Consider the following 71,513-nt stretch of genomic DNA (forward strand, 5'->3'; position numbering starts at 1 on the left):
ATTGATTAAATGAAATTAGTTAAGCACGTGTCATGAATGAAAGTATTAATAGGACCTCGCAGGTTATTTTTGGTTATGTGTTCACCTCTCCATAGGTTGATTTTTAGGACATGTGTTAAGTAATAAATGGAGGCTGGTTTAAAGTGAAAAGGTTTCTAATTGTGCTAAACAGGTACATTGTTTCTGATTATGATGAAATATTTTTGACTAAGATCCATTTGATTAAGCCACTATGTGGCCTGCCTTAATAATGATAATAGTAGTTGATAATTACCTACAATTGGGCGTAATCTGCCCGGTATGAACATATGATTATATTCCATTTTAAGACTCACCTTTTCAGGTAGCTGAACCTGCCAAAGGACGCTTGGGGATGGATGTCGCTCAGGGGGCAGAGAAGATGGACGAAGACAATCAACACTTAGGGTTTACATTAACTGATTCACATGATGTTAGACAGAATTTTCTGCTGCGCTTCAGGCTGTTGTCCTTTCTCTCTTTTCTCTAAATCATACACATACAAGTTTGATGGGGTTAGACTTGTCTCCACTACGTGTATCAACTGTTGCTTAGACACAACCAGGCGTCTACCGGAGAGATGGCGTTCCTCCCTGGGGAGGGGGAGGAACCACGTGACAGCTGGAAGGAGATTCCCTGGTCATATATAGGTTTAACACACACTTACAGGGTTGAATGATTGTTTCGGGGGGTGGGTAACCAGTTGCAGGTGGTCCACTACCCAATTCCTAGGGGGTTAACTGATATAAATTAGTGAAGTGCCTTTAAATGACACCTCATCAGGGGGGTTGTTAGGAATAACCTTTATTAATATGACTCATAGCTGTTTTCCCCTTTTATACAATAGTGAAGTAAAGTATAAGTTTTAATGTTTCCCTTTTGTTACAATAGGGTAAGAATGCTCATAGACACACAGTACAAGAATAAATGGCCCAAGGTTTGTCATAAAATGACCTGAAGCTGGGGCACTGGGTTTGATAGTGGAGCAACTGGTATAACTGGGTTGATTAGAAACCTGCAGCACACTTAGATTAAGGATGGACTCCCGCTACTACACAATCTAACAGATAGACACCACAATGGTGACACATAGTCTACTGATAATCACTGAGGGAAGGAACATCCATTGCATTGGAGAACCAGATATAAAACCACATGTGACCTTCTATCGAGGCTCTTCGTCATCCTCTAACAGGCGGCGATGGTCCGAGACGGGAGCCTCAGCGCTGATCTCTGTAATCATTCCTCTGCCTTAACTTAGATTAAAGAAGCTAAAAGTTAGAAACTGGTTGAGAGTCGTTCCTTTAAGAGTTTTAGATAGAGTGGTGACTGTTTCCGGGGTTCCAAAGGACCAGTAGGGCTCCGAAGCGTCTGACTGCCAACAAGGGGCGGTAGAGCAAACAACACACCATTCCCACAGTGAAACCTGGAGGTAGAAGTATTATGCTATGGGGATTCTTTATTTCAGCAGGGACTCTGGGGCGGATGTTCGCCTTCCACCAGGACCACAACCCTAAGCATACAGCCATGGTTTAGATTAAATCATATTAGTGTTAGAATGACCCAGTCAAAGCCCAGACCTAAATTTAATTGAGAATTTGTGGCAAGACATAGCCCAAAATACTAGAAGCAGTAAATATTCATACTGCTTAGAATTTTTCCCATTTTTCCAATGTCACAACCAGAAACGTTTTCTAGAATTTTATGTAAAACACAGTAAAGTTTGTGGTTGTGACATTAAAAATGTGAAACTATCGACGAAGTATGAACATTTTGCACGGAACTGTAGATCAAATGAGCGAACCAAAGTGGCAGATTTTAAAAGGACAACAGACTGAGTCAAAATTGGACATTTTTAATTGCATAACGCTTAACATAAAGGAGCGTAATTTATAAACAGCTGATAGCATTACGTAGACATGGAATAACTTAGGGGAAATTAATTTTGTGAACATTTCAACTTACTTTGTTTCTGTGAAGAGAAGCGTCCTGTATGACAGTTTTACATCAGCATTTGTTCCCTTTCAGGCGAGGAGCTGCTGGTTCGAGGTACAGTCAGAAAATCGTGATGTGGGTTGGCAAAAACAACCTTCAGATCTGTCCAATCATGCAAGGTCATTAAAAAAGAAGTTTACTGCCACGTGCCTTCTGTCCTTCAGAAGACACTGGAATGCATTTCAAGCTCCTTTTTATATTTCACCTACTGCCATCAAATTTATCCTGGAATTTGCTTTGTTCTGCAGCGTTGGTCTGTGGAGGTAAAAGGAAGATGGGTGTACTGTTGCAACAGATACAAAAGCATTAATGCCGCTTTGACGTTTTCACATTTGATAAAGTTACAAGAAAAAACTTCAGTGGATTTAATTAGGATTTTATGTGAAAGACCAATGGTGAGTGGGTCATAATTTTAAAATGGAAATTAAATGTTTTCTGATCTTGGAAATTGGCGAGTCATACGTTTAAATTAAGCCATCTTGACTCTGATACCCCAAATTAAAATCTACTCCAACCAACTACCTTCAGAAGTCACCTAATTAACAAACAGATTCCACCTGGATATGTTTCAATTTCAGTATGAATGCAGCTGTTCTATAAAGGCCTCAGAGGATTGCTAGAAAACGTTAGTCAACAAATAACATCATAAAGACCGAGGAAGTCAGCAGACATGTCTGAGAAAAAGTTATGATGAAGTTTAAAGTAGGATTGGGTGGTAAAACAATATCCAACAATATTCCACAGAGCTCAGCATCCAAAAAAGGAAAGTGTGTGGAACACCTGAAAACTGTAACTGGAGGAGGAATCTGGCCTTTATGGACTGTCCTAGTGCAAAAACATTACGTGTTGCTGATAATTGACACTGCACATCACTCAGAACAAACCATCCCCATAATGAAATACAGTGGTGGCAGCATTATGCTGTGGGGATGCTTCTCTAAAGATCCTGAGCAAATGAGACCCTAAGCAGAATCGTATTCGGCACAGACATCCACCACTGGCCTGCTTCTTTTAGGCACCTTCCAGCTTGACAACAACCCTAAACATACAGTCAGAGCTACAATGAAAAAAGCACATTGATGCGTTGAAATGCCCGAGTCAAAGTTTATACCTAAATCCAATTGAGAATATGTGGCAAGAAATGTCAGTTTTTAAAAGTACAAAGCTGGTGGAGACTTACCTCACTAAAACATGCAGCTGTAAATGCGGCGAAATCTGGGTTTACCAGGCGTTGACTCAGTGTTGACTTTTGGGGGATTCTATTACATAAATCCCTCCAAAATAGTGTTTGGTTGTAACATGACAAAATGTAAAACATAGAATAAATACTTTAATAGGGCACTGTCTATCAACTGTATAAGGGCTGGTTTAGGGAAAGATACACTGTTGCCAACCTTGGTGGTGGCAGTGATCATTTCAAGTATAAATAAATCAGCTTACTGTGTCACCCACCTGATGAATGTTGAAATGGACACATCACCCTGAAGATCAAATTGTAGTTTTACGGACATAAATATTAAGCATGACAGTATATGAGTACTGCTGCTGAAGGCAGAACTGAAAGTGAAAACATAACCTCTTTTAATAGTGATGTGTTTTGACGTATTCACCAGCGTAGTTCATTCATCTATTGAGTCAAAGCATGTATCATTCATCAGGTGCAGAAACATATTACCACAAGCACCGTTTATTGTGTTAACGCTACATGACTCCCAGGGGAGAAAAAACACGCTGGCTTGTGGGCTTTACTCGTTGTCATCGTGAGGAAGAGCGGGGTGGAGCGATCAGAAGGAGTTTATAAGAACAAGCAGAGACCCTCACTCCGGGTCATCTGATAAACTGCAGACAGAGAAAGAGAAAATAAACTAAAATTAACAGCCGTAGGTAGCTTTTTGCGCAGCTGAGATCAGTTTGCCCCTGTATGAGTCCGAAGCAGCGGAGCGTCTGTCACCCATCGCTGCTGCTTTCATCGCTGATTATGGAGAGTCTGAAGTTTGCAGCGGTGCTGCTGCTGGGGGTGTTGGTGACTATCAGCGCGCTGGGGGCTCCGCTTTCCAGGGACGACGAGGAAGGACAGATGTGGACGGTGGACAACTGGCAGGTAACAAATAAACCAAATAAACAAAGAAATGGTCAATTTTAAACTTTAGTTTGAGTTTCAGAACACATCCAGAACAAACAGCTGTTGCATGGGCCGGTGAGCAGTCTGGAGTGAAAAGGCGTGGAAATAATAAGAATCAATGACATTTTCCCCAATATTACGCTAGATCGAAGGTCTAAGTTTCACCTAAATCTTAAAGTGACTGCAAAAATCATGAACGCACATTCAGTGTCAGCACAATGGAGAGCTCCATCACATTGTGTAAAGCTTAATGACCAGGGACCAAGCGGATATCCTTAAAACAAAAACATATATATATATATATATATATATATATATATATATATTTGATTATATAGGTTTGCTCTTGTTCTATTTGACGTAAAAGTACATTTTAAACAAAAATCTGAATGCAAAAAAATAATCTGTGAAAGTGAAAAGTATTGATACATTTTCTAAATCAATAAAATAAATATGAAACTGTTTAAAAAAATAATAACCAGTGCATCATATCTGAAACAGGGACATGATTTAGCATGAAACAAGCTTATTTTTTACTTTTTTCTCCTTCCACTCCTTATTAGAGAATTTCATCAGTCACCTGTTTTATCCAACAGGTTTGTAACAAATTTTGACTAATTTTCAGCTAAACAACACATCATACAACAAGTTATTTTGACTTTATTTGCTACTGTAAACTGACAAATAGAGGTTAATTTTGATATCTCAAAATTCAGTTTTTAGAATTATATCACACGTTTCATGGGATTCATGAAGACGAGAGGTTGTTGCATAGACACAGTGTAAGGTTTGCTTAAGTACTCTTACTTCACTGGTCTTTTACATTAATAAAATAAACTGTTAGACTTTACCTGTAAAATTTTGTTTAGCAAGTTGCATACATTTTATATGGGTAGATTTATTCAGTATTAATAAATTATGTAAATTTAACGGCAAGAAAACTTACATCAATTAGTTAAATTCCAACAAATTTTGCAATATACTTGCTCAACTGAAATAGTTTAGTTCTGACAAATTATTAGGATCATTTTAGTCACCTGGTTTGTTCTTCCATGTGCAAAAGAAGCAAAGTGAATGAGTTGAATAAATCAGTTTGTTATGAAAGTGTAAAATAAAATAGTAACACAATTTTAAGTGTTTTTATGGAGGTGGAATCTCGACATTTTCCCTGACAACCACGGGGTTAAGTTCGACTTCATCATTGCAGGTAACGCTGGTGAAAAAACTTCAGTTCATGCTTATACAGAAAATTCTTAGGAGAGTTTTTAACTTTTACCGATATTCCTTTATAAATGAACACACAAAAACATGTTCGCCTTAATGTTCTCTGCTGGACAATGCACACCATGAATGAGTACAGCGACAGGCCTATGCTTAGAAATTCCTTTTTATTGTGCAGGAGATAAAACCAACCAATCATCATGCCTGAGATAGTTACTTGTAAACCATCTAAATGGGGAAAATGTCTCCCTATCTCATGTCCAGGGTTACCCAGTGGAGAGAGGATTAACCATCCGGCTCGCAGATCTGATCAAGAGGTCCAAAGCACAGCAATTCCATGGTCTGATGGGAAGAAGCCCGGGTAAACCAATCAAACAAGAGTACAAATGCAATACCTTAAAAATCTCTTATTAATTTATTAATTTTTTTTTTTTTCAGGTGCGTTAGCAAGAGTGGGCAGGAAACGTGAGTATAGTCACATTCTAATTGTAACAATGGCCTTTTATTGAAAATGTGATCCCTTGACCCTTTCTGTTTTTATGTTTATTTTTAATCAGGAAATAATAATAATAATAAAGGCGAGATGTTTGTTGGACTCATGGGAAGAAGTTTAGGAGAAGGTAATGTGGATTAATTGTGTCCCGAGTACAAATCTTCTTTACCTGCTTCTTCTGTAAACGTTTTTCAGGGTTGAGTAAAATATTATCACTGCTTTTTTCCAGATATTGACGAAGAGTGGAAACCTGACTCTTTCTGAAGATGACAAATAAGAAAAAACACAAAAAACAATTATAAAAGCTTCACTTGAATGACGTTTTCTATTCAGTACCTCAGCAGATAAAGAAGACATGGTGACGCACATCAACCAAGAAACACCTGCAGCAGTAAACATGAAAAAATGCAAGATTTTGCTAATTTATCAGATTATTGCCATAAATCTCACATCTGCTGTATGTTTTTGATATTTTATTTATTCATGTTTAAAGCCTATAAATTGATTTATTCAATAATACTTTTAAAGATCTAACATATCTGCCATCTGTTTGTGATTTCAGTATGAACAATGTTGTTGAAGTGAAAGGTTGCAACACCATGGATGGCAATTTTGTATTTTATGTTGGTACATTTGTCATTCTTTGGTATTAAAAAACAACTTCCAATTGTTCAATAACAGCATAAACATACTGCAGATTAATTAATAAAGTTTGGTTTTGGCCACATGTTTTTTTTGTCTATGCATCTTTGATGACACACTGTGGAAACTGACCAGACTTAAGCTGCAAAAATATTGGATCCTCCAGTTATTAGCAAAACTATTAATACCACATAAATGTTTTTGCATTTCGTCACAACTACAAACAAATGTATTTTATAGTTGTTTCATGTGATAGGCCAACACAAAGTAGTGTATATATCTGAAGTCGGGGAAAATGATACATTCATCCACTGTCTATAACTGCTTATTTTTGCAGGGGCAAAGATAGACTGGTGTCTATTTCCAGTTGCCAGTGGTCAAGAGACAGGGTGCAAGGACAAGTATATGTTCCTAAATAATTTGAAAGTGTAGCGAACATTTGTATTGAGCTCTACTGAGTTAATACTACATCGAACCACCTTTCCTTGCAATTCACTTGCAGGTTTTCTGGGGTGTTTCTCTAACTGTTTGCATGTTTAGATGCTGAAAAAGTTTAAATTCTCTTTTGTAAAATAGCTCTTGCTTAGATAGATTTGTTATAAAGCAACAGCAAACATCAATTTTCAAGTTTTGGCACATATTCTAAATTGGATTTAGGTGTGGACTTTGACAGAGCCATCCCAGTACATGATTATGCTATGATCTGAACTGTTTTCATTCTAGCTCTGGCTTTGTTTATGGCTGTTGTGACCCTCTGGATTTGTCTAAAGTCTTTTGCAGCCTCCAACACATTTTCTTCCAGGATTACCCTGTATTTAGCTTTAATAATCTTTCTATCAAACATAACCAGCTTCCCTGTCCCTGCCGAAAAAAATGTATCCCTACAGAATGCAGATGCCACCGTTACGTTTAATCATATATACAGGTCCTTCTCAAAAAATTAGCATATCATTAAAAGGGTCTCTAAACGAGCTATGAACCTAATCATCTGAATCAACGAGTTAACTCTAAACACCTGCAAAAGATTCCTGAGGCCTTTAAAACTCCCAGCCTGGTTCATCACTCAAAACCCCAATCATGGGTAAGACTGCCGACCTGACTGCTGTCCAGAAGGCCACTATTGACACCCTCAAGCAAGAGGGTAAGACACAGAAAGAAATTTCTGAACGAATAGGCTGTTCCCAGAGTGCTGTATCAAGGCACCTCAGTGGGAAGTCTGTGGGAAGGAAAAAGTGTGGCAGAAAACGCTGCACAACGAGAAGAGGTGACCAGACCCTGAGGAAGATTGTGGAGAAGGGCCGATTCCAGACCTTGGGGGACCTGCGGAAGCAGTGGACTGAGTCTGGAGTAGAAACATCCAGAGCCACCGTGCACAGGTGTGTGCAGGAAATGGGCTACAGGTGCCGCATTCCCCAGACCTGGGCTACAGAGAAGCAGCACTGGACTGTTGCTCAGTGGTCCAAAGTACTTTTTTCGGATGAAAGCAAATTCTGCATGTCATTCGGAAATCAATGTGCCAGAGTCTGGAGGAAGACTGGGGAGAAGGAAATGCCAAAATGCCAGAAGTCCAGTGTCAAGTACCCACAGTCAGTGATGGTCTGGGGTGCCGTGTCAGCTGCTGGTGTTGGTCCACTGTGTTTTATCAAGGGCAGGGTCAATGCAGCTAGCTATCAGGAGATTTTGGAGCACTTCATGCTTCCATCTGCTGAAAAGCTTTATGGAGATGAAGATTTCATTTTTCAGCACGACCTGGCACCTGCTCACAGTGCCAAAACCACTGGTAAATGGTTTACTGACCATGGTATCACTGTGCTCAATTGGCCTGCCAACTCTCCTGACCTGAACCCCATAGAGAATCTGTGGGATATTGTGAAGAGAACGTTGAGAGACTGAAGACCCAACACTCTGGATGAGCTAAAGGCTGCTATCGAAGCATCCTGGGCCTCCATAAGACCTCAGCAGTGCCACAGGCTGATTGCCTCCATGCCACGCCGCATTGAAGCAGTCATTTCTGCAAAAGGATTCCCGACCAAGTATTGAGTGCATAACTGTACATGATTATTTGAAGGTTGACGTTTTTTGTATTAAAAACACTTTTCTTTTATTGGTGGGATAAAATATGCTAATTTTGTGAGATAGGAATTTTGGGTTTTCATGAGCTGTATGCCAAAATCATCCGTATTAAGACAATAAAAGACCTGAAATATTTCAGTTAGTGTGCAATGAATCTAAAATATATGAATGTTAAATTTTCATCATTACATTATAGAAAATAATGAACTTTATCACAATATGCTAATTGTTTGAGAAGGTCCTGTAAAGTCCAAGGAACATATCAGACAGCAGAGAGAAAGTTGTGGAGAGGTTTAAGACAATTATCTTAAAGCAGGTTTCAGTTATAATAGTAGTACCAGTAGTTTTTATCATGATTTGGAGGGTTTTGAGTTTTTGATTTTCTTTTTGTGTGTTTATTTGGACTTTTTCCCTGCCAGTTAATGTGGTCTTTAAATATTGCTTTCTTTATTCATTACTTCATTTCCCACTGTTCAATATTGCTTAGAGTTTTCATTTTTAGATTATTCTTTTATTTCCTAGTCATTTTATGTTCTCTGTTTATTTTGTGTTTCTTCTGTTAGCTCTGTATTAGATGTTTCCTTTGGGGTTTCTTTTACTTCCATGCAGTTTCACTCAGGTTTATTAGTCTCTCTCAGCCACCCTGCAATAAAGCTCAAGCAGTCCATCTGCTACCTGCTCTTCAGAGTCATGCTTCTCACCTGTTTCCCCTGCTATTTATCCCATTTCTCATTGCTCCTTGTTGGTTTATACTTTGGTGCTCGGACCATGTCCATGTCCTTGACTGTCCCCTTCTCAAGTACTCTGTATTTCTACTGGGGGACTTCAACGCCCATGTGGGTAACGACAGTGACACCTGGTGGGGTGTGAATGAAATAAATGGCCTCCACAATCTGAACCAGCAAAGTGTTTTGTTGCTGGACTTCTGTGTCAGTCACAGATTGTTCATAGTGATGTAATGATGCCATGTTCAGGCTTAAGGGTTATCATCAGTGCACTTGGCACCAGGACAACCTAGGAGTTCAGAGAAGCCATGGAGAAGTCATTCTCAAAACGATTCTGGCAAACCTTGTGCCGCAGGAGAAAGAAGCAGCTTACTGTGGGGATGGGGAGCTGCTGACCTCGACAGGGGAAATTATCTGGCGGTAACTATAAACCCAAAGCCCCCCACTCCATCAATGACTCTCGCCTTGCAAATGCGCTAAACCAGTTCTGCTGTTGCTTTGAGAGTCAATTGGTCACCATCCCCCGTGACTCCTCCACTCAGCCTCATATCTGTGGGATATTGTGAAGAGAACGTTGAGAGACTCAAGTCCCAACACTCTGGATGAGCTAAAGGCCGTTATCGAAGCATCCTGGGCCTCCATAAGACCTCAGCAGTGCCACAGGCTGATTGCCTCCATGCCACGCCGCATTGAAGCAGCCATTTCTGCCGAAGGATTCCCGACCAAGTATTGAGTGCATAACTGTACATGATTATTTGAAGGTTGACGTTGTTTGTATTAAAAACACTTTTCTTTTATTGGTCGGATGAAATATGCTAATTTTGTGAGAAGGACCTGTAGATGGTGTGTTTAGGGTACTGTGCAGAGCTACAGGGGTTGGACAATGAAACGGAAACACCTGTCATTTTAGTGTGGGAGGTTTCATGGCTAAATTGGACCAGCCTGGTAGCCAGTCTTCATTGATTGCACATTGCACCAGTAAGAGCAGAGTGTGAAGGTTCAATTAGCAGGGTAAGAGCACAGTTTTGCTCAAAATATTGAAATGCACACAACATTATGGGTGACATACCAGAGTTCAAAAGCGGACAAATTGTTGGTGCACGTCTTGCTGGCGCATCTGTGACCAAGACAGTAAGTCTTTGTGATGTATCAAGAGCCACGGTATCAGAATCAGCTTTATTGTCAAGTTCATACATACAAACAAGGAATTTGACAACGGTACACTTTGCTCTTTTGTTCTGTTTTTGCATTACAGAATATACAAATTTACAATGTACAATATACACATATATAATAGAAAAGGTGCATTTGCAACATCTGTATACTGTTGTTTTTTACTCTATTGAATGTTCATCAGAGAAACAGCCCAGGGGAAGAATCTGTCTCTGTGGCGGCTGGTTTTAGTGAACAGTGCTTTGTAGCGGCGGCCTGAAGGTAAAGCTCTGAACAGTTTATGTGCAGGGTGTGTGGGGTCTGCAGAGATTTTAGCAGCTCTTTTCTTGACCCTAGACCTGTATAAGTCCTGGATGGAGGGATGGTCAGCTCTGATGATTCTCTCTGCAGTCCTGATTATTTGTTGCAGTCTGGACCTGTCCTGTTTTGTGGATGAGCCAAACCACACTGAGATGGATGAAGACAGGACAGACTGAATGATGGTAGTGTAGAAGATGACCAGCAGCTCCTGTGGAAGGTTGAACTTCTTGAGTTGCCTCAGGAAGTACAGTCTCTGCTGGGCCTTCTTTCGAACAGTGTCTATGTGTGAAGACCATCTCAGGTCCTCAGAGATGGTGGTTCCTAAGAACCTGAAGTGGTCCACGGCCGATACAGTGTTGTTGAGGATGGTGAGGGGGGTGTATGGGGGTGGTGTTCTCCGAAGGTCCACCACCATTTCCACAGTCTTGAGTGGGTTCAGTTCCAGGGTAATGTCAGCATACCACCAAGAAGGAAGAACCACATCCAACAGGATTAACTGTGGACGCAAGAAGAAGCTGTCTGAAAGGGATGTTCGGGTGCTAACCCGGATTGTATCCAAAAAACATAAAACCACGGCTGCCCAAATCACGGCAGAATTAAATGTTCACCTCAACTCTCCTGTTTCCACCAGAACTGTCCGTCGGGATTTCCACAGGGTCAATATACACGGCTGGGCTGCTATAGCTAAACCTTTGGTCACTCATGCCAATGCCAAACGTCGGTTTCAATGGTGCATGGAGCGCAAATCTTGGGCTGTGGACAATGTGAAACATGTATTGTTCTCTGATGAGTCCACCTTTACTGTTTTCCTCTCATCCAGGAGAGTTACGGTGTGGAGAAGCCCCAAAGAAGCGTACCACCCAGACTGTTGCATGCCCAGAGTGAAGCATGGGGGTGGATCAGTGATGGTTTGGGCTGCCATATCATGGTATTCCCTTGGCCCAATACCTGTGCTAGATGGGTGCGTCACTGCCAAGGACTACCGAACCATTCTTGAGGACCATGTGCATCCAATGGTTCAAACATTGTATCCTGAAGGCGGTGCCGTGTATCAGGATGACAATGCACCAATACACACAGCAAGACTGGTGAAAGATTGATTTGATGAACATGAAAGTGAAGTTGAACATCTCCCATGACCTGCACAGTCACCAGATCTAAATATTATTGAGCCACTTTGGGGTGTTTTGGAGGAGCGAGTCAGGAAACGTTTTCCTCCACCAGTATCACGTAGTGACCTGACCACTATCCTGCAAGAAGAATGACTTAAAATCCCTCTGACCACTGTGCAGGACTTGTATATGTCATTCCCAAGACGAATTGACGCTGTATTGGCCGCAAAAGGAGGCCCTACACCATACTAATAAATTATTGTGGTCTAAAACCAGGTGTTTCAGTTTCATTGTCCAACCCCTGTACACTTCCAAAACAAAGGGTGTTTTGCATGTAGGCTAATGAGTTCAATTTTGGTCTTTTCTAACCAGAGCAAAATCTACCTAATTTTCTGGATCCTGACATGGCAGGTGGCTAATGACGACTAATAGTTGTACTGTCAACAGATTTTGCCCAACCTGTGGATCTTTGCTGCTCCTCCAAAGATACTGTAGGGCTCTTGGCTGACTCTTTTATAAATGCTTTGGTTTAGGTGGACGGCCATGTCTTGGCAGATTCCTTTTCTGCTTTATTTATTTCAGTTTTAAATGATAGACTGAACAGGGCTCTTTGAGGTGTTTAAAGCCTAGGATATTGCTTTATAAGCTAAGAAAAGATTTTAATTACAATGCATCGCTTTTTTCCACTTCTTAGTTGGGTTTGCTGATTAGGTATTGTCTTACACATACAATCCAAATAAAATACCCTGAAGTTGGTGGTTATGTGACAAAATGCAAAAAAGTTTAAAGGGTAGGCACTGTTCTGCTCATTTAAAAGTTTCTTGCATTCTAAACAATACCCTTCATGGTAAATTCAAGGATATTTTAGTTTTAAGCCTTCTTTGAAATTGTACCAAAGTCTATTCAAATGCAAATAGAAAAAAAAAAAACGTTTTTATTTTATTTCATGGTTTTTCTACTTATTTCTACAAATTCAACCAAATGGAAAACCTGATGGAACATTTGAATTGATTTGCCACTGTGTGTACTATCAGGTTACAAAAGTGCAAGTTTCAAAGCACAAAGTAATATTCTGCTTCGTCTGGCAACAATGTGAGACATCTGACAGACAAAGACATCAGACCATCTGTTTAGATGACAGCATTTATTAGAGTGAGGAAAGAGGGAAGGGGGCGAAGCAAGTGCAATAGCACAACCGAGCTACAAACCAATGCCACTTTTGGCTACTTTTCTGTTTTGCTGCTTTGTGAATGGTTTGTTAGCAGAACACCTTCCTGCTGACTGATGGAAGCTGATAGAAGGTATTTATATAAGGAAGTTAGGTAGATGAACACTTGTAATATGTTCGGAAGCTGTCCATCTATAGCTGCCATTGGCACAAAAAACAAACAAAAAATCTGGGGGGGGGAACACATGAGAATTTGAAAAAAATTATACAAAAGAAATAAGGATATAGTGATGTCAAGGCAGACAAAAAGACACCACATTTTAGCAGATACAACAGACCGATACGTTCAACACAGAGGCTATTTTTGACAAGGTAATTTGTGGTTTCGAATCCCTGTGTCCAATAAGAACCTTATTTCAAATGTATTTTCTAAAACGGTGAGAAAAATTATATGTTCGGCCTAAGATAAGATGCCTTCCTTGTGTTGTAAACACATGGAACCCATTTTCCCAAGTTTCAGAAATAGAGAACAGGTTCAGGTCATGTTTTAGTGTAAAAAAAAGAGCCACATTGAAGTATGAAGTCATTCGAAGTGTGTCCTTGGGTAGAGTTTTCTCCTTTGACAATCTTAAATCAATTAAGTGCACTTTGCCTTTAACGGTCTCTAGGGGTTGGCACAAAAAAATAGTCCTTGCACGTAGAATTGAATTAAAAATATGTTAAGATTGGCCAGTCAGCAATGTTTTATAGAATACACAAAGGAAATAAAGAAACATAAAGAACTTAATCTTCAACTTCACACATTTTACAGAAAGAATATATTACACCACACTAGAACAAATGCCAGGAAGAGAAAAAATCTCAGCTACAACATTAAAGTTCAAAACAAAACAGTATCAAGGAAAAAAATGTTGTGACCAAATCTGACACTTTAATTTAATTGCAAGACACTTATCTTGCAATAACTTAACCTAAAAGCTAATATAGCAGTCTCTTATAAGCAAAGTACAATGCTAACTGAGCTGGCAGTTTTAAGCTGGCTAAGAACAAATTTAAGTCAGTTAGCTTAGCTAAGTACAAAGCTAAGGTAAGCAACCATTCAACGCTTAGCTGAATACAAAGCTAAGCTAAACTAAGCTAAGCTAGGACAGCAGTCAGTTAGCTATGATATAGACCCAGTGGTTTCACTTTGCCCAGTAAGAAGCTAAGAATAGGAAAGCCAAGTCTGATGCAAAACTAGCAGATGGGAAGCTACGAGAAGTACACAACTAAGCTGAAAAACTACTGTTTAATCATCTTATTTCAAAAACAAAACTAATTTTGGTCAGTCATTGTGGGTTGCTAATCATACTTAAAAAACTGTTCATTCTTTTCATTTTTTGGCTGTAACAATGAGTGACAAGGTGTAAAAGTGACACGTTTTGACTCAGTCTTGTCACTTCTTGTAGCGAGCAATAAGCCTCTGAAATGTAAATGGTTTCCGTTACTGTTTGGTGGGTTGGATGACCTGAAATTGTCCCTTTTGAAGAGCTTTCAACACATTCAGATCCACATATAGGTCTTACACATAAATATATTTACAAGAAAGCCAGTCCAGCTAAATAAACATCCTTTTATGCTATACACAGTTAAAATAATCCTTTTTAAGAATATAAATACCACATGAGAAAAATGTCAATAATAATAAGATTAATCCAATAAAAAGAAGGAAAACACCTGGGAAAACAACTACATATTTCCAGGTCAACACATAGTAAAAAGGAAAACAGTACAATAGTTGTTTGACCTATTAAACAGCAGTAAAACCTTAAGAGGTAGAAAAAGTATAAAACTGAACTGAGAACTTTAAAAAGTAAAGGATACAGAAGAGACCTGTGCAGTCTTGTACACTTCTAACATCACAAGTGACGCAACAAGAGTAAAACCAGGCAAGAGGTGATCACACATCCACATCCAGGTAAATTCCTGCCTGATACCAGAGAACAGTCAAAACATGGCCAGTGGCAGCTATAGCTTCCTGGCAAACGGACTGCAGAAATAGATTAAACATAAGACACAAGACATGTTTGTTACAGCCAAATAAGTTATTTGCTTTGGGTTCAAACAGCCACTTTTCAAATATTACTTCTAAATCTATTTTACGTATTTTATATTTAATGTAATTTCAAATGTTGACTCCCCTCATTTGTTCCATGGATACCTTGAGGACGGAACTTATCAGTACTCAGTAATTAGTTAAAAGTAGCATTTGTTACATCAACTTATGGGAAATTGTCAAAGTCTTAAGTGTTTTATGGGCTTCTCTATGTAGGATAAATAATAAGTACTTTACTAAGCTCTTTACTAAACTCTAAACAAGACCCACATTTTAAAATCCATTTTGTGCAGGGCCCCTCTTCTTACTAACTGTACATTTTAAGGGTGTACCCTTCTAATTCACAGCCCGGCCAGCTGGTTTGTATCAGCCTAGACATGTTTCCATAGGTCAGCCTGTTGCTGACCTGTGTTGTATCTCGATAACAGAACGAGATGCAGCTCCAGTTCGATGCTGCCTGTCACAGATTGGATTAGTAGAGATGCCTGGTGCCCGTTACTAATTAAGTGACTGGGAGGAGGTGGGAAGTGCTCTATTATTTTCACTTTTCAGATAACACATAAGGTCAATGAGATCTAAGCACAACAAGTCTTTCCCTAGTGATTCAGCAATCCTGCATGCAAAGACTTTATAGTGCGTTGGAAAGTATTTGTACACCTTAATTTTTTTATTTTCACATTTAGTGACATTACAACTAGAAACTTCAAGGCACTTTATTGGCACATCACCATAATGATAAAACGTGGTGGCAGCATCATGCTGTGGAAATGCTTTTCTTCAGCATGGACGGGAAAGCTGGTAAGAGTTGATGAACACAGGGCAATCTTGGAAAAAATCCATTACAGGTTGTAAAAGACTTGAGAAACAAGACTTGTTTCAGTAACATTTCTTGTGGTAACAATGTCAAATGTGTCAAAGTTAATGGGTATAACCCTGAAAGGAGGACAGCCAAATCTACATAGAAATGATCAATAATAAAAATACACTTAACTGTGCTGCCAACTCAAAATTCATGATATCCCTCATTAACTAACCATTAAATGTATTGGCCTGGTCCAAATATATCTTTTTGTCAAGTCAGTTTGTAGTCCTTCTAAAAGAGGGGACATCCAGGTCTACCTCATCCACATCTTCCCTACTGTTCCTGTAGCCCCAGGGATGAAAATAATTAAAGAAAAACATTTTATAATTGAGATAGAGCAATATTTATTTGACTTAGGTCAACCCAGACACTGTTTGAACCCAAAGAAATGGTTAACTGTACTTGGATGTGAACGTGCTGCAGCTGTGAGGATTTAGGCTCAGGGTCAGTGAGCATGCCAGTGTACGAAGGAGGATCTGTATATATGTGGGTATTTGGAGAAAGAAGGAAGCTCCTTTAAGTCCCTTTAGGCGGGGTCCATTTTAAGGCTGTGGGGTCAATGGTTTTTCCATTACCACGTTTGGTCTCCTTCGCCTTCCAGTCGTCAATAAGGTCCTTCAGGGAAAAAAAAAACACAATTAGTGACTAGATGGGGAAATGAAGGGTAAACTAAGCAGTCTTTGTTCTTCACCTGTCTCTTTAAAACCAAGTGTTTTCCTTTCCAGTATTTGAGCATCTGAAGGGACTGCAGTGTGCTGACAATATCCACTGGGTTTACTGCTGTCTCTTGGCTGATCTCTGCAACAGCGAGGGAGGAGTTAAAGGAGTTTAGGGTGATGATCAGGAATATCTGGGAAATCTGTGGGGAAGCTTCACTCCAGTAGCTAACTATGCAGTTGTTCAAACAGGTTCAACTCTGATTGATACTAATATAGCCTGAGGATATCAGAGAGAGCAGCTAAATTAATTTTAAGAATCAGGTGACTGACAGATAATACAACTGTTGCTAAATATTTTAGCTCTAGCATGTGACCCCAGGGATTTTCCACCACATTGTATCCCGTTTTTAAAGCCTTGAAATAAAATTTCCTATAAGCCTCTTAATGGTCATTAATGATGGGTTTTAGTAAACTACTGAAATCCCTGTTTTCAAGCCTTGTTAAATATATACAAAGGAGGTCACACTTTTATTTTCCCAAACAAACTATACTGGGAGAAGATGTTTTTTTCTGGTATCAGGCTGAATGTCCAGCTTTTAATCCCTTCCAACATATTTTGTTTCCTGTCCTACATCGATTTATAGTTTTGGTAAAGTATATTAATGCCCAATATCCTCAGCCAACATATGGAACAAATTGGTGCTTGTAAAGTAATTTCTGAAATAAAAATATTCAATTGCAGAAGTGAAAGATAAATTTAATTATCTCAATAATGAAATGTATAACTTCTCAATACAATAGGATGCAGCAGAAAGCCTGGGTATGAATGAGGTGGCTGCGGGCTTTAAATATGTGAGCTTTTTACTTCTCAGACCTGAATCCATGGTGTAGAGAATTATATGGCACCCCTTTAATATCTGTATTTAGTCTTTCTAAGCACATTTTAACCTTTGATGGAGATCTCCTTTCCCTGAAAATTGTTCAGGTACCGCAGCAGAACATCTTTCCAGTAACTTCTATAGCTGATTAGACCCAGGTCCGACAGGGGGCGCTCAGGTGAGCCCACCTTCTCCTCCACCTTGGACAACAAGTAGCCTTTTTGGACAGGAGAGAATGTTTTTCTTTAAGGAATATATTAGTACAGACCATGAAAACATGTTTGCAGCAAGTTTTCTGAATAGTTCTTCCTACAACCTCCTACATAGGGTTTATGTCCCCATGTATGTTTATTATCCTACATTTATCAGCGAGTGAGTGAAAGTAGGGTGTAAAACCTATACAAGCACAATGAGTGTCTGTACTCACTGAAGTCAATGAGCATCTTTCCGTAGCCTTGCCTCATGTACTGTGGCATTGTGAGGATGCAGGACACATTGTAGTTCAAGAAAGAGTTCTTCTCCTGTGGAAGGAGATGAAATCTGATTGTAGGCACTGGTGTAAACAAATATGTCCAACAGCTGTCTCTTCCAAATCTCTCGGTACTTTAAAAGCTCCATCTTAGGCTTACATAATCACCAGGGATGCTGTGTAACCTCACGCAACCCAGTTCTACAAAGCGAGAAAGCAGGAGGACTCTGAAGCAGGCTCCTGCATTACCTTGGAGAAGTACCCAACTAGGTGGCATCCTGTGTTGTCGGCTTCTGTCATGACGTAGAAGAGGAATGGTTCGACGTCATAATACAGCGTCTTGTGGTCCAGGAATAGCTTTGCTAGCAGACACAAGTTCTGACAGTAAATCTAGTAGTGAAAAGAGCAAAACAGATGAGAAGACTCAGCAGAGCCCTTTTAGGCTTGTTGTAACGTTGCACCTTGATTAACTCTCATTTGATGACCGTTAGAAGAATAGAGAAGGAGATTAAAGATGTAAAGTGTTACCTTGTTCTTTTTTCCATCCACCTCAAAGACAGAGATGTTCCCCTTTCTGTAGATCTCATCCCCTGGTGGATGCTTCCACACACACTTGGCCTTGAACAGAGAGAACAGCTTCATGAAAAATATTCCCAAACTCCTAACACTGAATCTAACAGGTTTAAAAATCCTACAACAGTTTTGTCACACAGGTTTGTATGTGGAAAGTTGCTTTAAACACAAAGGTCCAACTCAAATATTCACCACCAGTTGCCCTACCATGTGCCTGCGCAGAATGGTCTGACTCTTCATATACTTGAGGCAGAACTCGCACATGTAGAGCCTCCCCAGGCGGGCGTACTCCTCTGGGTACGGAGAGTGGTACCAGGTGTCCAACTCAAACCGGCCGAACACTATGGTCTTAATCATGTTGCTGCCCTCCGACACCTGGCCGGTCAGGCGGAGCTTCTCCTGTATAGCCGGGACAGGGAGACACGGGACAAACAGGACAGAGAGAGGGAGCAGGCAAGAAGAAGGAGAGGAAACGGGGAAAGATGGGAACAAAGGTTCAATTATTAAGGGAACAATTTAAGAATTGCCTCAGTGGAGGGAACCAGCCAAGGAAATTAAAGGTGCAGGAAAAAAAACAGTTGGATGAAGAAATAATACAATGAACTTCACATGGACAGATGAAACTCATCTGGACTGGAAAACTAAAAAAGAAGTCCATTGAAATCTGAAACCTTTGATCAATCTGAATCTAATGTAATCTATTGTTATTAGCAAGACTAAATGAAGAAGACTATCTTATTTCAAGCTAACATTTGGTAAGACTCTCTCATCTGGAGAATCAAGAAGGAACATGGAATGACATGGAGTGATTGTCCAAACTACCAAAACAATCTGAGACTCCTGCTGTGGCTGCAGAGGAGGGTTTGCAGACTGAAAAAGAGAAGAAGAGAAGTAAGGTAGGAAAAGGGGAGGAGGGGGACAAACAAAGAGCAGGAAAAGTGTAAGGGTGGGAGGTGATGATGAGTTTTCTCTCTTACAAGGTCCTCCGAAGCACGTGCCTGAGCTTTCCTGAACAGCTCGAGGTCGTAGTCGCTGGTGATGTTCTCCAGCAGCGGCTCCCGGCTCGTCCCGTGGCTTTGTCGGTGTTCCTGGGAGCAGGTGGGGAAAATAATAATAGTGTGAGCTTTAGAACATGTAGTGGAGGGACTGACTATAATATCTTCTCTACTTACTGTATATTTTTCCTTCTGCTCCTTATTGAGGCCAGAGTTCCTCTTCCTCCTCAGCTCTGTCACCTTGTCTTTGTAGCGCAGCTGTCCCTCTGTGGGGGCCTGACACACCACACACCACGACAAACACATAAACAGTGACCCTTCTGGGGGGTGGCAGTCATCCCCACTAGAGGGTGACACGGGAGTGGATTTTCTCTCCTGTCCCATCCCGCTCCCACAGAAAAATGTCTTGTCCCATCCCAATTCCAGGCCAGCATAAAAAAAATAAATCCTGTTCCATCCCATTCCTGGTAAATTGATTCCCGCTCCCATTTAGAACGACTCCCACTCCTGTGCCACTCCAATTTTTGTTTTCTTCATTTAGTCTTTTGGCAATTTCTTTGAAGGACCAGTTAGGTCCCTGTTTTTAGCTGTAGTAAAGGCCAGTTGAAGTAAAAAGAATAATAAGGAAGAAATAATAAAATATCAAACAAGGAAACAGACCATACCTATCTTAGTTGAATAAACAAAATGTTTATGTACATAGTTGTATTTTACTTATTTATTAAGTGATTGTTTCCTTTGAACGATGACATCACTTTTATGTTTCAAATTGTTGAAACAAAAGAAAAATGCACCTAGCAAGAGAACTGTAATTGTTGAACAAAAGTGCAAAAAGGCATTACCTTCACAATTTAGAAACTGTACCTCAATGGTTCACAGCCCTGGTCCTCAGGGACCCCTTCCCTGCAAGTTTTAGATGTGTGTCTGCTCCAGAACACCTGATTTAAATTCTGACATGACCTCCTATACAGGCATCAAGAATGGAGGGTCAAACTGGACAAATTTAATACAATAAAATCATCATAAAATAAATAAATGTTGTGAATGTCCCATAAGTGAAGTAAATGTAACATGAAAGAAATGTAACATTAAATGTGCCATTAAATTAAAGGTACCATTTATTTATTTAATACATCATTAGAAACAATAAATGTACCATTATATCATGAAATGGACTATTATGCAATTAAATGTGCCACTGAATAATTAAGTATAATTTTAAAGACGACATGACATAATTAGTGGTACACTTAATATTTAATGATGTATTAAATAAATTGTACATTTAATGGTACATTCATTTTTTTCTATTTCACAACATATTTATTTAATATCTTCCCTTGATGAAGCCTTTCCCCCGCGAGGGGACATGGGGGGATTTTTTTTCTTTTGCGTTCCCACGCAATAGTCTTTGCGTTATTTCGCAATACTTTGTGGGATAGTTTCCAAACCAGATAACTGCAAAAATGAAACAAACACTACACCCGTTTTGAGATTTATTGAGTTTTATTTTGAAATCGGCCTTAAATAAAATTATCTTCAAATCAGACAAAAAGACAGTTTTTATCCACAAGCTGTCAAACAAACTACTGAACTCTGGACCATAAAACTGCACGAAACCACATCTGTGACACTTTATTTCCTTATTACTGCTGCATGATGTGTACTTTTTTTTTTTTGTACGCCATTAGTGTTTTTGTTTTTATCGTGATTTGAACGGTTCTTCTTATCCTAAGCATTTTATCGCATAGTTGACTGCGTGTTAACCTGCATATGACAAATAAACCATATCAATGACATATCAGTGTTTGTTTTATGAGCAGTTTGTCATCTGTGCTGCTGTTCCAAAATGCGGACGCAAAAGAAATAAATTTCCCCATGTCCCCTCACGGGCTTCCGTACCTTACCTCTTAAATCTTTAGTGCACATGCAGCCATTTTGTTGGTCAGATGAGACTTGACACATGTTGGTACTTTTGGTTTGATGAATGAAGAGATTCAGGACTGATTCAATCCAGAATCGGTCTTACAAGTGTCCCTTAATCACTGGTGAACTTGATTACAACTAAACCCGTTTTACAAGCAGCAGACTGCATGTTAACACCGCTACATTCAACTCTCCTGAAGTTCGGTAATATTTGCGACTTTCCTGTCAGCTCTATGAGTTTAATAGATAAGTCCTTATTTCTGACTTTACGTTACAAATCCAATTTTACCACGTCCAGTTCTCCACCTGCATTTGTTCCCTCCATCCTGAACGCAGGTGGAAAACATCGATCAGAAGCACTGTTGGCTTGTGGGTTGTGTAGTTCGTTTGACTCGCATTATAGTATAGGCTTCTTGGAAAAAAACTACACAATGGTGGCGACGATTCAAGTTTTTTTTTCTTAAAGTTTATAACAAAGTCTCAGTTTACATTTCCAAGGACAATTGATCCTAGTTTATTCTCCCTCCTATTAGTTAGCTCCCGCTCCCGTCTGCTCCCGATCATTTTTTATCCTGTACCGTCCCAATCACGTGATCTTTACTGACGCTGTCTCCCGTCCCGCGGGACTCCCGTGGGAATCCCGTGACCCGTGGGACTCCCGAAAAAATGTCAGCCTCTAATCCCCACCTCCATCCCACCAGGCCACACCCTCTATCGCTGTCTAGTAACAGTCATCAACCCCAAACTGAGAAGAAACCAGTTGACGTTTTGAAGCTATTTACCACATCACTGGAAAAGTATAGGCCCATTTAGAGCAGTATGAATGGAAATGTGCTGTGATTGATTCAAGCCTCCGTAGGTGAACGGCATGAGTTGATTACTGGTAACAAGGTAAACAAAGGTTGCTTAAAGTTATGCTTTCAAAAGTGTTCAAATGCCCCTTACACCGTTTCTTTGGTTTACAGTAACAGCGGCTGCCCCTCCCCAACCTGTGTCTGCACAGTGTTGCACAGCTGTTCCAGGTCTGACTGCTCAATCTAAAATGACCCCAATGCCAAAAAAGTACCGAAAATCCTTTGTTGTTTTTTTTGTAAAAAAAGAATAAAGGTCACATAAATCCTTTTTATGAATCTCTGTCCAGGGAAGAATTAATTAGTTCAGATTTTACCCAAGTGTTCGAACCTTATATATTGCGCATGCTCGGTGACCTCTGACATTCCAAGCTCTTTTAAGTATTGTGTAAATGCAATGATTTTACACATGGTTATATCATGAGGATAAAAATGAATTCTTATTCTTAATTTTTATTTTAATTTCATAACCTCTTTTCAAACAATACATGTGTTACATCTACCATTTATCTAACATTAGAGGATGCACAAGGAGCTACATAACTAAAGCAAAGTCATATCATGCAGACATGTATTTGTATTGAACTCTGATGTCTGCTCAGGAAAACAAATGCTTTGTCCTCTTTGGTGATTAATACAGACCTGCCTTCTCAAATGAAGCCAACAGGAACAGATGTGGCTTTTTCTGTGAACCAAGTGACAGTAACCCGTCATCACTTTGACCTCGCTACACTGGCAACCAGCGCTGCGACCTCAGCTCTTCCTACCTCAAAAGCAATGTGAGAGTCGGGTGGGTGGGGCGGGGGGCTGCACATTACCTGGTTCCTTGTGGAGTGTCTGTTCTCATCCTGCCGGTGTGACAGTGTCCTTTCTTCGGCCTGTTTATCGCGTGTCGTTGCCTTGCCCTGTCAGACAAATCAACACAGTCTGGAGCCCCGTAGCAAAAACAACAGCCTCCTCCATGTTTCTACAGCATGCCAATCTCTATTTGGTTCGCCTTCTTTTCCTTACATGAATTCACTGGACACTTAGTCATGGTGTGATGGCAGACTGGAGAACCAGCTTAACCATCCACATACAGCGTTTAGCAAAAGTATTCACACCCCTTAAACCTTTTCACATTTGCCAACATTAAAACCACAAACCTCAATTGATTTTATTTGGATTTTTCTGTAACAGACAGACACAAAGCATTGTATTTTTGTATATTCATTTGTTTTCAGCCCTCTAAAACAAATCCATGGTGGTGGCAGCATCATGCTGTGGGGATGCTTTTCCTCAGTAGGAAAAAGAAAAGCTGTCAGATTTAACAGGAATATGGATGGAACCTGCTAGTTAAAGTACACAAGCATGTTCCGATCAAAGCATATTTATGTCTTCAATTGGTCTAGTCAAAGCCCAGGCAGAATTTCAATTGAGAATCTGTGGCAAGACTGGAAAACTGACGTTCAAAGATGAAGTCTCTGGATGTGCAAGGCTGGAGGGGCCATAACCCACTACTCTGGAAGTATGGTGAAGGCCAACATAAAGTATGAACACAAGATGGCTGAATACAGATGCACGACAGACTTTTCAACCTTTTTATTTGTAAGGAAAGATCAATCACATAAAGTAGAAGTTTGTGGTTGTAACATAAAATGCTGCAAAGTTTCAGGGGTGTGAATACTTTTTCTAGGCACTGTATGCACCCATGTGTAAATGTGTCATTTTGGGAACTGTACAACTACTCCAGCATCATGTGACTATTTTTTCATAGTTCCACACACACTTCTTCATCTGAAATCCTTGCAGATTCGAATGTGCCGGTACCTTGCATTCATCAGCAGAGAGATTGTGGTACAGCGGGCAGCCTGATATGGAGAAATGTCTCTCATGTCTTCCTGTTAGATGACCTGGGAGAAAAAGAGGAAGGGTGAGAACAAGAGGAAGATGTTCACAGATGAAAGACAGTAAATTTAAAGGGGTATGACATTTGGTCTGGGGAAAAACATGGCTGTGTGGCGTTTAGGTCCTCACCAAGTGAGTTGCATCCTGGTGTGGGACACTTCATGTTGAAATTGTAGCTTTCATGGAAACGTCGTCGTTTGGGCCGGTGGGAGAGGTCGTGGGCGGCGGCCTCTTTGAGCGACAGCTCTTTTGCCAGTCTCTCATCCTCCTCTTGTGAAACTGCAATATTGTTGCTAGAAGACACGTGGTCGTTGCTCGGGCTGGAAGCTTCAATATCTGACTCTGAGGATGGGGCATTGCCTGTTGGGGTCCGAGGTGGTGTCTCATCCTGGTCTGCTCCTTGTTTTGCATCTGCTGGGCAAGTTAAGAGAGCATGAAGATCCCAAATCCACCAATAATTCGTTTGAAATAAAAGCATCTTTTCAGCCTTTAGCTCCCTCTGATTTATTTTAAGGGGAGTCTCTGCAGGCCACACATGTCCACACATACAGATGCAATTAACAGCCTTCAGGAGTGGCAGGCCTCAGATAAATCCACCAGAGAAGAATGATGTTACTGCTGCCGGGCAGCTGTGAGACTCTGGCTGCCAAATGAAATCACCTATTTCAACCTGTTTTCTTTCCTTTTTTGTGTTTATTTTTTAACCTTCAGCTAACACAGAAGGTGTGGTGTGTGTGAGCAGCATGTTAGGAAAGTAGCAGCAGTCCTGTAGATGGTTATGAAGCAAAATGGCACAGAAACAGCCTTTTTGGAAAGGTTCTAACACACGCATGAACACGTGAACTTACATACTTACTGTATGTATGTCCTGAAATATGTGATTAATCCTTTCATTTTGAGGGATATTTTTCCTTGTCGTTGTTTCCTGTCAATAATTCTATCGTGATCAAAGTTCTCTTTCTTTAAAATTGGAATTGTTTTAGATTTCAGGGGGAGATGAACCGAGAAATTGGCTCATGACTGGATTTGGTTAATTTTGAGCTTAATCACCCAGTCAGAAACTGTCAGAATCTTCATGAATTTGGGTCCTTCAGCACTTTCACTGGCTCCCAGTACAGTCATGTAGCCAATTCAAAATCCTCCTGTTAGCATTTAAAGCTATTCATAACCTTGTCCCTCCATGTTTGTCCGACCTCCCTCCTGCTCCGGCTTCCATCCTCCTCCTCCATACACCTCTCTGTGCCCTCCGCCCGTCTTACCACCACGGGGAGAAGAGCGACTGAATGCTTTGCTCCCCGTCTCTGGAATTCATTACCATCCCTACTGAGAAACACTGATTCACTCCTCCATTTCAAGTCACAACTCAAATCTAGTTGTGACTGCCTATTCCCTCTGATGGCTATTGCTCCGTCTATTTTAATGGTCTTGTTGATTTCCATTGTTGCTTATTTTTATTGTATATGATTGTACTGTGTCCTTGAGTGCCGAGAAAGGCGCTTTCAAATAAAATGTAATATTATTATTTTCCTGATCGGTAAACGCAACCTACCTAAGTACTACCAGATCACACAGACCACAGCCACACTTACTTCAGATACAACTTCAAAGTGTAGAAGTTGCTTCTGAGAGAAGAAGACTCAAAGTTTGCTATTTTCAATATGAGTAAGATGTTTATAAAACAAAAGTCAGAGAAACTATTGACATTTTAGGTACTTTATAAAAACATTTCATACAATTTTCTAGAATTGCACCGCTCAAGGTGGCAGCAGGTTGGAGTAGCTCTGTTGAAGCTCTGCAAGGTTGCTTTGAGGCTACAGACTGGGACGCACTGTGCCAGCCACATGGAGAGGACATCAATGCCATGACTGAGTGTGTAACCGACTATATAAACATCTGTGTGGATAACATCATCCCCACCAGAACAGTAAGATGCTTCCCCAATAACAAACCTTGGATCACCAGTGACCTGAAGGACCTGCTTAACAAGAAAAAAAGAGCCTTCAGAGAAGGAGACAGAGAATTATTGAGGATTATACAGAAGCAACTTAAAGTCAAGATAAGAGACAGCAAGGAGGTGTACAAGAAGAAGCTGGAGAGCAAGCTCCAGCAAAACAATATCAGAGATGTGTGGACAGGGATGAAGAAGATCACAGGCTTCAAGCAGAAAGAAGATCAGACCGATGAAGGTCTGGACAGAGCCAATGAACTGAACACATTCTTCAATAGGTTCAGTTCAGAAACCAGCTTCGCATCCTCCTCTCCTGCTCACAGCCAAACAGACATCCCACCCTCCTTTGACCCACAGCTGTCCAGTAACACCTCAAATTTTTTATCTTCCACCTCAGCCCTAGACCCTTCTGCTTCTACATGTTTGCCTTCAACCATATCAGAAGATGCTGATGCTTCCTTTGCTTCCCCCTTCCACCTGTGTGTCTCAAGAAGTCAGGTGAAGAGACAACTGGAGAGACTGAATCAGAATAAAGCTGCAGGTCCAGATCATGTCAGCCCTAGAGTCCTGAAGGCCTGTGCAGAGCAGCTCTGTGGGATTCTGCAGCACCTCTTCAACCTTAGCCTGGCCCAGAAGAAGGTTCTGGTGTTGTGGAAGACCTCCTGTCTTGTTCCGGTACCAAAGAAAACTCACCCATCAGTCCTCAATGACTATAGACCTGTTGCCCTGACATCCCACATCATGAAGGTCCTAGAGAGACTCCTGTTGGCCCACCTGAGTAAGCAAACAGTAAACCATCAGGACCCCCTTCAGTTTGCTTATCGCTGTGGAGTTGTAGTTGAAGATGCCATCATACACCTGCTTCAACAAACCCACTGTCATCTGGACAAAGCCAGCAGCACTGTGAGGATCATGTTCTTTGATTTCTCCAGTGCATTTAATACAATCCAACCTGATTTGCCTTGTCAGAAACTCCAGAAGACTCAGGTGGAGGCCTCAACAATCTTCTGGATCAAAGACTACCTGACAAACAGACCACAGTTTGTGAGACTGAAGGATTGTGAGTCTAACCAGGTAGTCAGCAGCACAGGAGCACCACAGGGGACTGTACTCTCACCATTCCTTTTCACTCTGTACACCTCAGACTTCCAGTACAAGACAGACTCCTGTCATCTGCAGAAATACTCGGATGATTCTGCAGCAGTGGGGTGGATCAGAGATGGACAAGAAGCTGAGTACAGGAAGGTGGTGGACCGCTTTGTGGCATGGTGTGGAAACCATCATCTCATTTTGAACGTGACTAAAACAAAGGAGATGATTGTAGATTTTAAGAGAAACATGAATAAGTCAAAAACTATTTCTATCATGGGAGAAGAAGTGGAGGTGATGGAAGAGTATAAATACCTCGGTGTTCACCTGGACAACAGACTAGAGTGGAGATGCAACTGTGAAGCCATCTACAAGAAGGGATAGAGCAGACTGTACTTCTTGAGGAAGCTTAGGTCCTTTGGTGTTTGCAGCAAGATGCTGCATATCTTCTATAAGTCTGTTGTGGAAAGTGTGATCTATTCTACCATCATCTGCTGGGGAAGCAGCATCAGAGCCAGAGACTTAAAGAAGCTCAACAAGCTGATAAAGAAGGTTGGCTCTGTTCTGGGGAGTCCTCTGGAACCTCTGGAGATCATTGTGGAAAGAAGGATTCTTCATAAAATGAAGAACATTATGGAGAACCCTGATCATCCTCTTCATGAGACTGTTGTACAACAACAGAGTGTCTTCAGTCAGAGGCTTCTTCAGATCTGCTGTAAGACGGAGCGCTACAGGAGATCCTTCCTGCCCACAGCCATCAGCATCTACAACGGCTCTTTGAAGAAACCTTCATAATATGAGCTACAACAACATTTAATTTCCCTTTGGGATTAATAAAGTATTTTTGAATTGAATTTAATTGAATTGAATGTTGACGTATTTCTGTTGGTTTGTTCAGGCTCCCATTTAAAAGAAAAGGTAGAGACTTTAGCAAATAACAGGAAGCCTAAACGTATTACAGAAAAGTTGTTCTGTTAAATTACAAGAGCTTTCAGACTTCATCTGTCATGTAACATGCTAGATATGGAAATGTTGCCAGCCTTATCGGAGCCTTAAGAGAACACACACACAGTTAGTAATGCTGACAGTGCTAATTTCAGACGCTAATGGCAGCTTAAAATATGAACTATGCAATAATTCTTGTACATAATAGCCTTTTTTTCTTAGGAAAGCACTGATAAGAAAATTTGTTAGACACCACACAATCCTGTGCTGCATCACTCTCTTTCACATGGCCAAACAAACCAGGCAGGGGAAACTTTTTAAAAATAAAATCAGAGCTGGGATTCAGCTATAAATCATAGAGCAGAGCATCTCTAGTCACATGATTTGTAAACTAATAGATTTGCTCTTCATCAGCTTTTATAAATAGGTATTTCATTTATGCAAAGCTTTTTAACATTGGAAATCTCCACCTCTACTGTATCTAAAAGAGACAGTATTCAGTGATTGTAATTTAAAGACCAGACGCAGGGGTCAGTGGTATAACAGTTCCTAACAATAGATTTCACACTAAGCTGTGGCAGGAAGCTGGACGTCAACTCAATAAGTCAAACTGGGTTTTCTGGCTCTGGCTGCATGTTCATGTAAAAGGGGCCTTGTTCATGATAAATGATAAATACACAACAAAGAAGGCTGTAAGTATCACGACAGGGAATACAAAATCTGATCACCACAAGCTGTTTACAGTTATTATACTTGAGCAAAACTGAGTAAAAATGCAGTGTTTGAAGCATTACTAATTGGGTTTTACAAACACACTGATGACCTCATCCTTACTGGGACCACCTCTATGAAAGCAGGAGTTTTGCCAGTTTAATGCATGTGTGTAATCACAATGCCAATGTGGAAAGACAGTGGCAATGACCTTGAAAAAAAAAATCCCTGCAATTTCTTAAAATGTCATTTCAACCCATTCAATAGCCCGAGTCCATTATTCTACAGTGAAAAAAAAGACTTAAAATCTGTCGACCTTGGAGAAGACATCGCAGCAAATTCACCACAAGGTCCGAGAAGAAGCAAACAATTTGTAGAAAGAGCTTAAGCTTGCAAAGCTGCACACAAACAAACCAAAAAACTGTAAAGAATCTTGTCCTTTAGATAGATGAACCCAAAGTGAACACGTTTTAACATAAACCATGGTTTTCTTAACAGAAACCTGATCGATGGTTAAAAAAGAAAAAAAGGTCTAGGTTATTGGAATGGTGGTCTACAGCCCACACCTCAACTTAATTCAAATGCTTTGGTAGAAAGTAGGGCCGAAACAATTCATCAGATTAATCGTGATAAATTCATTACTGAAATAATCATCAACTAATTTAATAACCGAATAATCGTAAACAGACTCTGTAACATGGCTATGCTGAAAGAACAGTAATTAGGCCAAAACTGTACAAAACATTTATACATTTTCCATTTAAGATGAAAACCCTTCTTTGTCTGTAAATATGCTCTGTCCAGAACTCTTTAAGTGGCATGGCTTTAGCTTCAACTGGTTCAAACACTGTAAATAAATCTCCAATTAAACACCTTTCGCTATCCGCTTATTAATCGTTAAATAAAAAAATAGTCGACATGCTAATCGGTTAGCAAAATAATCATTAGTTGCAGCCCTAGTAGACTTTAGGGCTGTTGGTTAATGATGTAATATATCATGTTTTGTTGTCCATTTAAAGTTATATTTACCTCATTTTTGGACTTTAAATGGACCCGAACATTTTTGTTTTGTCTGAATAAATAAAAAAAAGAAATAAATGGCTGTTCCTTTCTTTTTATACCGTGTGTGGATGTACCATCAGCTTATTGTGTGTAAAGTTTGATAACTATTTTAATTTTCAGTAAGATCACTCATAAATTCCACTGGCAAGTCTCCAGTTTCAGGCAGCACCTATTAATCTTCTGTATAACTAGAAACAGCCTGGTATCACTGACAGGCTTCATGAAAACAACTCACCTGCATCATAACAAAAGACTGACACAAGAAGGTCCTCCACCTCTTTGAAACCTCATGTTGTTCTCCTTTCTCTGATTTACAGTCTTTATAGGGCACTTCCTAAAATTACCCCTAATACTGCTGCATTACTTCACACTTTTATCACATCTTCAACTTTTTATAAGATAGGAAGGAAGAACTGCTAGACTTACCATTGGCTTCTGTGTCTGAGCCAGATGACCTGCTCTGACGCAAAGGGTATTTTTTGGCTTTAGGGTTTGCCGCCCCCTGCTGGCTGCGTGTAATCCTGTGTTCAGAGGAGAAGACAGAGGCTGCCACCGATGCTGCAGCCGACTCTGCTGCTGAACCCAGGCCTTCATCGTGAGCCGCAGCAGCATCTAAAAGGAAGAAGAAACGTCACTTTTCTGAGACTGCAGCACCTAAGATCACCCAAATGATATTTTTGTTTTTATATAAAAGATCACAGTTTTTTTTCTAGAAGCACCCATCCAGGTTTGGCTAATTGTTCTGATTGTAGAACATGAGCATGCATTTTCTAAATAAATATTTATACAGCAAATTCAGCCACGTAGTGGAAAAAGTGGTCAGATAAGACTAAAACTGTGATTGTTACATGCAAAATCGAAGTGTGCCAGTGTGAAAACTAACAACATTCTGAACACAAGATCTCCACTGTGAAAAATGGTGGCTACCATGGTGGAAACGTCATGCTGTGGGGAAACGTTTCAGCAGAAGGGACAAGGACAGAGTTTACAGGTAATAGATATAGCTAAATAAAGAGCAATCCTGGAATCCTGGAGGCTGCAAAACACTTGAGAATGGCGTCGAGGTTCACCTTGCAGCACTCCAACAACCCTAAACATAAATCCAGAGCGAATATAGAATGGTTAGATCAGCGGTCCCAAATTCTGGTCCCTGAAGGGCCATTATCTTGCAACATTTAGATGTGTCCCTAGTACCAAATTACTTCCTCAGCATGCAGGCAAGTTCTACTGAGTTCTGCTAAATCCAGCAAGACTGGAACATTGCTGTTAACAGACACTCTCCACCCAATCTTACAGAACCTGAGCTATTTGGCAATGAAGAACTGCCAAACACGGCTTTCTAGATATGCAAAGATGGTAGAGATAAACCCAAAGAAAATCACAGCAGCGTTTGGTTCTACAAAGTATTGACTCAGTGGGGCTGAATAAAAATGTTGTGAAATCCATCCATCCATCAGTCTACATCACTTTGTATTTGTCTTCTACATTAGATTCCATTAAAATACATTGAAGGTCATTGATGTAATGTGACAAAATGTGAAAATGTTCAAGGGGTCTGACATTTTTTTTGCCAGGCCCAGTAGATCAGTTTCAAGCACACATGTGAGAAGGAAGTTTAGGTTAGTTGTTGTGAAAGATTGCAGTTGCAAAAAATGCAGCAAAGTATGCCAGAACCTCCATATCTACTTAGTTTATCAAACTCGTCTCTGAGCTGCTTCTGAGCATGTGCAAGGATCACAACACGGTGGCCAACTCCTCTCATTAACAAAAGGCAGAGAGTATTTGTCTTCATCTGCTGTAAACCTCTTCTCACCAACAGATGCACAGAGGCTGGAATGTGTGTTTTTCTGGTCGTCTCAATGCTTCTATCCTTACTGGCTACCATAATACAATCACCGATTCTGAACAGGTCACGTTTCTCCTGGCTCTCTTTACATTTTGTCGAAATGATCTGCATGTCCACACGTTTTAAGTCAAGTATTATGATGCTTATTGAGTATGATTGAACGTATAGGATAAAAACCGCTAGATGATTAGGTTGAATCTGGCCTGTTAGGACCAAATGACAAGTTACGAGAAAAGAACGTCGCAGAGTTTGAGTGTCATGGCAGACATACTCAAAGTAACTCTTTATTAAAGGAAATCGTCAAATTTGTCTCTGTCATAAATAAACCAGAAATCAACTTCACTGTCCTAATGTTTGAAACCTCCTCTCCATCCAGGTAAAAATGCCCGTTAGGCCACGTGTCTCATTGAATTTTAAACGCCTACCTTTATCATTGTTTTGCCATTTTCTGTTTCTAGATCAATTGTTGAAATTTTTTTATTGTCCAGCTCTACTCTTAACAACTGAAAAGAGCAGAACAATCTTCTTTAAATATTTGTTGATAGTTTCATGGAAAGATTTCAAGATCTTTGGGTCAAATATTCTCTTCTGTGTTACGAGATTTTTCAGTAAAGCCAAAGACAATAATTAGGTCAGAATATAATTTTCTTATTTTTCAAACTAGATACACAATCTTTGTATAATCTGAAGTTTTTTTCAGATTATACAAAGTTCTTTGTAAACAAGAAAAAAAAAAAAAAAATTATTTCCCGATAAATGTTTGTCAACCTCAAAAAATGAGCAAAGCTGGAAGGAGTAAAAACGTTCCACACCAAACATGCTCTAACCACCAATCCGCCTTAATAATCCTGATGTGCTTAATTTACTGTGGACTACAAAGTATACCTTGTGAGCTCCGGCTGAGGCGCAGGGATGCACGAGTCAGACGCGTGCTGCTGCGTTTGTGCGCCCTCTCTGCAGCTTCAACATGTTCGAGGTCGGTGGAAAAATCGGAGTCCTCCGTCCCATCCGAGCTGCTGCCCGCCGTTCTCTGAGAAAGCAATAACAGTCATATTTATGTTTTTGATTTTTTTCTTATTAAAAGTGCATCCCACTGCGTTAAATGAGAATAAATAAGTGTATATAAAGCAGAAATTTTAGAACTTTCTCCCCCATTTCTTTCCTTTTACCAGTGACTTCTTCAGCAGGAGTCCCATGCTGGAGGTGAAGCATCGCCTCTTCCATTTTATCACCTTTGGCTCAGCGTCCCGTTACAAATTTGTCAAGAAATCCTCAAAATAAGCCTTAGGGTTAACACTGGATACATTTGGATTGGGTGAAACCAAATTATGTTCTAAATTCATAAAATTCATTGTGCTGTTTAGGTTATTTTAATAAGAATAATTATTCCTATCCCAACAAAACCCAGATGTAATATTTGCTTTCTTACATTCTATTTCCCGGTTTAATATTAGACCAAGATCTAATAAATTTAATAAAAGTTTAGAATGAGAAAACAATAAATCTCAAAAGTGTGAAACAAAAAACAAAATCACAATCAAGGTTTTTTTTTAACTCACTTTTCTGACAAAAGAAGAGCTTTGGAGGCCCGTGTCTCTCATATGCCACTGCAACCATGTGTGAATAACTAGACTACAGTGACTTGCAGAAGTATTCAACCCCCCTTGGACTTTTTCATGTTTTGTTGCCTCACAGCCTGGAATTAAAAAGGACTGTTTTAAAGTTGCCGTCCATTTCATTTACAGAACATGTCCACAACTTTGAAGATGTATTACTCATTTTATTGTGAAGCAAACAACAAATAGGACAAAACAACAGAAAACTTCAGCGTGCATAACTGTGTTCAAACCACAGCTTCTCCATTGAATTGAGGTCCGGACTTAAACTAGGCCATTCCAACACATATTAATGTTTGCTATAGCAGCACACTTTGGGTCATTGTCTTCCTGGAAGGGGAATCTCTGTCCCAGTCTTAGATCACAGGCAGACTGGTTTTCCTCAGGAATATTCATGCATTTAGCGCCATCCATCTTTCCATCGACTCAGACCAGTTTCCCAGTCCCTGCTGCTGAAAAACATCCCCACAGTAAAACATGGTGGGTTTGCGCAAGACAGATTTTTCTTGGTGACCGAAAATTTCACTTTTAGTTTCATCTGATCAAACAACATTCCTCCATACATTCTGGGAGTCGCCCACATGCCTTTGGGCAACTCAAAATGTGTCTTTTTCTGTTTAACATCAAGTAATGGCTTCTTTTTTGGCCACTCTTCCATTAAGCCCAGCTCTATGGGGTGTATGTCTTAATGTGGTCATTTGGACAGATACTCCAGCCTTTGCTGTGGAACTCTGCAAGTCCTCCAGGGTTACCTCTGGCCTCTGTGCAGCCTCTCTGATTATTGCCCTCCTTGCCTGATCTGGGGGTTTTGATGGGTGGCCCTATCTTGGCAGGTTTGTCCCTGACTTGTTTGGAGAGCTACCTGGTCTTCACGGTGTGACGTCTCTTCGTTAGTGCTATGGAAGCCTCTGGGGCCTTTCAGAAAAGGTGCGTTGATATGGACAGATCATGTGACACTTAGATTGCACACAGGTGGACTTCATTTCACTAATCTTGTGACTTTTGAAGCCAAATGGTTGCAACAAAACTTTTTAGGGGCTTCATAGCAAAAGGAGTAGATACATATGCATGTTTCAATTATTAGCTTTTCTATTTTTTTTTATTATTTGTTCCTCATTTCACTTCACCGACTCAGATTATGTTGTGCAGATCCATCACATAAAATAAGACTAAAAAGAATTTAAATAACAGGTTGGAATGTAACAATATAAGTAAAAACCCGGAGTGGAGGGGGGATGAATACTTTTGCATGCCACAACATATGACACCATAGTGTAATGATAAATAGCTTTTAACAAACAGCAGTTTTATTGACAGAAAGGGACTTTTCTTACCAAAATGTGTCAAATAGATGTATAGCCACTCATTAGTAACACTGAAAGTATGTAGTGAGTTAAAAGTAAATAGGTTTAACATGATGGATTTTTCACTTCAAATTCCGTGTCTCTGTTCAAAACCGTTTTTGCACCAAGATCATGACCCAACCATGTTTGCATAAGACTAATGTCTTATGCAGTAAGATCCAGTCGGAAACAGAAAACCAATGTGCCAGCATGGGCGCACGTTTGACAACTTCAAAACAAGAGGGCCGTGCATCGTATTTGCATTTCACCAATTAAATGAAAGACGAGGCAGGATTTGAGCAAGTCCAACCAATGAACACAGCCGTAGTTCAAACTCCGTCCAATCAGAGCGTTGTTTTGGTGTACACTGTTGTTCTATCCCGAGGAAACCAAAAAACAACCCGTCCTCATCCGTTTAATGCCGTTTAATGTCCGTTACTACAGTTACATTTAGTTGTGTTCACGGACATGGCTAGTTGGCGGAAGATCCAACGCAAACCAGTATTCAAAGAGCAGTGAAACGTTTATGAAAACACGTTAATTTCTCGCAAGTAGGCTGTAAACACAAGCTAGCTTAGCTTTTAGCACTAACAGTGCGAACTCTTACAGGAGTGAATTACTAAAAACATCCTCAGTTTGTTATTAACATCTTTAAGAAACACATTCCAGCCCTCTGAGGCGTTCGTTTCCTAGACTCAGTTTCATTTCAACGGCTAACATTAGCCATGACGTTATGCTGCATGGCTACAGCCTACAACGGCTCCCTCACCTTTCTCCGTGGCATGTCTTGAGCTGTGGGAGACTCTTATCCTTTACGTTGGGGAAACTATTCAAGCTTCCATATAAGCTATAACACAGAAAAACCACCTAAGCCTAACATGGACCAACTCGGCTGGAAGAAGCGCACAAATTTCCCCGCACTTCCTTGTGAATGCGGAGTAAATTCGGTACGTCGAGAAAATACCTCCGCCAGATGATGCTTCATCAGTGAGCTTAAAAGTGAAAAGGTCGTTTTAATATTGTATCACAAAGTATATATTTATTAGAATCCAAAATGATTTAAACAATATTCATTTATATATTTAATGAAATGTCAATAGTCGTTTTATTTTTGCACAAAACAGGTTTTTTATGTCGAGATGCGTTTCCCCACCAATTGCGTTTCTACATTGGATTTTACGGTTTCTTTTCATCGCGATGGCGCTTTTAAATTAACTCTTAAAGAATGCTATGCGGTCCCCATAAAATGGAACCCCATAAAACAGTTTTTCTGTCATTTTATTCCTTAGTAGGTATTAGTGATTAAGTATCTTTGTATCACTGCGTCTTCAGAGTTGTTACTGGCCCTGTCCAGGAATGTAAATTAGGGTGATTGAATATTTACAGAACATTTTTTATGCTGAACACAATATACAGACGTAGCCAAATTTGTGTGTAAATATGTATTAAAAGCCTTAAATAAATGTATTTGGGTTTTTTTCCACACTGAAAATAATAACACATTTTTTGGAGTTTTTAATGTTTTTATTTATTTATATCTTCATCTGGGGTTTTTGTATTGTTTCACATTTTATTCTTGTTGTTTAATAATTAAATATTATACTTGCATTCACTAAGTTGACCAGAAAGGGTGTTCATCTGTTTTTTATGTCTGTAAAGCACTTTGCGTTACATTTTATTATTCTTATTCTCATTAATAATAACAATAATAATAACAATTTTGACTTTATTGATCTCATAATGGAAAATGTATCTTCTGCATTTAACCCAGCCCTTAGGTAGCAGTGGGCTGCCATTGTGCGGCGCCCAGGGAGCATTCAGGGGCTAAGGGTCTTGCTCAGGGACCCAAAGTGGCAGGCTGTGGGATTCAAACCAGGGTCATTGTTGTCTCTCCAGGACACATTGGATGCTTTATAAAATAAACCTGATTGATCGTGTAAATTTGTGTATGATATTTTAAGCACTGAAAAAATAAACGGGTTGGGGTTTGGGTCAGATTTCACTATTTAAGAAAACCGAAACATGACAGAACACTGAGAAGAATGTTTTTCTATGAAGTACTGAGTAAGACTCTGGTGAATTATCGTAGACAAATCAGGCTACATCATTTCGAGACAGATTATCAAGTGTACAAGACATACTTGAAAGTACCATGAAGTGGCCATAAAACCCTGCATAGACGCGCAGGGTAGAACACATTTTGATGGGGGAACATGACTCGACACCGGAAATGAGTTGCAGTGAAACCTCTCGCGCTGCAGCTCTCGAGTTGCGTCGTTTAGCCCGTAGAGGGGAAACTGGGTTTTTAATGGTGGATGTAGGGTGATAGGTCGGTGGAAAGGGCCTGAGAGAGAGTCGGTCTGTGGCTACTGCTCGGAGAAAGCTTGACAAGCTCGATCCAGCTTTCTTTTGACTTACTGGATAAACTTGCTTTCATATTTAAAATAATAATAAAATTAAGGAATGAGGATGAGTACAATAACCTAAGCCCGATAGTGATTTCTAGAGAAATACAAAAGAAAATAGGAGATGTAGAAATGGTGAAAGTATTAAGAGACGGAAACTTATTAGTGACGTGTAAAAATGAAGAACAAAAAATGAAGGCTCTACATGTAGAAAGCATTGGGAAAAAAATGGTTGTAGAGAGAAAGATCTTAGGAGAAAATAAATCGATCCTGGGGATGATTTTTCGTATCCCTCAGGATGAAGATTTAGACAAAATAAAAAGAAGCATTACCGGTGCAAATGTGAACTCGCTGAAGAGATGATCAAAAACTGTTAACGGAGAAAGAGTAGGAAGTCTGTCAGTGATGATTGAATTTGCAGAAACAATCTTGCCGGAAAACATAAAAATAGGATTCTTGAGCTTCCAAGTAAGACCATACATCCCTCCACCACTTAGATGTTATAAATGCCAGAGATATGGACACATGGCTGCAGTTTGCAAAGGAAAGCAGAGGTGTGCAAAGTTTGGAGAAGATCACAAGATAGAAGACTGTAAAGAAGTGCAAGAAAAATGTTGTAACTGTGGAGGTCAACATAGGGTTACATATGGAGGATGTGAGGTGAGAAAAACAGCAAAGGAAATCCAACATGTTAAGGTGAGCAAAAACACAAGTTATGCAGAAGCAGTCAAAAGTGTGAAAGGACAAAAGATAAGAGAGGTGGAACAAAAAGAGACAAATTCCTCAAAAACTGCACACAGAGGAGAATACTGAGTTATCGGTAGAAAAATTAATACTATTCATTGCTTATGTCATCAATTGCACTGACAAGGCCAAACATAAAACTGAAAATATTAAAATAATTGTGAGAGGAGCGGAAAAATGTCTGGATTTCAAAGAGGGATCTTGGGAGAACATCAATAAGAGGTTGGAAACAGAGGACCAGGAACCCCAGCTGATAACATATGAGAATACTACAGTGGAAAGTCTGATAGCTAACGGACAGGAACTGAAAGGATATATTAATAAACTCGAAGAGAAACCAGAGGTGATTTGTGTACAGGAGACATGGTTAAAACCAACATTAGATTTTGTTATTAAAGGGTATGGTAGTATAAGAAGGGATCGACCAGAAGGAAATGGAGGAGGGTGTGCGATATTTATAAAGGAAGGAGTTCAATATCAAATAGTAGGAAAAGGTAAAGATTTAGAGTATATAGTTGTTGAAATTTGGGAAAAAGAATGAAAATGTAAGATAATTAATTTTTATAATCCATGTAAAACATTATCAATGGAGTGGATGGAGGAGATGTTAGAATATCTGGAGGAGAAAGTAATATGGTGCGGGGATTTTAATGCTAATAGCACAATATGGGGAAAATGTAATAATAAAAATGGACAAGTTATAGAAGAAGTAATAGAAACAAAAAATTTAGTATGTCTTAATGATTGAAGGGGAACAAGAATTAATGTAAGAACAGTAACAGAGTCAGCAACTGATTTAAACTTTGGTATCAAATTCATTAGTTGGTATATGTGAGTGGGATATAGATAAAAACACAACAATAGGTAGTGATCATTATCCCATTAAGATCAGAACAGGACTAACATTAAACATTAAGAATATAAAAATAAATAAATGGAATTTTAATAAGGCAGACTGGATTAAATTTCAATATCTCAGTGAAAGAAATCTAGGCAAAATAGATATGAAAATGGATGTAAATAATATAAATGAATGTGTTTGTAAGATAATTATAGAAGCTGCAGAAAATTCAATAAAGAAAGGAGGAAGACGGTGTGATAAGAAAATGGTACCATGATGGACAAGTGAATGTAGAGAAGTAATAAAATTAAGAAATAAAGCATTTAAAGCATTTAAAAGAAATCCAGTATTTCAGAACCTCACTGAACATAAAAGAAAACTAGCAATGGTGAGGAAAATTATTAGGAATGCAAAAAGAGAATATTGGAGGAATTTTTGTAGTACGGTAGGGAGAGAAACAAAAATTGATAAAATATGGAAAACAATTAAAAGAATGAATGGTTTTAAGAAAGAATATGGATATCCAATATTAAACGTAGAAAACACAACTATAATAAAAGACGAAGAAAAAGCTGAAATACTAGCTAAAACATTTAATAAAATTCATAATTCAAATAACATTAGTGATGAGGGAAGGAAAGGGAGGGAAGCCACAAAACTGAAATACAAATATTTACTACAGAACACTGAAGAAACAAATAACTTAATGAATGAACCGTTTACAAAAGCAGAACTGAACTCTTTACTCAGAAAAATAAAGAATATGACACCTGGTAAAGATCATATTAATTACACAATGATACAACATCTCAGTGAATCATCCAAAGATGTCATATTAGAGCTTTATAATAAAGTCTGGGAGGAGGAGGAGCTGCCTCAGAGCTGGAAGGAGTCAATCATCGTACCAATAACTAAACCAGGAAAAGATAATACAAAACCAGAAAATTATAGACCCATTGCTTTAACAAATATATGCAAAATAATGGAAAAAATGATTAATAATAGATTAACATATTATTTGAATAGCAACGGATACATTACTAAAGTGCAAAGTGGTTTTAGAAAAGGGAGAAATATTAATGATCCAACGTTGTGTTTAGAACATGAAATCAGAAGAGCGCAAGTTAATAAAGAAAGTGTAGTAGCTGTATTTTTTGACATAGAGAAAGCTTATGATATGATGTGGGTTGAAGGATTACTGATTAAATTAAATAAAATGAAAATTACTGGGAAAATGTGTAACTGGATTCAAATTGTTTTTAACAAATAGAACTTTTCAAGTTAAAATAGATCAAGAAATATCAAGAAAATATGTCGTAGACAATGGAACACCGCAAGGTAGTATTATAAGTCCAATATTGTTCACTATAATGATAAACAACGTATTTACAGAAATTGGAAAAGAAATAGGATGTTCACTTTTTGCAGATGATGGAGCCATATGGAAAAGAGGGAAAAATGTAAAGATAACTAGAAAGAAAATACAGGCTGAGATAAGAAGGATAGAGGAGTGGGCTTTTCAATGGGGATTCAAGTTCTCAGTCGAGAAAACAAAAGTTATGGTAAAAAAAAACAAGAGAGGAAATAAAATTAAAATGATATAATCAAGAATTAGAACAAGTTAAATGTATAAAATTTTTAGGAATATGGTTTGATGAGAAAATCCTATGGAATATACATATTCAGAAAATAATAGATAAATGTAAGAAAGTATTAAATATGATGAGATGTTTGGCTGGCAGTGACTGGGGAGCAGATAGGGAAGCTTTAAAACAAAATTACACAGGATTGATCAGATCAAATATAGACTATGGAAGTATTATATATGGTTCAGCAGCAAAGACACATCTGGAATAATTAAATATTATACAGCATCAAGCATTAAGACTTTGTACAGGAGCTTTCAAAACAACCCCAACAGCAGCACTCGAAGTAGAAATGGGAGAAATGCCGTTAGATTTGAGGAGAACACAATTAACAATAAATTATTGGATACATTTACAAGGCAATAACCTGGGTCATCCAACACGAGAGATATTGAAGCCAAAAAATTATAAAAGAGACAAGAAGTTTTGGATGGATCATTAAAAAAATATCAGAAGAGTTTCATATACAAAATATAGTAATAAGTCCGATACTGCCAATAGCTGTTGTACCACCCTGGATCTTACCAGAAGCACAGGTAGATATGTCATTAATGGTAAAAAAGAAAAGAACATGTATATTAGAGTTAAATATAGTATAGGAATATGTTAATAATTTTTATCAATACCTTCAGATTTATACAGATGCATCGAAAATAAATGACAAACTAGGAATAGCATTCATAGTACCGGAATTTCAAATAAGAGTAGGAAAACGAATCACAAATGGTTTATCAGTATACACAGGAGAAATATTAGCAATACTTTTAGCAGTACAGTGGATGGAAGACATAAAGCCTTTAAAAACAATAATTTGTTCAGATTCAAGTTCAGTATTATTGAGTTTAAAATATAACCATTCAGACAGCAGGCCAGACATTCTACTAGAAATACAGCATACTTTATTCAGACTACAAATGATGGGTTTATCAATAGTATTTTTATGGGGTTAAAGGAAATGAGATGGCAGATAAGATGGCTAAGAAGGTAACGCAAAATCATATCAGTTTTATAGTACATTTAAGTAAATCAGAAGGAAAGAGCATCATCAAACAAAAATTGAAGGAAGAATGGCAGACAAGGTGGGATGGAGAAAGAAAAGGAAGATGGTTTTATAGGATCAAAAAGGCAGTTGGTGAAAAAAGAACTGGAAGAAGGAGCAGAAAGGAGGAAAGGGTAAGACTAAGATTAGGACACACAGGACTTAATTATACACTGTTTAAAATACATAAACATAATACAGGACAATGTGACTACTGTGGGATGGATGAAACAATTTAACATGTTTTTATAGAGTGTTTGAAATATGAGCTGGAAAGAAGATTTATGAAGAGAGAATTTGAAAGGATTAAAGAAAAGTTTAGTATAATAGATTCATTACAAAAGACAATAGGGAGCAAACATATACAAATTATTTTAAGATTCCTAAAAAAAACAAAATTATTTAATAGAATTTGAGTATATTAGATATTAATCCATGTTGAACCACACTCCATACCAGTAGTGGCGGTAATGCACACCTACAGATTTATGCCAACCGTCATTAAACACCAGAAGAAGAAGAAGAAGAAGAAGAAGAAGATAGGTCGGTGGTCTCCCTGCTTATCATATGTTCTTCAATTATTGCTCCCTACCTGAACCCCAAACGGAGAAGGGGTCATACTGAGTCCTAACTATTATGGCTGATAGCACCAACAAGACGGTGTATGAGATCTTCCAAAGCATGGAGCAAGGACCACCTGCAGCTACTAGCAATGCCGCTGCTCAGGTAAGGTCTTCCGTTTAATTTATAGTGGCTAACCTACCTAACGGATTAACTGTAGTTCATTTTAAAAGTTCATTTTAAAAGCCCGTGTGTACGTCATGTGCTCACCAGACGGGCAGGGTCAGTACCCTGTTGATGCATGTGACCTTTATTAACTGTTAGCTGGCTGTAATTCACAAGGCAAACATGTGACAAGAGTACAGGTCTTGTTCTGGCGCAACGCAAATGAGTCTATTTCTAAAGGAACTGTGAGATATTTATAATATACACGTTTTTATGTGTTTGTTCTTGGAGGCTTGATTAGTCTAGACAACAGAAATAAACTGCAGTACAAACTGACTTTTGGTCAGTATAAAAAAAATGATTTATCTGAAGTCCTCTTTACGTCATATAATGGGCAACATGTTTTAAATAAAATATTTTCACAAGGAACATACTTTAAAAAAAACGATACATGGATCATTTTGTTAATATTTACAAAAGAAGTTCTCAGATTCACTGGTTCTGGTGTTCATAGTTCTGAACTTAATTCAGTGTTTGATATTTTGGCTGTTTTATATAAAAATACCAAAAAAAAAACAAAAAAAAGTGCTGATCAACATTGAGCTCTGGACTTTGGTCTGGTGTCTGTCAATAATTATCACACTGCATACAGCTGAACCAGTCCCTGTCAAACAGAGACGGCATCTTGGTCACCATTAAAATATGAGCCTCAGTTTGCATGTTTCTTTTTCACACTGGCACACCAGTGTTGTTTAAACTGAAAGAATACAGAGTCTGGCAGATTGTTGGGACCTCTGGCAAAAATGTGTAAAAAGCCATCAAATAAATTCATTGTAATCTCCCAGTGACATTTTTAGAAAAATCCAACCTTTAAGATGTGTACATCCATTCAGGGTGGACAAAGATCCCACAATATAAAGAAATATGTTTAACCAACATACTGGGGGACAAGTATTGAAACCACTGACATTCGATTTAAAATAAATGTAACTGAAACTGTTTTTTATGTATTACTTTCTCTAACTTGATCAGAATCCAAAGAAATTCTAATTTAGTGTTTCACTTCCTTTTTCCTGATGGTATAAAAATGATGGGGAGGCCAAATGATTGAAAAACCTTTTGTTTATTCCGGCTATTATTCAACTAATTTTAAGTATTGATTAGTTAGAAGTGAGCTGATGGAGACTAAGATTGAGCTTTTCTGCAACAAAAGCTCCAGAGGGTTAATATGTGGGAAACTTTGTCCTTCCTACTGTTAAGCATGGTGGAAAATGTGTGATGTGGGACTGATCTTTTTCAAGGACCCTGGAGACCTTTAAATTATTTAAAATACCAGGAGAGGATAGACTTCAACCAGGAAATGATAAGGTGTTGATTTTGGATCTTTGTGCAGGATCTATAAGTCATTAGACACAAAATTCTACTTCTTTCACGGCCAGCTGGGTCCAGGACCCAAACAGAAAAAAATAAGGACTCTGAATGTTCTAGAACAGGCGTGTCATTCAATTCTGTTCCCGTCTCCATCAGGCCTGGCTAGATCATCACTCCCGTTCCTTTGGTTTCTTCATGGATGGGAAGTTTGTCCGCCCAGAAAACAGACAGAACTTCTCCCTGGCTGATTCCAAAGGTGAATGCTGTGTCCCTGTTAGCTGATAACTCCAAACAAGACGCGTTTAATTTCAAATATTTTTTTTTATATTTGATCCCATCTTACCAGGGGGTGTGCTCTGCACCACAGTGTGTGCTGAGGATTCTGACATCTCCCAGTGTGCTTCCTCTGCCGCCACCGGCTACACGTCCTGGAGCAACCTGACCTGCTCCCAGAGATCCAAAGCCCTGCTCAGGTCTGACTAGCTTGCATTCCCACTTTATTCCATCCCTCTGCAGTTTATCTGGATGCTTTATGTCCACCTTGAACAGGTTGGTGAGTGTCCTCGGGCTACACGGTCAGTGTTTGTCAGAGCTGTGTGCACTCTGTGAGACGACCTGCTCGCCCTCAGCTCTGGTCAGACAGCTGCAGTACTACAGCAGCTGGGCACAGCTCAGAGACACGCTCATCCCCAGCTGGACACCTGTCGGTAAGAAAGCAGCATGCAGACTTCACTGCAAAGCACTTTGTGTTAAAACTTTTTTTTTTAATAGTTAAAAGTATTTTTTTGTCTTCTAGGCGTGGTGGTAGTTGTCTCTTCTGATGACTGCTCCCTCTATTCCCTGATGCTCAAAGTCCTGCCAGCGCTGGCCATGGGTAAAACACACACATCTGTGTCTCAAATTGCGTTTTTGTTTTAGTTGCAAAACCTAAAAGGGCTTGAAAAGTTTCGATTCCCCTCGAACTCAACCACAAATTTTAGAATATTGTATTTTCTTGGAATATATATGACAGATTAACACAGTTTGGTGCATAAATGTGAAATGAAAGGCAAACATACAGTGGTTGGACAATGAAACTGAAACACCTGGTTTTAGACCACAATAATTTATTAGTATGGTGTAGGGCCTCCTTTTGCAGCCAATACAGCATCAATTCGTCTTGGGAATGACATATACAAGTCCTGCACAGTGGTCAGAGGGATTTTAAGCCATTCTTCTTGCAGGATAGTGGCCAGGTCACTACGTGATACTGGTGGAGGAAAACGTTTCCTGACTCGCTCCTCCAAAACACCCCAAAGTGGCTCAATAATATTTAGATCTGGTGACTGTGCAGGCCATGGGAGATGTTCAACTTCACTTTCATGTTCATCAAACCAATCTTTCACCAGTCTTGCTGTGTGTATTGGTGCATTGTCATCCTGATACACGGCACCGCCTTCAGGATATAATGTTTGAACCATTGGATGCACATGGTCCTCAAGAATGGTTCGGTAGTCCTTGGCAGTGACACGCCCATCTAGCACAAGTATTGGGCCAAGGGAATGCCATGATATGGCAGCCCAAACCATCACTGATCCACCCCCATGCTTCACTCTGGGCATGCAACAATCTGGGTGGTACGCTTCTTTGGGACTTCACACCGTAACTCTCCTGGATATGGGGAAAACAGTAAAGATGGACTCATCAGAGAACAATACATGTTTCACATTGTCCACAGCCCAAGATTTGCGCTCCTGGCACCATTGAAACCGACGTTTGTCATTGGCATGAATGACCAAAGGTTTAGCTATAGCAGCCCGGCCGTGTATATTGACCCTGTGGAGCTCCCGACGGACAGTTCTGGTGGAAACAAGAGAGTTGAGGTACATATTTAATTCTGCCGTGATTTGGGCAGCCGTGGTTTTATGTTTTTTGGATACAATCCAGGTTAGCACCCGAACATCCCTTTCAGACAGCTTCCGCTTGCATCCACTGTTAATCCTGTTGGATGTGGTTCGTCCTTCTTGGTGGTATGCTGACATTACCCTGGATACCGTGCCTCTTGATACATCACAAAGACTTGCTGTCTTGGTCACAGATGCGCCAGCAAGACGTGCACCAACAATTTGTCCTCTTTTGAACTCTGGTATGTCACCCATAATGTTGTGTGCATTTCAATATTTTGAGCAAAACTGTGCTCTTACCCTGCTAATTGAACCTTCACACTCTGCTCATACTGGTGCAATGTGCAATCAATGAAGACTGGCTACCAGGCTGGTCCAATTTAGCCATGAAACCTCCCACACTAAAATGACAGGTGTTTCAGTTTCATTGTCCAACCCCTGTACATCCTACATGTGGTGGTGCATTTGTGTTTAGGCATGCCCTTTAATCCAATTCAATTCAATTCAAAAATACTTTATTAATCCCAAAGGGAAATTAAATGTTGTTATAGCTCATATTATGAAGGTTTCTTCAAAGAGTCGTTGTAGATGCTGATGGTTGTGGGCAGGAAGGATCTCCTGTAGCGCTTCGTCTTACAGCAGATCTGAAGAAGCCTCTGACTGAAGACACTCTGTTGTTGTACAACATGAAGAGGATGCTCAGGGGTCTCCATAATGTTCTTCATTTTATGAAGAATCCTTCTTTCCACAATGATCTCCAGAGGTTCCAGAAGAGTCCCCAGAACAGAGCCAGCCTTTTTTATCAGCTTGTTGAGCTTTTTTAAGTCCCTGGCTCTGATGCTGCTTCCCCAGCAGATGATGGTAGAAGAGATCACACTCTCCACAACAGACTTATAGAAGATATGCAGCATCTTGCTACAAACACCGAAGGTCCTAAGCTTCCTCAAGAAGTACAGTCTGCTCTGTCCCTTCTGTTTCCAGGTAACTCTGTGGTTGTCGTTCCGGGTCGGAGTACTGCCCCTCCAGCACTTCTCTTAGCGCAGCTTTTTACAGGAGCGGGACTTCCTGCAGGGACTCTTAACGTTTTAACAGGAAAGGATGTCACATTGGGTGCCAAAGTGTCCCAGAATCCCAACGTGAGCTACATCACTTACAGCGGCAACAAGCAGGTGTGTGTTACATTCGAGGTAATATCTAAACCATCCATGTTTTAAAATGTTTCTATGGCTGACCTTTCAACATGTTCCCTCTCAGGATGGGCTGGTACTGTGTAAGGCCTCAGCAGGAATGGGTGTTCCCGTGTCTGTCTCTCCGTGCGTTGGTGCTACATGTCCCTTTATCATCTTTGAGTCAGCTGACATCGATAGCGCTCTGGATGAAGTCCTACAGATTGCCTTCATGAAGAAGAAAGAGGTGGGTATCGTAGGGAGAAAGAGAAGCTGCAGCTTCTCTTTTGTTTTCTGTATATCCACCAAACTGGTGAATTATTCTACCTTTTCACTCTGCCATTAGGTCCACTGGGTGCTGTGTGTGCAGGAGAGTGTGTCAGACAGCGTTGTAGCCCGGCTAAAGCTGCGAATGGCAGGCATGAAGTGTGTTGCTCTGAGCAGCGACGCAGACAGGGTCCTGGTGGATGCTGCAGTACAGGAGGCTCAGCAGCAGGGGGCCATGGTTAGTTGGGAAACTAAAAGGAGAAAAACAAAAAACTTAAGAGGAAACATTAGCTTTTCTCTTGAGATTTTAATGCCATGCAAAAATACAATTGAGCAAACTGATGAGTGTCTTCCAAAAGTATTCATATTTCTTCAACTTATTACATTTTTTCAAGTTACAACCACAAACGTCAATGGATTGTTTTAGGGATTTTCTCCATTTTGTTTAATTTTTTTTCCCCTAAAAATCTGTAAAGTGTGCTTTTGTATCCAGTCTCGTAGAGTCCATTTTTTGTAGAACCATCTTTAACCACAATCACAACCTAAAGCCTTCTCTACCAGTTTGCTTATAAAGGCACTGATATTTTTGGCCATTTTTCTTTGCAAAATAGATCAAACTCAGTGGGACTGGATCGAGATCATCTTTAAACAACAATTTTCAAGAGTTTCAATTGATTCTCCTTATTTGGATTTAGGTCTCGACTTTGACTGAGCCATTGTAAGATGAATATACTTTGATCTGAACGATTGCTTGACAACTCTAGAGTCGTTGTCCTCCTGGATGGTGAACCTTCGGCCCACTCTCAGGTCTTTTGCAGCATGTAACAGGTATTCTTCCAGGATTGTCACGTACTTCATCTTCTTGTCAACTCTGAGCAGCTTCCCTCTTTCTCCTACAGACAAACATCCCCACAGCATAATGCTGCCACCAGCTAGTCTCTCTGTAGTTCTGGTTTGCTCTGGGTGATGTGCAGTGATAGCTTTTTGTCACACATGAAGGCCAAAAGAATACATTTTAGTGTCTGACCAGAGGACCTTCCACGTGTTTTTCTGTTCCCTCTACTTGGTTTGGGGCAAATTTTCAGTTGGACTTCTTATGACTTTGTTTTAACAGTGGATCTCCTTTTGCACAACTCACAGTTTCCCTGTCGAGAGATTCTGGATCTCCTCCAGAGTTACCATGGGAAATCTTGGTGGTTTCTCTGATTCATTTATGAAGAGAGGCATGTTGTGGTAGATGTGCAGGTGTGCCATACTTTCTCCATATTCAGACCATGGGTTAAACAGAGTTCTGTTATGTTTAAAGTTTGCAACCCAATCCTGCTTTAAACTTGAGAAAAACAAAAGGCTAAAGGGGTATGAATACTTTTTCAAGACACTGTATGAGTTCTATATGTCAGCTGATGCTAACAGGCCGGGGTAATAAGGTTAAAAAAAACAATGATAATGTTTTCCTTTTTGTTTTTCTGTCCTCAGCTGGTCCAGCCCTGCAGTGCCAGACCTTCTGGTGCCCAGTACCCTCCCACGGTGCTCTGTGGGGCGGCCCCATCCTCTCCATATGTGGTCACCCCCCCTCCTGGACCTTTGCTGCCTCTCCTGACTTTCAGGAGCAGTGCAGAAGCTGTGATCTTAGGTAAAGAAATATTTAAAGGCATGGCATAGGACCTGTTATGGTGCTCTGTTGAAGCATGTTGGCCTGCTACATAGCTTTTATTGTTGTTTTTCATTGCATCAATCAGTCACATATTTAAGAAGAATTGTAGCCCTTGTTTTCATGCCTGTAAACATAGTTGCTCTGTTTCTGCACAGGGAACCACAGTCCTCATGGCCATGCAGCATCAATCTGGACTGAAGACCTCACCTTGGCTCTGGAGACAGCGAAGAGGTATATACCAATTTCCATTTTTGCTATTACCCAAAACTTGTTTTTTTTGCCTACTTATGGAGAATGTTTTTCCCCAGTCTGTCTGTTGGCTCAGTGTGGGTGAATTCCAGCTGCGTCTCAGATCCCTGTCTACCTGTCTCCGGCCACAAGGACAGCGGGACCTGCACCGATGGAGGACAGGAGGCAGGTTTTGATTCTTTCTCACCTTGCCAGCAGTTTGACAGGCGATCCTTGTGAAGCTGACTGCAGTTCAACATGTTGGGCCGACATAAACATCATTTGGTTTTAGAGTCATTCAGCTGCTGCTAAAGAGACACATTCTGTTTTCTGTTTAACAATCTATGCATTAATACCTGAACACACTCAAGCTGCTTGAGAGAAAGGGTGTGAGGTAAAGTCACATTGTTTAGCTAACAAGATATTTCTTTACCAGGCTGACTGTATAAAAATGTGGGGGTTTTTTCTGTTATTTGGCTTTTTGAAATTATGTAAACAGTGTAACATGAGCACAGCAGGAATTTATGGATAAACAAGCAGGTTAAAGAGAAAATGCCAAAAATAGGACAGTTAGACTTCTGTCACATCAAACACACCATTATAAATGTACTGGACTTGGTGGCCCTTAAACTTTTTCACATTCTGTCACATCACAAACACAAACCTCAATACATATTAGTGGGACTTTATGTGATGATAAAACACAAAGAAGTAACCAATTGCAAAGAGAAAGACTGGTTGTCAGCATTTTTCACAAGTAAAAGTCTGAAAGTGTGGAGAACATCTGTATTCGGTCCCCTTGAATCAATCATTGCTTTGTAGAACCACCTCTTGTGTAATTAGAGCTTCATGTTTCTATCAGCTTTGCACATCGAGAGACTGAAATTTCTGCCCATTTTTCTTTGCCAAATAGCTCAAGCTGGTCAGATTGCATGGAGAGCATCTGTGAGGATTAACTTCCAAGTTTTCCTACAGATTTTCAATAGGCTTATGTGCGGACTTTGTCTAGGCCATTCTAACATGAATATGTTTTGATCTAAACCACTCCATTGTAGCTCTGGCTGCACGATAATTATCCTGCTGGAGGGTGAAGCTCTGCTTCCATCTCAACTCTTTTGCAGCTTCAAACAGGTTTTATTCCAGAATTGCTCTTCTGCAAGGCACAGTATAAAGCAAATTGATTGCTGGTACGGCTGTTCAGGCTTCTGCTGATCATGATTCTTATCTCTGTGTTTACATCTCCTCTGCCTTCCTCCAGGGTCTGTACCAGTTTCTCCGTCCCTCCTTTTCTTCCCCTCTTCCTCGCTCCTCCCCTGTTTCTTTGGACTACTCAAAGTTTGGAACAGAACCCGCCCAGGCTGTCATTCCCGATAGCCCAGACCATACCAGGCAGGTTTTTAATGCTCTCTGCCATAGAGTCTCCAGTGCTGATTTAAGCGTTGTTTGTTCATCTCTCTCTCTCTGTCTCTCTGATAGTATCCCTCAGTCCTACCCGCAGTTTGTTGGTGGTAAAGCATGTAAATCAGTGTCTGGCTGCAGTATGCCTGTCCAAACACCAGGGGGCGAGAGTGTGTTAGCCTTTTGTCCTGATGGAGGCCGGAAAGACGTCCGGAATGCTGTGGAGGCTGCCATCAAAGTTCAGCCTGGGTGAGAGCTTTGCCACATGCCTATATTCACAAATACATGCTCACAATCAGCACTCTGACAGAAAACACGTCTACTAGCAAAGCAGAGGACAGTTTTACATACAGCTGATGGAAAAAAAAGTCAAAGAACTGTTTGGGATGAACCGGAAACCTTTAACAAAACTGATAGGCCATCTTAATCTACATATATTTTAATAAACATGGATTTATGTAGCAATTTAAGGTTGCTCAGTCAATAACCAGACCAGATCTGTTCACTTACATATTTTTGATGGATCAGAAAAAGCGGTGAGAAACAAGACAATGTCCTTCAACCCCTGTAAAACCCACCCAACATGAACAATGTTCAATGTAAACACTAGTTTAATCATTTTCTTTAGTTTATGTCATGGAGATTGACCAAAGCTGAAACCTGTTCTCTTCACACTAAAAACTTGTTTTGTATACAACAACTAGAGTTTATTAAAGACAGTTTTAACAATAAATTCATATTTTTCTCCTGTGCTGCCCTCATTCACCCATAGTTCAATGTGATCTAGATAAAACTGTTTCTATCTAAGTCATACAGTCTCTGAACAAAGTACAGAGATTAATCATCAATAGAGTGTAATGAACTGAAACATTGTAAACACATGGCCTCAGATCTGGCACAGCTCCTGGCTAAAGTCTTTACCCTTTTTACTTTTTGCCAGGGTCCAATTCCAGATTTCAACATTTTATTGGGATTCGTCGTGTGGAAACTTTAAAACTGCTTTAAAAATAAGAATCTAAGAAAATGTGGCATGCATTTGTATTCAACCCCGCTGAGTCAATACTTCATACAACCACCTTCCTCTGCTACTACAGCTGCAAGTCTTTTAGGCTGTGTCTCTACCAGCTTTGCGCTTCTAGAGACGGAGTGTTTTACCTCTTCTTTGCAACATCACATAAACTCCGTTAGATTACACTGACCATCAACTTTCAAGTCCTGCACAGATTGATTTACATATATTTAGGTTTGGATTTGATTAGACCATTCTAAAGCTTGATTATGCTTTGATCTACAGGTCCTTCTCAAAATATTAGCATATTGTGATAAAGTTCATTATTTTCCATAATGTCATGATGAAAATTTAACATTCATATATTTTAGATTCATTGCACACTAACTGAAATATTTCAGGTCTTTTATTGTCTTAATACGGATGATTTTGGCATACAGCTCATGAAAACCCCAAATTCCTATCTCACAAAATTAGCATATCATTAAAAGGGTCTCTAAACGAGCTATGAACCTAATCATCTGAATCAACGACTTAACTCTAAACACCTGCAAAAGATTCCTGAGGCCTTTAAAACTCCCAGCCTGGTTCATCACTCAAAACCCCAATCATGGGTAAGACTGCCGACCTGACTGCTGTCCAGAAGGCCACTATTGACACCCTCAAGCAAGAGGGTAAGACACAGAAAGACATTTCTGAATGAATAGGCTGTTCCCAGAGTGCTGTATCAAGGCACCTCAGTGGGAAGTCTGTGGGAAGGAAAAAGTGTGGCAGAAAACGGTGCACAACGAGAAGAGGTGACCAGACCCTGAGGAAGATTGTGGAGAAGGGCCGATTCCAGACCTTGGGGGACCTGCGGAAGCAGTGGACTGAGTCTGGAGTAGAAACATCCAGAGCCACCGTGCACAGGCGTGTGCAGGAAATGGGCTACAGGTGCCGCATTCCCCACGTCAAGCCACTTTTGAACCAGAAACAGCGGCAGAAGCGCCTGACCTGGGCTACAGAGAAGCAGCACTGGACTGTTGCTCAGTGGTCCAAAGTACTTTTTTCAGATGAAAGCAAATTCTGCATGTCATTCGGAAATCAAGGTGCCAGAGTCTGGAGGAAGACTGGGGAGAAGGAAATGCCAAAATGCCAGAAGTCCAATGTCAAGTACCCACAGTCAGTGATGGTCTGGGGTGCCGTGTCAGCTGCTGGGGTTGGTCCACTGTGTTTTATCAAGGGCAGGGTCAATGCAGCTAGCTATCAGGAGATTTTGGAGCACTTCATGCTTCCATCTGCTGAAAAGCTTTATGGAGATGAAGATTTCATTTTTCAGCACGACCTGGCACCTGCTCACAGTGCCAAAACCACTGGTAAATGGTTTACTGACCATGGTATTACTGTGCTCAATTGGCCTGCCAACTCTCTTGACCTGAACCCCATAGAGAATCTGTGGGATATTGTGAAGAGAACGTTGAGAGACTCAAGACCCAACACTCTGGATGAGCTAAAGGCCGCTATCGAAGCATCCTGGGCCTCCATAAGACCTCAGCAGTGCCACAGGCTGATTGCCTCTATGCCACGCCGCATTGAAGCAGTCATTTCTGCAAAAAGATTCCCGACCAAGTATTGAGTGCATAACTGTACATGATTATTTGAAGGTTGACGTTTTTTGTATTAAAAACACTTTTCTTTTATTGGTCGGATGAAATATGCTAATTTTGTGAGATAGGAATTTTGGGTTTTCATGAGCTGTATGCCACAATCATCCGTATTAAGACAATAAAAGACCTGAAATATTTCAGTTAGTGTGCAATGAATCTAAAATATATGAATGTTACATTTTCATCATGACATTATGGAAAATAATGAACTTTATCACAATATGTTAATTTTTTGAGAAGGACCTGTATGGCTGAATGTTTAAATGGTAAATGGCCTGTACTTGTATAGCACCTTATCAAGTCCCCAGAGACCCCAAAGGGCTTCACTCTACATTCAGTCATCCACCCATTCACACACGCATTCACACACACATTCACACACTGACAGAAGTGAGGCTGCCATACACAGGCGCCTCTGACCACCATCAGTAGCCAAGGCAGGTAAAGTGTCTTGCCCAAGGACACAATGAAACAGACAGCGGGGGCTCGAACTGGCAACCCATCCCCCCCCCCCAATATTTTCAGCTGTTTTTAGCTCCTTTGATGGTTTTATCAGCTCTGGTCAGTTTTCTTCGCCTCTTGGGGGGGGGGGAATAAAGGGTCCCCATAGCATAATGCTGCCACTTCCATGTTTCACTGTGATGCTGGTGTGTTCATTGTAATGTCTGGTGGTAGTTTTCCTCCACAATTAGTGTTTAGCTTGTACAGCAATGAGTTAAATTCTGGTCTTTGATCTGTTTTGTGACCTAACCTCTCTGCCGTTTCTCTGATGTTCTCTGAGGCCTTCAAAGAGCAGCTGAATTTATGCTGAGATTAAATTACAGACAGCCAGCCTCTGTTTAATAAGAAGGTAATTCGTTGCACCCAGAATTTGAGTTGTACGAAAAAAGAACTGTGCAACTGTCTTGGTCTTTGACATAAAATCCCAATAAAATACTTAAAGTTCAAGAATACTTTTGTAGTTTGGGCATCATATGATCCCAGAGTGGAATTTAACTCGACAAACCTAGATGTTACCATCAGAGTCCAGTAAGAATAATTTAAACATCCTTTTGCTCTTTTAGCTGGATGAAGAAGAGTCCGTCAGCACGCGCTCAGTCACTCTACTCTCTGGCCAAAGGCTTAGAATCCAAGAAGAAAGATGTTTCTGCATCAGTCAGCACCCAGCTGGGGGTTTCAGTGGATGAAGCTGATAAAGAGGTGGAGCTCAGCATTGCCAGGCTCAACGTTTGGGCAGCTTACTGTGACAAAGTACAAGGTGGATCCCTGGTGAGGCCTTTAGAGGTTATTCAGTTATAAACCTCTACAATGCAGCATGTGAATGGAACGAGCAGTTTCCACTGATGTTAATAGATCATTATACTCCTTTGGTTCACCATCTTCCTCTCTTCCTCAGCCCATTCCACAGTCAGGTGCTGCTCTCTCCTTCCCTGAAGCCCTGGGGGTTGTTGGGATCATCTTACCCGACAAAGCTCCCCTCCTCTCCATGGTAACGGTTCTTGGGGCAGCCATTGCCACAGGCAACGCAGTTATCCTGGTCCCCAGTCAGACGTTTCCGCTCCCTGCCTTGGCTTTCATTCAGGTGAAAGAGAAACCTAACTCTGATGAGGACTTTGGATCATCTTTGTTTAAACTAATAAATAACAGAGTTAAACCAATAGAAACAAGGATTTTAAATATTTTTATGACGTCAAGATCTCATTTTGAAACAGTATTGATTTCAAGCATGATTTCTTTCTTCCTCTTCCTCATCAGGTGCTTCAGTCCTCAGACCTGCCAGCAGGCCTGGTAAACATCATCACAGGAAATCGAGACCAGCTCACAGTGGCTCTGGCTAATCACAGCGTCATCAAGGCTATCTGGTACTGGGGCCGTGCTGAGGTGAGGACAACATTCTAGGCTTATTAAGTATAATAACAAACACTACATACCGTGTAATCCCAGCCTGTACTCTCTGGTGTGTTGCTTTAGGGTTGTCAGTACCTCCAGTACACCTGCACCAGCCCGCTGAAAACCCTGCGACTCTTCTGCCAAAAGGACGGGGAGGAGAGCGATGCAGGGATGGACTGGGCTCAGTCTCATCCTTCTCTGCTGGAGGATTTGTGGAGAAATGCTGTCCAGTGGAAAAGTGTGTGGATTCCCACTGCATGAGACATTTAGAGGACAACTTTAGTCAGCGTCGTCCTAAAGAGATAACAGAAGTATGTTAGATTGTTAGTTATGGCAGGAGGAGGGAAGAGATGGGATGTTTTGATGGTTACTTATTAACAGCAATACTCGAGATGATCTAGGCACTTTTTACAGTCTGTCCAAATATGTCAAATATATCAGGATGAGGTTTTTTTTTTTTCACTGTGATTAAAAATGACCAGAGCCAGTAATTCTCCATGCCAAAGTTAAAAGTTCAATGCAAACACAGAACAATACCAACATCATATCATAATTTGCAAAAGAAACACGATGTATTCTTTGTCAAAAGAATTTCATTTTCTCTGGGTTTATCAGTGTTACATACATTCTGGATCACTTCCATTTTGGTTCTGGTTGTCTCTCAGAATCTGTAGAAAATACAGACAGTTGCAAATCAGTAGGTTTTCTACGTCCATTCTTGGTTATGGTGTTAATTGTTTTAGTTAATTTACCTTCATTTGGACCTAAATGCAGTACTTTTATGACTAGCCTTTTGTTGAAACATCACCGTGTTATTGAATACAGTACCCTGCTATAGTACTGAGGATCTATGTGATAGATCAGCACAAAGCAGTGCATCATTATGAAGTAAAGGGGAAAAGAAACAATCTATTACACCTAAACATCAGATCATTTGTTTGTCTTGTCTCTTACATGGCTTGTAACAAACTGTAAATGGGACTTCATATGGCTTTCCTCATAACTCCAACTAGTTAGAGTTAACTCTCTGTTGTTAGGTGTCTTCCAAACCCACCGATTTGTATGAAGGCAAAAAAAAAGTTCAATTTTAGTTTCACAAATCTGAAATCTACAGTGCTACCGAACGTATAGGGTCACGGCACCAACCACTAACTGCTTAAATGGCTGAGCTTAGTCTTCCCAGAAGGCCCTTTGGTAAGAACAGTGATATTTTTATGGAACGGTGCCTGCACTTGTGACCAATTATAAACAGGCTGTTAATGACTTAGCAAAACCAAAAATGCTAACTCAGCTCAGTACTTTTTGCTGGTATGTCTTTATTACTGTACAGTAAAACTGTAACTTAGAGCCATGGGTTTATTATGCAGTGAAAACATTTCCCAGAATATCTGAAAACCTATGCTAAAATTGTGAAATGAAATATATTTTAAATTTTTCTTACCACAGACTCTCCTCATAAACCATAAATTAAAGGAGAATTACACAAAGTATGCAATCTTTTTTGTAACTTGATTTTTTTTTTACTGAATAATCTTATTTTAATCTTCATGATTACCAGATCTCTTAGATTTCTTGCCTTGAGTTTAGTAAATCAGAGTTTAAATTTATTATTATTTTATATTCATTAACCCAGAAATTTGCAAACATATGAAAGCTAATCTGCTAAATTGTGTGCTGGTTAGCATTATGCATTTGGACTTGATGTTAGTATTAGTATACGTTGTAGTCGTTACATACAGAAGTTTACGTGTTTTAACGTCCACACTAGGAAAATAGATTGTGTTAAAATAGTGCTTAAATCACTCCTCTGGCTTCCTGTTTGTCAAAGAATAGATTTTAAAATAATGTAAAGCACAAAATGGTCTTATGCCTTAATTGATTTCAGAGTTGCTTCTCAAGTACAAACTATCTAGATCCCTCAGGTCTTCAGAGACCTACTCACTCAGCGTTCCTAGGGCCAGATATCAACAGGGTGAGGCAGCATTTAGTTTTTATGCATCTCAGATCTGGAACAAACTCTGAAAACCAAAACTGTGCATGGTCTTTTGGATTCTTTAAATCAAGACTGGAAACCTTTACGTTTACTAGCTTTCATTCAAAGATTCTGACTAATGAACCGATCACTGATAAGTGATTGAAGTGTGAGACTGAAGTTTAAATTGGCATTTTATGATTTGCTTATTTGTATGTGATGCTTTTAGGTGTTTGATATACATATAAAAGCAATGAATAAAAAAAAAATAGCAAGAAATGGGTTTAGGTTTGAATGTATTGTGCATTTTTTCTTATTCAAAAAGGTCAACATTATACTTAAAGATTTAATTAAATACTGTGAATTCAGTCATTTGAATGTATATATTTGTTGCATGTTTTTTGTAGCCATTAATATGCAGGTATAATTCTAACTGGCTATTTACCCAGTTAGAATTATAAAAAAAAAAAAAAAAAAAGGCCTTTGAGCATCGTCCATAAATATTCTGAAGGGTTGGCATCTGGACTTCAGGAAGGCAATTACAGAAGCTTATTGTTAGCCTGCTTCATCCATTCCAAAACCCGATTGCATTTGTGTTTGGAATCATTGTCCTGTTAATTTTGATTTAAAGTTATGTTAATTGATTTGGCTTTAGATCTCTTTATTATTATACCCGCTTTGTGCAGTGCACCAGTACCACTGGCAGTAAGAACACCCCACACCATGATGCTGCCACTAACATGATTGACAGTTTATACAGTGTTCTTTATGTTTGAAAGTCATACGTTTTCTCCTTGAAGCATACTGTTGTCATTGTGGCTAGATAGTTCAATCTTTTCTCTTTCTTCAAACGTTTTTTGGCCTGTGCCTGTGTATGCTGTGTGTGGCTGATTTCTGTTGAGTAGGTGCTTATTTTTATATCAAAACCCACTCTGTCTGTGGCAGCGTGCAGTAAAATCCACTTTACTGTGGACGGAGAGGCAGGAGTCCCTGCAGTTTCAAGTTGTCCGTTGCATAATTGAACAACATGAACCAAAAGGATGTGCTCCGAGCATCTCATTTTCAGAAACCAGTTTTGCTTCCTTTTATTCGTCTCTCAAAGTGCTTCCAGCCAGCAGACTGCTGAGGTAAACACATCTAGGGTCACATGATCTCCTCCCTCTGCTTGCTGCTCTCTTACCCAAAGAGGAACAAAGTAAAAAGGAATGTAACTGAGAGGCTGAGGAATGCTGATTTAGAACAGTGACTCAGCACTTTGCTGAATCATACCGTGCTTCTGTAAAAGGCTGACTCATCGTGTCATGAGTGCACAGAAAAACACATACAAGGATGTTATCAGAAATGCAGAGTCACTGTGAGTTTAGCACTTGGAAAAAGGGTAAATATAGATGTGCTTGTTAGTGATATTTAGTGATAAGTTTTGAAAAACAATATATAGTCCATTTCTGCTTAATTTCCCAGTTTGTCCATTTAATTAAAAGGGACAGTTTCCATTAATAAACATAAACACTTTAGTCTGTTGTGTAAAAAAAAGCCAGATTTAGCCTTACTAACTACATTTCATCCGCAGCCTCTGGCAAATCGATGCTATAAAACTCAAAACAATGTTTCAGACCTATTCTATCCTACAAGGTCAGACTGACAGAATTTATGGTTAGGGTTTTCCTTCCAGAACATTTACTAGGCAGCAGATACTTTTCCCTTCTAAATGAAGATGTTAGGCAGCATGTTATGGAACAAGCTTGTATACACTTGGCATTGTTCAGCATTAAGAAGGTTGGTAGCTTCACCTTCGTTTCATGGGGATTTTTGCCTCAAAGTGGAGATTACAAAACATTTCAAGAAACATAAACCAAACTGAGAAGATGTTACATTTTATTATATGTATCCAAATTACATGTGATATCTAATTAAAAACTTGGTATTAGCACCACTTATGGCATAAATCATCTCAAGCCAACCTAATGCCAAGAAACAATCACATTTGTAAGACTTTTCATTTAGCAGTTATTCATTCACCTTTATTTCACAACAATAGGGTGTTCTACATGAGTTGCAATTGAAAAAACATTATCTTTTCTATTCTTTCACTGACTCAGTTTTCCACGAAGCTATGAAACTAAAGTGGAAAAGACAACTAGGAAACAAGATATTTGTCACCTAACACCACCTGAAACCGAAGGATCAATAAAAGTTTAAATAGATAGTACAACTTAAGGTGTCATGTAAATAATTCATCTGAAAGGTCTGTAATGTCTCTCAGGGCAACTTGAAACCAAAGCTGAGTATTTCCTAAGAAGGGTCAATTCCCTTTAAATGCTACAGTCACTCACATGTCTGCACTTTGTCCTTGAACCTGAGCTAGGCTCTACAAAAGGTTTTTGCTGTATTTTCTGAACTTGGTTGTACTAAAGATTTTTTTCCTGTTAAAGAGTAGCTGTTTCTCTCCCCTGTCACCATATGCTTGCTCAGGATGAGGGTTGAATTAAAGTAAAGATGCAATCTGCTCATTTTTTCTATTTAATCTGAATAATCTGTGCTATAATTGAAGATAAACTGTGTGCAATTAACTTTCAATCTTAATCTAATTTATGTTTGTAAGGAACTTTTTACAGGGAATTGCTTCTACTTTCAGTACCTTGCAAAAGTATTTGTCACACCTTTTAAACTATAACTTCAATCTATTTCATTGAGATTTTTCAGGAAAGACAACACAAAGTGGTGCATGATTGAAGTTGAAAGAAACTGACTCATGATTTTCAAATTTAAAAAACTAACAATCCACATTACCATAAACACATCATTCCGATAGTGAAACACAGTGGAGGCAGCATCATGCTACAGGGATCCTTTTCTTCAGCAGGGTGATGGAAGCTAATAAGAGTTGATATAAAAACTAATAAAACTAAATGCAGTGCACTTCTGGAAGAAAATGTAATAGAGGAGGCCAAAGACTTGGGTGGAGCTTCATCTTCTAGCAGGAGGACTCTAAACAGAGGCCTATTACATAAAATCCAGGTAAAATACATGGAGGTTTTCTTGTACTGAAATGATCAAATTTGAAACCATTCAAGGAGTATCAATACTTTTGCAAGTACTGCAAGTGAAACGCAAGTGACTGTCCACTGTCTCTACATGCTCATCTAGGAGGAGTGAATGCTGCAAGTCACTGACTGGATGCAATCTGCTGGGTTTCCTTACACAAAAAACGTTTTAATTAATTTCAAACTGTTAAACTAAAGTTGACTATTGTTTTACAATAAATTGGATTGTATGTACTTGACTTGGTATCTGTATGATTTGATTAAATTGACTTTGTAAATTGGCTTGAGACGACATGTTAATTGGCACTATATAAATAAACTGTATGGAAAATAAGTTAATATATATATATATATCCATCCCTAACAAAGTGAAATATATACTGTATATAAAAGATAATATTCACTGACAAGAAGCTGATTAGTAATGTACGGATTTCCACTGCAGGCTTTCCCAAATTACAGGTCCTAAATGGTCATTCTGCTTTGTGACTATCTGGGACGATGACATCACAAGAGGCCCACGAGTCTTAATGGCAGTAATACAGAATACAGTAAACACTTCGAAATAGTTTTTCTAATTAAAAATGTAAATAAAAGGTTAGAAATGGCAAGAAAAATCCAACTAAAATTTTCAACTACAAAAGTTCTAAAAAGATCTCTTTGTGCCTCATGTGATGCCACCAAAGTGTGAAGGCTTATGGGAGGGTGATTTTTGCCTTTATTAAACAACACTTTACAACAAAATAGAAAAAAATAGAGGCTGAACATGCCATATTTCTTCATGTTTCAAACTATATCAAAAATGAGTTCTGTTGATCTTACAGAAAGGTCTTGGTATTTGTGTTAAAGATAAGGTGTCTCGAGGTTCCTAAATGTGCTTGCAAAATGCAACAATGGTAGTTCCTCTACAGTTTAACCCTCACTAGGAGAAAGTTAACATCCTAGTTCATAAAGTTTCCACATATTATTCCTTGGTTTAATGATTCTGCCATGACATGGTGTCTGAGGTGTTTTCTGCTTTGTAATGTCTCGCAACACTGCTCTGGTATTGAGTAAAGCTATTAAAATCACACTGGTTGTAATGCCACATCAGCAGTTTTAAAAGTCATGTGGTGCTTTGGAGGGTAAAATAAGTTCCGTTTAGTAGATTTGTGCTGTGTCATAAAATCAGCTACTGTATTTCAATTCAGGTCTATATGCAGTGGATCTCAAAGTATATGCACCCCTGTTAAAATCAAATTTTTGTGGTCAGAAAATGAAATCATGATAAATCATTTTATCATGATCTTAAAATGAGATATATTTTGTTCAAGTGAAAAAACAAAAACTCTATTAAGGTGGAAATGGAAAAGCTGCACTAACCCAGCTGAATCAGTGAACATCTTGAAACTAATACTTTAATGAAGCACCCTTTGGTTAATTTCAGCATTCATTCTTCTTTGGTCAGAGTCAAGTCCTTGAATTGACAATATTTACTCACTCTGACTTATACATGTTCTTCAGATACATCAGTGTGGGAACAGCTCCTGTTCATTGTTGCTTCAGGTTAACTTATAGATTTAGTTCCAGGCCATTCAAAATCTTTCTTTTTTCAAACACCAATCTTTCTTTTAAAAAGAGAAAAAAGTGTAGGAGCCTTTTTCAGTCAACTAGACAGCAGTGTGCAGCAACATTTTGGGAATAGGCCATGCTCCACCACCCTACGCTATCAACAGCAGTAGACAACTGAGCTAGCTTCAGCACCTTTCTTATGGCATCTCATTAAGAGTGCCTTCAACTGTAGGAACAGTTTTTCACTGAACATGTTCTAAGTTTCGAAACTGTAATATTTTTTAAACCTTGTCATACCTTAATAACAGTAACCCATCCATGCTGTTCCAGCCAGTTAACTGCTTCCAAGGGTGAACGAGTTTGGTTTATCTAAGGCTGGATCAGTCTGCGTTAGTGGTTATTTTGCAGTCCAACCAGCTCCATGACAGTCCTCACTTAGTGGCTGCAAGGTCTCACCTTTGTGTATTTTATGATAGGAGACAGCACAGGGAACATACCAACACATTTAAATCAAGATTCATTTATTTATACTCCGTTCAGATGTGCTGTCTTTTTGTAATAAAGTCGTGTTCAAGCAAACTGGATTAAATTAACATCATTGCGCACATATTTCACACTGACAACAATTTCAATAAACTGCTACTCAGTTTACTTTATGAAACACGTCGTTACGTGGCAACCTGTGGGCAGAAACATCAAGGTTCAGCATTTCCTTGAAGAAATAAAGGACAGAATGTAATTTAATCGTGTTTTGATTTACAGTCTGCTTATCTCACCCTCGCTTGCTGATTGGCGGAAACCTGCAGAGTCACGTATGTCACGTGGTCTGCCAAGCTGTATAAATACAGAGGAGCGTCGGTAGCCATTTCAGACCGGGGAACAAAGCCTAAAGGAGTTCTTGCTTCAACAGTGTTTGGACGGAACCTCTTACATTTTGTTCCTGCATTTTCTTTGAGCCGAGCAGCCTGCGTCCCAGAGAAATTTCAATCCTGCTTCTACTTGAACACTACTAAAGAAGTCGACGTACAGCTTTATTTTTCTACATTTTTTCGTTAAGAAAAACCAGCTAAGATGGAATCCCAGGTGCGTCAGAACTACCACCGCGACGTTGAGGCTGCCATTAACAAGATGGTGAACATGGAGCTGTTCGCCTCCTACACCTACACTTCCATGGTAAGAACCACAGATTACTTTTTACGTTATTAGTGTCCATCTGTTTGTTACGTGACATGTCCGCCACACCCATTAACCACCCAGTTAAAACGCTGCGACACGCAGGTTTTTTTTTTTTTTACTGGAGTTTGCCATGACTCATGCGTTTTGACCACAACTGCTATTTTGCCCGAAAATGATGGGTTAAAGTGTTCTAATAACCGACTTTCCCCTCCAACAGGCCTTTTACTTCAACCGCGACGATGTGGCTCTGCCAGGCTTCTCCCACTTCTTCAAGGAGAACAGTGGTGAGGAGAGGGAGCATGCTGACAAGCTGCTGTCCTTCCAGAACAAGAGAGGGGGGCGCATCTTTCTCCACGATGTCAAGGTAAGCAAAACCAGTTTGCTGTGAACGGGAAGCACACAAGACTAAAAGTAAACCTTTCTATTGAAATTTGAATCTGATGAATACAGGGAAATTTGGGGTCATTGCATGCTGTGGCATACACTTAACACAAAGTGTACATTTTTTTGGAAAACTAAAATGCACTTATTGTTTGTAGGTGTCTTAGAAGCTTCTCACAACATATTTTTTTTTTTTTGCAGAAACCTGAGAAGGATGAATGGGGCAGTGGCCTGGAGGCCATGCAGTCTGCCCTGCAGCTTGAGAAAAATGTCAACCAGGCTCTACTGGATCTGCACAAGCTGGCCTCCGATCATGTCGATCCACATGTAAGGTCTTGTTTTATTTTTGTTTTTTACTGGAAATTGTAAGGTCTTGAAACTAAACTTTTTTTTTTTTTTTTTTTTTCAGCTGTGTGACTTCCTGGAGACCCACTACTTAAACGAGCAGGTGGAGGCTATCAAGAAGCTTGGTGACCACATCACCAACCTGACCCGCATGGATGCCAAAAACAACAAGATGGCAGAGTACCTGTTTGACAAGCACACCCTGGAAAGCAAAAGCTAAACGCCCAGAATTAAACGTGGACTAGACATCTTTAACAGAGGCTTCATGCTAAACCTGAATTTACTCTATTGTTTCAGAAGTATTTCTTTGACCTAGACTAATCAGTTTCTGAAGTAGTTGGTCCTATTGTAACTTTGCTTTGATTCTCTGAATAAACATTTTGAGCTGGAGTTGTCTCTGCTTTGAATTTTGTATGGTTGGAATGTGTAGTGTCTTCTGCTCAAAGCCTCATATGTGCATTCAAAGATTCCTGTTTTAAATGAGGTTCTAAAATATGTAATAGGTGATGCTTCAGGCTCTTAAGTACCTGACTACAGTGGAGAGACTTTACACCCTCCTGTTCAAGTACCAAGTTTTAATGATGTACAATCACATCCAGATTTCAGTTTTCTACCTGTAATGTGACCTATAACCTGCACAACACATCTTTCAGGGAGGTGAAGTAAACAGATGTGGTTGCATAAGTGCACACCCTCTTATAACTGGGGATGAGGCTTTGTTCAGATTAAAAGAATTGCATTCAAACTTGTGTTAAATTGGGAGTTTGCACACACCTGTCACCAATTAAAGTGCCTCTGATCAACCCAAAATAAGGTTCAGCTGCTCTAGTAGGCTTTTCCTGACATTTATGTAGCCACGTCTTCCAATTCAAGCCATGGTCTGCAGAGGGCTTCCAAAACATCAGTGATCTCATTCAAAGATGTCAGGTGGCAGCAAAAGAATTTCCAAGGAATTATACCATGAAACACAACAGTGACATTACCAAGAACGGTGTCTGGCCAAAAATTGCTAAGACAAGAAGAAAAGGAGTCGGGGAGGACAACAGTAACACTGAAGAAGCTGCAGGAATTTCTGGCAAGTACTTGCTGTGTACTACATGAGACTACAGTCTCTTGTCTCCATATGTCTGGGCTATGGGGTAAGGAGGCAAGACGGAAGCCTTATCTAACAAAAAAAAGGGCAGGGGGGAGGGAATTATGAACAGTTCCAACTACCAGTCAGTGTTGGCACAAAACCTTCAGCTTACTGTTACAGCTCAAGATGAAGAGGAACTTCATCTTTCAGCACAATGACCCAAAGCACACAAATCAACAAAAGAATGGCTTCGCTGGAATAAAATTGAGGCTTCGGAAAGGCCCAACCAGAGTCCAGACCTGAATCCCATCGAACAAATGTGGGCTGATCTTAAGAGGGCTGTTCACAGGCAATGCCTTCGCAATCTGTAAGATTTGGATTGGTTTTGCAAAGAAGAGTGGGTAAATAATGCCACATCAAGATGTGCCACACTCAGGGGCGTTTTCAGGGTCTCAAACCATTGGGGGCTTTAGCCCAAATCCAAAATATTTAGATTTCAATATGACAATTTATAGGTAATTTAAAATCAAAATGATATAGGACATATTGTACCAGTTCTCTGTCTCAGCTGGTTTTAGATTGAATGTAAATTATTGTGAATCAAACAAAAAAGGTTTGCAATAATTTTACTTTTTATTTTTGTTAGAGGCTGAGTGAAGGACAAGGAGAAACAGAGTTTAGGCCTGATGAAAAACCATTTTGCTGAAGCAAATAATGACACATTTTGAGGCATTTAGAAAAGAACTTAATCTGAATTTTTGCTGACAAAAGTTTTTCTTAAACTCAGAGATGTTTACTATGGGCCAGATAAATGTGCTTCTTTTCTCATTTACATAAATTACCTTTTTAAACGTTAAATTCTCATCAAAGTGTTCCCCTCCTGAGGCTCCATTGTTTTGATTCTTATATTTCAAAAAAGGAAAGTGGTATAAAGTCGATTTTCCTAAATCTTAGTCAAATGGTAAAATCCTAAAACACATTTATTTTATTATGCCAAGAGCTTAAGAAAGATTTTATTAAAATTGTTCCTTCTTTTATGAACCTGTTCTCTTTATCGCCATCTTTTCAGCCCTTCATTCCACTTCTGAAGAAATTTGGCCTGCCAAAAATAATAAAAGAAACATTTTACAACACAGTCTTTTGTTCTGCACTGAGCATGTGAGACATTAGTGCAGTTCTTACTATTAAACACTTTGAGAGGAAAGGGTGTTAAGTTGTGGTGTTTAAAATACAAACCGGATCCCAAAAAAGTTGGGACACTAAACAAATTGTGAATAAAAACTGAATGCAATTATGTGGAGGTTCCAACATCTAATATTTTATTCAGAATATAACACAAATCACAGATCAAAAGTTTAAACTGAGAGAATGTATCATTTTAAAGGAAAAATATGTTGTTTCAAAATTACATGGCGTCAACAAATCACAAAAAAGTTGGGACAAGGAAATTGAGCATATAACGAACAGCTGGAAGACCAATGAACACTAATTAGGTCAATTGACAACATGATTGGGTATAAAAAGAGCTTCTCAGAGTGTCAGTGTCTCTCTGAAGCCAAGATGGTAAGAGGATCACCAATTCCACCATTGTTACGCGGAAAGATAGTGCAGCAATACCAGAATGGTGTTACCCAGCGTAAAATAGCAAAGACTTTCAAGTTATCATCATCAACCACGCATCAAAAGATTCAGAGAATTTGGAACAATCGCTGTGCGTAAGGGTCAAGGCCGTAAAACTCTACCGGATGCTCATGACCTCCGGGCCCTTAAACATCACTGCACCTCAAACAGGAATGCCACTGTCAAGGAAATAACAGAATAGGCTCAGGAATACTTCCAGAAAGCATTGTCAGTGAACACAATCCACCGTCCCATCCGCCGTTGTCAGCTGAAACTCTACAGTGCAAAGAGGAAGCCATTTCTAAGCAAGCTCCACAAGCTCAGACGTTTGCACTGGGCCAGGGGTCTTTTTAAAATGGAGTGTGGCAAAATGTGGTCAGATGAGTCACGATTTGAAGTTCTTTATGGAACACTGGGATGCCATGTCATCCGGACCAGAGAGGACAAGGATAACCCAAGTTGTTATCAACGCTACGTTCAGAAGCCTGCATCACTGATGGTACGGGGTTGCATGAGTGCTTGTGGCATGGGCAGCTTGCATGTCTGGAAAGGCACCATTAATGCAGATAACTATGTTCAGGTTCTAGAACAACATATGCTTCCATCTAGACATCATCTCTTTCAGGGAAGACCCTGTATTTTCAACAAGATAATGCCAGACCACATTCTGCAGCAATCACAACATCATGGCTACGTAGGAGAAGGATCCGGGTACTGAAATGGCCAGCCTGCAGTCCAGATCTTTCACTTATAGAGAACATTTGGCGCATCATAAAGAGGAAGGTGTGACAAAGAAGGCCCAAGACGATTGAACAGTTAGAGGCCTGTATAAGACATGAATGGGAGAGGATTCCTATTTCTAAACTTTCCCGTAAAATGATACATTGTCTCAGTTTAAACTATTGATCTGTGATTTGTGTTCTATTCTGAATAAAATATTAGATGTTGGCACCTCCACATCATTGCATTCAGTTTTTATTCACAATTTGTTTAGTGTCCCAACTTTTTTGGAATCCGGTTTGTATAGCATAGAGCCTCATCCTGGACCTTATTAGTACTAATATTACAGTTATTAATAACTGTATACATATGGTATGTATGTCTCACCTTCAGTAAAACTGTATCCTTGTTTAATTAGTTTAGTTTATATAATATTACATGTGAAATTCAGAAAAATAAAATAGTTAACTAATCAATGGTCCACCTGTGATTAATTGCTATGATGTATTTCTTAATTATACTGCATCTTTAAACCCAGAGCTGTATGTTTAGAATCAGCACAGAAGATATGAAAGAGAAGAGGGAGGCTTACTTGTACTTTCTACTACGTCTTACTGGAACCAGGAGATATTTTCCTGGTTTATTGAGCAACACTTTTTTCTGTCTACATGTAGAACTAGACTATAGGACTGGCTGCAGCCATGAGATCAATGTGTTGATCTGAAGGACCTTTTATTGTCTTTAGCTACGTTAGGATTAAATGCTTTTATTTTGACTGAAGTAAAGGACCAGATATTTTCACATCATGATGCAAATCCGGCTAGAAGCTCACAGAGAAGGTTGCTACTGTTTTCTATCACAGATCATTTAACTTCACCTGTAGCTCAGGTGAAAGTCCCTCATCATGACCCTGAAGATGCTCATTAGAGTGAACCTCCACCTCATGTCTTGCTAGGTGAATCGGTGATTGGCTGTAACTTACAATTAGCCCATTCTGAGTCAGCATTCAGGTTTTACCGCTATCTTCGTCTGAGTTATACAGCTCGGTGTCCAAGTGTTCCTGAACACACACACCAGGCTCCCCTCTCAGGTTGGTTCCGCGGTTGCTCTGAAATGAACCCTGTTTGAGGCTCTCAGTGTAACTTTTCTGGTAATGAAGGAGGCAGGTCGACCTGGAGTGAACTGCTGTTCTGGAGTCCATCGCTGGCTGTGCGCGTAGTTGCGCATTCGTGGTGCCGCAAGACGCAAATAGCTATTTTTTGTCCTCTCCTTTTAACTCATTGTCAGGTTAGGTGGATTGGGAGGTGATTATATGGAACACAATTGAAAAAGTCTGATTGTTTTTAAATAAAAATGTGAAGTCCAATACCATTTTGTGGCTGCATCTTTTTAATACTTCTAAATTTCTTCTACCAAGAAGTCCGGGGCTATTCAGAAAGCAGCCCAGGTCTAACTACGCGCCTGGCTACAATGATAGGCTCCTACCCAAAAAGACTGAGTGCTGTAATAAAAGCCAAAGGTGCTGCAACAAAATATTAGTTTAAGGGTGTGCATATTTATGCAACCAGGTTATTAAAAGTTTTTTATTCTATATTTGTCCCCTTTAAAGGGTTTTGATTTGTTTTTCAATTGAATTGTACAGGTTATAGGTCACAATAAAGGTGGAAAAAGTTGTGAAATTACTTGTCTTGTCTAACGTCGCAGAGATCAAATTGGAAAGTCGTGGTCGCACCAAGTGTAATTTAATTCTATTCCCCCAAACGCCTGGAGGCATTTATCTGGACCCTGGGGTTTGGATTGTCTTTTATTGATCCTGGGATGACTGGAGCATGTCTGGAAAGGAAGTTCACACAACAATCCTAGAATCAATGTAACAGTGAAAAATGATACAGCACCCATACCTCCCATGACCCAACCCATAAGGGGCCTGGGTCCTAACTTTTGATCTCCCATTCTTTTCAAAGGTACCTGTAAAGGAAGATAAGGATTAACAATATGGTGAAATACAAAAGACCTCTTTTTTAAATTTTTTTTATTTCAGAATGTTCAGTTCAGTTCTTTGGTGGGAGAGCAGCTACGACCACCAGTGAAAGAGAGGAAAACTCAATCACATCCGCCTCTTCTGTGTGATGTCCTGGTCTTCACTCACAGGTGTAGACTGACCTGGAGCTAAGTGGTCTCACCAGGGGATTATTCTGCCCCTATTGGTGGGACCACTGATCTGACGGTGCACCTAAGGTGTAGACTAACCTTTAGGTGTAAATGAACGCTTTCTCACCCTAGGGGATTATTCTGCCCCTTGAATTGGGTGAGAAGGGTCTTCTGGTGTGCTGGTGTTGTCCCTCAGGTTCTGCTGGACCTCTGGCAGCGATCTCTGTGGTGCCTCTGCTGCTGCACACTGGCTCCAATGATACCACGTGTCTCCTTTGCCCTTGACCCTCACCGCATGTGAGGTTCTCTCTGTGACCTGGAATGGACCCGTCCACCTGGGCTCTGACCACTTCTGTTTGAGGACTTTAAGAAGGATCCACTCTGCGTCTGAGGTGGTGGCTCGAACCTCGGATGGTTGGGCGGCCACCTGTTTTGAGAATGCTGCAACCAAGCTGTGGAGAGATCTATAGTAATCACGGTGAGACATAGATTGTTCACATTCAGTCAGAAATGGCAACCTGGTTTTTGGGCCTGGAAAAGGTCTTCCAGTCTGTAGTTCATGGGGCGTCAACCCAAGTCTCTGGCTCACTGAGCTTCTTACTGACATCAAAGCTACACTCTAATAAATCTTTAAACAAAGTGGCCACCCCTCCACCTTTTCTTTGATGTCTGCTCTCACAAAGAAAATTGTAGTTCGGAAGCGTCGACTCTATCAGAATGGAAGCTTCAATAAATTCATGTAACCATGTTTCTGTAAAAAACATAACATCAAGATTGTGGTCAGTAATGAAGTCATTGATTAAAAATTATTTTCCTGACAGAGATCTAATGTTCAATAAAGCCAGTTTATATGACTTAGTTGCTGATATTAACTCTGTGTCTGGTTGTACCTGACAGTTTATGGCTTTTAAGCTTGATTGTTTGTTACTGTCTCTTTTCTTTTTAGCTTTGTTCTTTCTGTCACGTATAAGCACAGAGATTTTACAACTATCTACTATTAGGGGCCCAAGTTTTTCCTGGACATGCTCTTTTCTGATAGTTACCACTGGGGCCCAGACTGTATCACAGAGAAGTGATTTGAAGGTCCTGATTAAGAGGAGATAGATTAGGAGGTGGTGGGGCTCTGCGGCATTTGGAAGATGTTGGTTTAGAAGCAGGGCCTCGGCCACAGGTGGTGTTGAATGGAGAAGATGTCAGAGCCATTTGGGTCCCGATTTTAAGAGCTCCTTCCATGTTATCAGAATCCAGTAAAGCAAAAAACGGGCTCAGTGGGGAGATGGGAGAGTTCTGGGGTGAGGGAGGTTTAACAGGGGAGTCGGTTTAACAGGGGAGTCGGTTTAACAGGGGAGTCGGTTTAACAGGGGAGTCGGTCTGGGTCTGGGTTTTGGGGGAAGGGGATGTCCACTTCTCCTGTGGATTTTGATGGGGAGACCTTTTGTGATGACCTCTCTTTCTCAGCCAACTGGCCGGTTGTCTCTGCTTAGGAGAAGACTGTTTAGAATGAACGTTGCTCTCAAACCTTTTATTGTTCTTAGAAGATGGATAATTTTCCTGGTTTTCATTCTGTAGTGGAGCAAATTTGTTCTGGAGGGAACTCCATTATTTCTATCAGTTGTTGTGACAGCAGCTCGCTGTCAAAGTCTCCTTTTCCCAGGGAAAACGGGGGCATTTCTCTGTAATTCTGGCCATTCTAATTTATTTAATTGCTGAGATCTTCCAGTGAGTCATCCACCTTGATTTTTTTGGGCATGCCCCTAAAACATGCCAGGGGGATCTGCCAATAGGTTTATTCTCAGCGTTCTGATTGCCGGCTGAGTTGTTGAGCTGGCTGTCACTGTTTGGGATCACAGGCAGAGTTGAATCATCGTTGTAACCCATATTCACCTTCACATTCACTTCTAGTCCATGGATTTTCATCTCCAAAACAGCCAATTTCTGTAAAAGTTTGTAGAAGTCCTCTGTGCTGATTAGCTGGCGTCAACTTGTCCTGCTTTCGAGTTCGATTATAAAAACATCAAAATCCTTTAGAAAAAAATAAAAAAATAAATAATAATTATCCTTGGGAGTCGCTGGTAAGAAGTTGTTTTAGTCCAATATTTCCGTAATTTTGGCTAAGAGATAAAAAGTTAGGAGTAAAAGAATGCAAGCAAGCAGGGAGCTTAGGAGAAAAGCGTCTAAGCAGGCAGAGAGGAGGAGGCAAGACAATGCTGTGAACAAAGAGCATGCATGAGAGTTTTTGCTCTCAACAAAAGGTTTATTTGGCAATTTGAATCAAATCAATACTGGTGAAGCTTTGTGTTCATCAGGGTGATTAATTGCTGTATCAAACTCCTGACATACACCAACATACTGTAAAATAGAGTAAAAAATAAAATTGAAAAAAAAATGTATTTGGGACATTTTTAAAAACTGAAATGTTTCCATTTCATTTGCATCTTGGAAACGTATTTTCCATTTTGCAGAAACCAGAGAAGAATGAGTGGGGCATAGGCCTGGAGGCCATGCAGTCTGCCCTGCAACTGGAGAAAAATGTAAACCAGGCTCTGCTGGATCTGCACAAGCTGGCCTCTGATCGTGTTGATCCCCATGTAAGTTAAAAGTGTTTTTTTTTTGCTTTTTTTTACTGACAATTGTAAGGTCTTGAAACTTATAAACTATTTATTTTCAGCTGTGTGACTTCCTGGAGACCCACTACTTGAACAAGCAAGTGGAGGCTATCAAGAAGCTCGGTGACCACATCACCAACCTGACCCGCATGGATGCCAAAA

At 39.8% G+C, this 71,513-nt stretch overlaps 3 protein-coding genes and 1 pseudogene across 6 annotated transcripts; 3 read left to right on the forward strand and 1 right to left on the reverse strand.

The window, feature by feature from the left end:
• Positions 1-13,003: 13,003 nt before the first annotated feature.
• Positions 13,004-35,757, reverse strand: LOC124864272 (histone acetyltransferase KAT7-like). Of its 4 annotated transcripts, none has more exons than XM_047358989.1 (15): positions 35,567-35,757; positions 32,724-32,868; positions 30,419-30,604; positions 24,367-24,651; positions 24,160-24,242; positions 23,169-23,255; positions 19,751-19,849; positions 19,556-19,666; positions 18,786-18,977; positions 18,534-18,623; positions 18,255-18,395; positions 17,964-18,057; positions 17,607-17,753; positions 16,691-16,797; positions 13,004-16,614 (listed from the first exon to the last, which is right to left on the reverse strand). In XM_047358989.1, exons 1-15 carry the CDS (start codon positions 35,579-35,581, stop codon positions 16,516-16,518), a joined length of 1,881 nt encoding a protein of 626 aa, XP_047214945.1. In that variant the 5' UTR covers positions 35,582-35,757; the 3' UTR covers positions 13,004-16,515. The 4 variants fall into 4 exon arrangements, with proteins under 4 accessions (XP_047214945.1, XP_047214943.1, XP_047214944.1 ...); XM_047358987.1 differs by lacking the exon at positions 35,567-35,757 and adding an exon at positions 33,398-33,454 and having other exon boundaries at positions 24,367-24,648; XM_047358988.1 differs by lacking the exon at positions 35,567-35,757 and adding an exon at positions 33,398-33,454 and having other exon boundaries at positions 19,577-19,666.
• A 6,224-nt stretch (positions 35,758-41,981) lies between these two features.
• aldh16a1 (aldehyde dehydrogenase 16 family, member A1) lies at positions 41,982-57,326 on the forward strand. Its single transcript, XM_047359474.1, has 17 exons — positions 41,982-42,198; positions 43,726-43,825; positions 43,916-44,042; positions 44,119-44,276; positions 44,366-44,443; positions 46,434-46,621; positions 46,707-46,865; positions 46,965-47,123; positions 48,362-48,518; positions 48,695-48,770; positions 48,848-48,953; positions 50,026-50,156; positions 50,244-50,414; positions 53,885-54,089; positions 54,217-54,402; positions 54,576-54,701; positions 54,792-57,326. Exons 1-17 carry the CDS (start codon positions 42,109-42,111, stop codon positions 54,969-54,971), a joined length of 2,397 nt encoding a protein of 798 aa, XP_047215430.1. The 5' UTR covers positions 41,982-42,108; the 3' UTR covers positions 54,972-57,326.
• A 4,803-nt stretch (positions 57,327-62,129) lies between these two features.
• Positions 62,130-63,569, forward strand: LOC124863702 (ferritin, middle subunit-like). Its single transcript, XM_047358139.1, has 4 exons — positions 62,130-62,450; positions 62,671-62,817; positions 63,036-63,161; positions 63,244-63,569. Exons 1-4 carry the CDS (start codon positions 62,349-62,351, stop codon positions 63,397-63,399), a joined length of 531 nt encoding a protein of 176 aa, XP_047214095.1. The 5' UTR covers positions 62,130-62,348; the 3' UTR covers positions 63,400-63,569.
• A 7,504-nt stretch (positions 63,570-71,073) lies between these two features.
• LOC124864602 overlaps positions 71,074-71,513 on the forward strand; it is a 658-nt pseudogene continuing 218 nt past the window's right edge.

The sequence above is a fragment of the Girardinichthys multiradiatus genome, chromosome Y (genome assembly GCF_021462225.1).
Source record: "Girardinichthys multiradiatus isolate DD_20200921_A chromosome Y, DD_fGirMul_XY1, whole genome shotgun sequence".
Taxonomy (NCBI): Eukaryota; Metazoa; Chordata; class Actinopteri; order Cyprinodontiformes; family Goodeidae; genus Girardinichthys; species Girardinichthys multiradiatus.

Coding starts and splice junctions, on each gene's coding strand:
- LOC124864272 (XM_047358986.1), bottom strand. CDS start 33,439: ATGAGAGACACGGGCCTCCAAAGCTCTTCTTTTGTCAGAAAA. Junction 17,754..17,963: donor AAAGATGCTCATTGACTTCA/GTGAGTACAGAC, acceptor CTGTCCAAAAAG/GCTACTTGTTGTCCAAGGTG. Junction 16,615..16,690: donor ACTTGGTTTTAAAGAGACAG/GTGAAGAACAAA, acceptor TTTTCCCTGAAG/GACCTTATTGACGACTGGAA.
- aldh16a1 (XM_047359474.1), top strand. CDS start 42,109: ATGGCTGATAGCACCAACAAGACGGTGTATGAGATCTTCCAAAGCATG. Junction 46,622..46,706: donor CTTACAGCGGCAACAAGCAG/GTGTGTGTTACA, acceptor GTTCCCTCTCAG/GATGGGCTGGTACTGTGTAA. Junction 48,771..48,847: donor GCTCTGGAGACAGCGAAGAG/GTATATACCAAT, acceptor GTTTTTCCCCAG/TCTGTCTGTTGGCTCAGTGT.
- LOC124863702 (XM_047358139.1), top strand. CDS start 62,349: ATGGAATCCCAGGTGCGTCAGAACTACCACCGCGACGTTGAGGCTGCC. Junction 62,818..63,035: donor TCTTTCTCCACGATGTCAAG/GTAAGCAAAACC, acceptor TTTTTTTTGCAG/AAACCTGAGAAGGATGAATG. Junction 63,162..63,243: donor CCGATCATGTCGATCCACAT/GTAAGGTCTTGT, acceptor TTTTTTTTTCAG/CTGTGTGACTTCCTGGAGAC.